The sequence below is a fragment of the Nylanderia fulva genome, unplaced genomic scaffold (genome assembly GCF_048542155.1).
Source record: "Nylanderia fulva isolate GAGA-0341 unplaced genomic scaffold, ASM4854215v1 Scaffold284, whole genome shotgun sequence".
In the NCBI taxonomy this organism is placed as follows: domain Eukaryota; kingdom Metazoa; phylum Arthropoda; class Insecta; order Hymenoptera; family Formicidae; genus Nylanderia; species Nylanderia fulva.
The window spans coordinates 1-56049 of record NW_028190352.1 but is presented as its reverse complement, the minus strand read 5'-3'; the positions used below and the strand labels follow the sequence as shown (position 1 = coordinate 56049).

The 56049-nt window shown below is 41.4% G+C and overlaps 6 protein-coding genes and 2 pseudogenes across 6 annotated transcripts; 3 read left to right on the top strand and 5 right to left on the bottom strand.

Annotated features, from left to right (window-relative positions):
• Nucleotides 1-19605: 19605 nt before the first annotated feature.
• Nucleotides 19606-24786, bottom strand: LOC114938129 (uncharacterized). The gene has a single exon (XM_029311902.2). It carries the CDS (start codon nucleotides 24784-24786, stop codon nucleotides 19606-19608), a length of 5181 nt encoding a protein of 1726 aa, XP_029167735.2.
• Nucleotides 24787-27634: 2848 nt separating this feature from the next.
• On the bottom strand, nucleotides 27635-28644 carry LOC146722709 (uncharacterized). Its single transcript, XM_085483987.1, has 2 exons — nucleotides 28096-28644; nucleotides 27635-27979 (listed from the first exon to the last, which is right to left on the bottom strand). Exons 1-2 carry the CDS (start codon nucleotides 28642-28644, stop codon nucleotides 27635-27637), a joined length of 894 nt encoding a protein of 297 aa, XP_085340113.1.
• Nucleotides 28645-32319: 3675 nt separating this feature from the next.
• On the top strand, nucleotides 32320-34922 carry LOC146722708 (uncharacterized). The gene is made up of 2 exons (XM_085483985.1): nucleotides 32320-32556; nucleotides 33465-34922. The coding sequence occupies exons 1-2, from the start codon at nucleotides 32320-32322 to the stop codon at nucleotides 34920-34922; spliced, it is 1695 nt and encodes a 564-aa protein (XP_085340111.1).
• A 650-nt stretch (nucleotides 34923-35572) lies between these two features.
• Nucleotides 35573-36886, bottom strand: LOC146722707 (uncharacterized). The gene has a single exon (XM_085483984.1). The coding sequence runs from the start codon at nucleotides 36884-36886 to the stop codon at nucleotides 35573-35575; it is 1314 nt and encodes a 437-aa protein (XP_085340110.1).
• A 15-nt stretch (nucleotides 36887-36901) lies between these two features.
• Nucleotides 36902-39938, bottom strand: LOC146722706 (uncharacterized). The gene is made up of 3 exons (XM_085483983.1): nucleotides 39596-39938; nucleotides 37587-38416; nucleotides 36902-37471 (listed from the first exon to the last, which is right to left on the bottom strand). Exons 1-3 carry the CDS (start codon nucleotides 39936-39938, stop codon nucleotides 36902-36904), a joined length of 1743 nt encoding a protein of 580 aa, XP_085340109.1.
• Nucleotides 39939-41776: 1838 nt separating this feature from the next.
• Nucleotides 41777-44822, bottom strand: LOC146722705 (uncharacterized). Its single transcript, XM_085483990.1, has 3 exons — nucleotides 43434-44822; nucleotides 43119-43238; nucleotides 41777-43035 (listed from the first exon to the last, which is right to left on the bottom strand). Exons 1-3 carry the CDS (start codon nucleotides 43937-43939, stop codon nucleotides 42597-42599), a joined length of 1065 nt encoding a protein of 354 aa, XP_085340116.1. The 5' UTR covers nucleotides 43940-44822; the 3' UTR covers nucleotides 41777-42596.
• A 4183-nt stretch (nucleotides 44823-49005) lies between these two features.
• LOC146722704 (large subunit ribosomal RNA) lies at nucleotides 49006-50934 on the top strand (annotated as a pseudogene).
• Nucleotides 50935-53970: 3036 nt separating this feature from the next.
• LOC146722703 (small subunit ribosomal RNA) lies at nucleotides 53971-56049 on the top strand (annotated as a pseudogene; the record flags this gene model as incomplete).

Below are 56049 nucleotides of genomic sequence, written 5' to 3'. Positions count from 1 at the left end.
GGCCTAAGATTTCTGACATGTATCGACAAGTCCAAAACATGCGTCATATAGAAGCATTACCCTTTGAGACAACCGTTGAGCGGCGTGCACTGAGATTGGATACGATATAGTAACCATCCTCTTAATTAAAATATCTAGACGAAATCGACATAAGAATATTTATTTGTACGAACGACATAACGGTCCCCGGGAAGGACCAAAGGGAACAAATTCTCGCCGAAACATCATTGTTCCGCGGTAGCAGGACAAACAAGGGCATCACCAAAACTTACAATAGGATTAAAAAAAACGCTACACTTGAGGCGGTATAAAAACTGATGTCCAAAATTTCGTCAAAAACTGCCAGCGCGTGTCAATTAAAGAAATTGGTTCGCGTAAAAACCAAGCAACCAATGATCCTAAACCGACACCCCCCGATTCGGCCTTCGAAAAGGTCTCCATGGATATAATGGGTCCCCTCCCAACCACGAAACAAAACAATACGTACATCCTAACTATAACAGGACCTGCTAACCAAATACTCTCCCTTCGATCCCACTCCGACAAGCAGAGAGCGATACAAGTAGCAGAAGCATTTACTAACGACCTTATTTGTACATTCGTCGCGACCAAACAGCGATCCTACACCGACCAACCAGGGCTCACACTTTATAAACAGCCTCATGAGGACAGTAGCCCGAAATTTAAAAATCAAGCAATGTAAGACCACAGCGTACAGACCACAAGCGAACGGATCGGTAGAAAGATCACAGCCAGGGTACTCTGGGAATATTTGAAGCAATTTGTTGATAAAAATAGTGAATGGGATCAAATTTAAAACTAGCATCGTTTTCGTATAATACGAGCGTACATGAGGGTACAAAATACACTCCGTACGAACTCATTTTCGGGAAAATCGCGCGGGTCCCCTCGAGCGACCCGGACATCGAAAGCATGACTAACGAAAGCTATACACAATATTTAACCACACTATTCAACAAATTGCGCGATTCCCAAACAGCCGCACGCGAAAACTTAAATAATGCTAAGAATAGAGTAAGAAATACTACGATAAGAAAATCAATACGCGTAAATTTAAGATTAACGATAGCGTTTATTTACTTAAGGAACCTAACAAAGCAAAGGGAAATTAGGAGACCAATATACAGGGTCCCTATAGGATAATAAAGATAACTAGGTAAAATAACGTTAAGTTAGCTATAAGCAATAGTAAGAGACTAAAACCCGTACATATGGACAAGTTAAAGCCTCACCACATCAAGCCCCCACCCTTGAAGACCCCACACATCCGAAGACGAATATATCTCGGACGCCCAACGGAGGACGGGCCAGTAATCAACCAACCACGCTAAGATGAGGGACTCTCGCCAATTATCCTGGGCATGGCCTTCCTGGCCCCACTATCCAGCGGACGAATCGGATACGACTGTGGAGGACGGGGGCCTGAACATCACAACACTCTCCCTCTTAGATATCGAAGATTGTAAAAACCACAGCATCGAACCTAAGAGGAGGAAGTCTATATACAGACTACTTCCAACTCAGTGAATTCGTGCATACTCCTGCCTACCAATTGCAAAATCGAAATAGACCGGACTATTAATTAGTTACGTAGGCAATTTTTTACTTACTGCGGAAGCACTCTCGGCCACTCCGTCAATATAGCAGCGGTGCCATAACGGAAGGACCGGAGTAATCTATCCACGACGATATCGGCAGCTACATGCGAAATTGCACGAACAGGGACCCATATCCTCTAGGAGTTAACCAGCACTTATGGGATTGCAAAGACCAAATGCAACAAACTAAGACAATGACCATTCGCAGAATCAAGTTAGACAGACGCAGAAAATGCAGCTGCACCCAAGGTTCAACGACGCTACGGTTCATGGTACGGACGTGATCCTTGTCAAGCCCTCAGTACGAATCAACGATACGACAACTTAATTGGAGCTGCCCGTTGATACCATATAATGAAAGTGATACTTTCAATCCGGGCACTCGCTGTCCCGTAACGACGGCGACAATGCTTGATGGCCGACGGCGCCCCACCTTCTGGACATCCTGCCAATTGACAACTGTCACTTGGACATCGATTTTCTCCTACGAAGGATAGCATATCGATTGTCGCCCGGCACTCCCCAAGAGGAAGCGCCAACGATTTATACAGTCACGGTCGGCCGTGATACAACCTTCGCATTAGCAAGGACAAACCGAGACCAACGTATGCGGATACAACCTTTGGCGAACGGAACATCCCAAGCTGTGTATCCTCGAAACGAGGCCCGAACGGACATTCAAAAGCCGTTCCAAGGTCAGAATCGACAACCTCGACATCTTCACATATGTGAATTCAAAATTTATATACGTCGAGAAACACCTGAAAACCCAGCTGACCCAACTATACAAGGATATTATGGAGCAAAAATGTGCACTGGAAAGGCAGATCCTCCTCAATGCACTTTCTCTAGCAAGCATAGCACCTGACGAAATGGCGCATCGAATAATGAAGTCTCCAGGTTATACCGCCATAACTGCAGGTGAAGTTATACACCTCATCAAATGTATACCTGTCAAATGCCGCCTACGACCTACAGAGGAGTGGAGTGCTACAACGAACTCCCCGTCACTCATCAAAATAAGTCACTCTTCCTCTTACCAAGATCGAAGATACTTACTAAAGCCGGAACATCGAGGGATTGCAATGAACTATTACCAACTCTATACCAAATACACAACACCTGGTATAGACTAACACCGAAACCCGTGGAATCGGTGGCACCGCCTACTATCAGGCCTCTAACCAAACCCTCATGGAAGTACGTAAGCCCGGATTCACTCGCTTCCAGTGGTATCTATACGAACGAAGATCTTGATCGTCTTCGCGACCATATCATGTTCCCCGTGGAAAAAACCCTCCATGCTCCACACAATCGCCAGGGGAGCAATGGGACAGGAAATTCCTACAGGCAGTTTCTCCTTGCTAAATTTATTAGACGAGAAATCTCTCGACCGAATAGCGGAAAATACCGGAGCCAGGCTATGGAAGGGATTTATAAGCTTCGGATCCGCCAGCGCGGAGTACTTGGCATCTTCGTTACCGTACGGTTGATAAAATTAATAATCGACACCCTGATCCATGGGTACGCACTCCACTCGGTGTACGGATGGAGTCTACATCTACTCGGAGCCATTTGGACCTCGGTGACCAACGTTCTCCTACACCTTGGTAGATCAGCGGACGGAGAACAGGACAACGGACGAGAACTGCTACACCAGAAACCCCCTCCAACGAACGAAGAAGAAACACCCTTAACCCTGCCCACACAACAAACCCCTTCGATTAACGAATCAGACAGTGGCAAAGTGTGTGCAAAAACTCACCCTACGAGTGTTCCCCCAATGAGAGATTACGGCGAACTAAATAAATATTTACATAATCAATGTTAAGTTAAGAACCTAATCGTAGCGCATAGAAAACTAAGTCCAAAATGTTGGAACATTAAATTCCAACATTTTTATTTTAAGGGAAGGGGGGAGGTGTCACGTCCGGCCGTATAAATTTTTTCGTTTACTCCAAGTTCCTTAAACGCTATTTGAAAAGCGCGCCAAGCCGGCCATGACGCTTAACTCCGCCTAGAAACTAAGCGTGGCGCTTCGTAGCGCCTAAGGATCTCCCACCACGGTGAGAGCCCCTACTCCGGAGAGTTCCCCCTCTCCAGGCCGCCGCAGGCCCGAGCCGCCGAAACGAAGGACCTCAGAGCAGTCCCCAATTTTGGCAGTTCTCTGCGCGACACCGAACAGTATAGTCGCACTCCTAAAGTCTAACTCTAAGTCCAAATTCTAAATCCTAACTCTAATTCTAAAATTCTAACTCTAAGTATAATATTCTAACTCTAAATTCTAAGTCTAAATCTAAATTCTAATTCTAAGTTTTAGTCTCGAATTTTGTACTACTATACGAATAAATCAGTGTATTCATGTGCGAAAACTAAACTAGTGTTCAGTATTCTTCAAAACTTCCACTCCCGTGATAAAATACGATAGCGTTTAAATTTGTCATACGGCGTTTGAATTCAGAATAATTCAAACTGTGTTTGGAGCGGACCACCGCTCATCACAGTCAGAATTAACATTCTCAGCATTTGCCAAAATAAGGAATTGATAGTGAGGTCCGCCGCATATCAACCCTCCTTATTTCAGTAATCATTCAGAGGATGCATCAAATTCAATATGCCTAAGACGCGACGCGCAGGAAGGAAGAATCAATTACGAAACTAAACCGACTTTATCGCGAATCAGCGACCGAGGAATATTCTCAATTCCTCGGAGTGGAATATCAGGCCGATCCTGAATACGAAAACATTTTCAACATTAAAAATAATAACAACGACGAACTCCTACAGTGGAAGTGCATACCAATAACGTTCCAACCACGACGCCTGCCCCGCCGCCAAACATCCCAGTGAACGACCCTCGCCGCACGCACTACCTCCAAGCACGAGCCGACACGATCAAGAAAGTGCTACTAAAGGTAAGTGAAATTCACGTTAACCTAAGGAATCGCGCGTGTTAGCAAATTCAGAGACGCTTCTACCACGTGGAAGAGAACATTCTAGAAAAATCTCCGACGCATTTTTCCTCTTTTCCATCGTCACTGCGGAAGCTATAAAAAAAAAGGGTCGGGCTATAAAACTAGGGTCGACCACCACATGCGGTGCCACTCTCGGAATTCTAACACGGAAAAACGCAAATAGTTCAATCTCTTAAAAATCTTGTGTCTCAAGAAATAACTTCGTAAATCCGTACAACAAGGTAGTCATTTAAACAATAATCAATTGAGAACACTTTCGATTTACCAACATTACCGACGATATGATATACCGACATACGTTCTTTTACCGACGTTATCGACAATATACCAACATACGTTCTTTTACCGACATTACCGACGATATACCGACATACGTTCTTTTACCAACGGGTTATCGACACCTTACTGGCACCTTACCAGTGTTTTACTGAACAATTACCGACGGTTTTGCCGACGACTACTAACTTCTCGATAACTGCCGGGTTCACCGAAGATCTACGAGCGAATGACGCATTATCAATTCGATTACGCAACAAACACAAATGTGCCCACTCACCCTTAGAGGTATAACTCCTCCTCCAGAAGTTAATCTCTTCGTACCGTTTGAACCCTTATTCTATTGCCAAGTTGGTGTCGGGTACATCCATTTTGAGACTAAGGCAGCTCTCTGCATTTCATGCTACTCCACCTTACCTAGAGTCTCGAAATTACTTTGGACAAGGATTCGGAAACATACTCTAATCATAGGCGGCGGAAACACCTATCGGAATAAATTGCGGAGTCTGCAACTTCCGACTTACCCCTCACGCGAATCGGTGATTTGTGCGAGCTTTGTCAGTTTACGTACGAAGATTACTTACGCAACCCCAACGACGTTTCGCATAGAGCAATCGACGAAGCTATCTTTATTACAGTAGAGTCACAGGTAGGTCCCTCGCAATAATCCGATCACCTCAGTTCCAGCGCGAATAACCTCAGATCGCGGGTATCCCCGGGGAGAATCGCATAGATTCGCGTACTCGTAATAGCGATCGTGTCTCGTGGAAAAAGCCGAGCTCTGCATTCAAATTTTCGCAGCCGCGACCCCACGAGACGTAACAGTGTCAGGATCAGGATTCAGGACAGGACTGGTGCCGGCTCTTCGAACGAGCCGGCTTATATACCGGTGCTGGTCCCCCCACGCGCTTACTTTCACGTGTTGGGCATCCCGCCGGAGGGGATGGATCACGCGCCCGGCGGATGGTCGGCCAGGAGCGTCGGGCAGGTGTTCGGCCCGGCGCACTTAGTGACGACCCTTAATAGGTCGTTAAACAAGACTAAAATCTACGGAGAAACCCCGACGATTCAGAAGTCCACTTCCTAATCCGGCAACATCCCTTCTGTGTCTTACGCGAGGCACAACAAGTTATAAATTGCCTGAACAATCGCAAAGAAATTGATCGTCTCGAAAGTAATTTTAGCTGCATCATTGACGACTAAATTAAGAGTATGAGCTGTACAAGGCACAAAGAAGGCCCTAGGATTAATATTTAGAATATGTTTCTGTAAACCATTATTTTTCCCCTTCATATTTGCTCCATTATTATAACCTTGTCCGCGTAAATTTTGTATATCAAGATTAAATTCTTTTAACCTGTTAACTATGTATTCGGTCATACCTTTCCCAGTCGAATCATGAATCTCAATAAAGCCTACAAAATGTTCTACCTTAACATTATTATCTTTTATCGATACAAATCGCAAAATAATTGTCATCTGTTCTTTGCGGCTAACATCTGGCGTGCAGTCCAAGATTATAGAATAATATTTAGCTTTTCTAACTAATGACAAAATATGATTGAGTAGATTATTGGAAAGCAAAGAAATGATTTCATTTTGTATTCTCTTACTAGTGTAGTGCACTTTCGTTTCTTTTTTCATAACTCGTCGAAGATGATTAGCAAGCACTGCATCGAATTTAGCAAGTAGTTCCATTAATTTCAAAAAATTTCCATTATTTCTTTCGTACAAAACATCCGATGTTCCCCTAAATGCAAGACATTGTTGGCCCAAGAACTTTACGATTTCTATTATTCTTTCAATAACTGCACGCCAGTGTTGTTTTTCCATTTCAAACAATGTTTTCGTTTGACTGTCAATAGTTGTTTTATTTTGCAAGGCCCGTCTTACATCAATCCATTTTTTAAAATTGTTCATATGAGTTGAAGAAGTTTCATGTACATGCAAAGTTTTTGAAAGATTTTGCCAATTTGAATACCCATTTTGAGATGTTATTTTGCTCGCAGCTGTATCCGTTGCGTAAGAAGTAAATATTTTGCAACAGAAGCAATATACACTATTGCATTTTAATGAATATATAAGCCAATCTCTTAAAATAAATTCTGAATTTGCCAGTTTTCTGTTATAGTACGCATTACTAAATTTTCTTCCATTACTATCGACTGGATAATCTATATCGGTATAGTGATATGGACCGTTTTTGATTATAATTTTTCTCGTTTTTTCATTTATATTAGGCCACATAGCAGGATCACGAAGATGTATTAAAAGTTCAGATGTATTAGAAATTAGATCAACGTCTTTTTCTTTTTGTATTTCGGGTTCTTTAGTAAAAAGATCTGTTGATGCAATAAAATCCGTTGCTATCGATTCATCTTGTTTATTTTTCTGGTTGGATTCTTCAATGTCTAAACTTTTTTCATCTTTCTTGAAGTATTTATTAATATTTCCTCTTTGCTTTTCGATCTCTAATAATTTAGTTGCCGCACGTTTTCTGTTCTCGTAGCCAGATAATTTTTTTTTATCCATTTCAATCTTTATATATGTATACTGTTGAAATTCATACGAAAAATCAAGAATTAATTTTTTTATACATGTTAATACAATAAATATTTTCAAATTAAATTCAATTTTTTCTCTACCTTTCTCTACTTTTTCAAAAATTACTTAGAAACCTTTTTTTATACAAGAGTTTTAACAAGGCTCTGTAATATAAATATAAATTTAACGTATAAGACGGGCAACAAGAGCCAAATCGCGGATGACAATGCGTTATCCTAACGAAACTAAATAATTTTTCGTTAGAATTAAATACCGGTGCACAAAGCACCAAATTTTTACTTGGACACGGCCAAGATTTTAAATATGAAATAATCTCATATTTTGAGATTTAATTTCAATACCCCTTTTAACCCCCCTACGGAAAATAAATAAATGAATGCAAGAGAAAAATATAGATCCGAAAATCGCTGAATCGGGAATCGAACCCGAGACCTTTCGCTTGCCGGGCGACTGCTCTTCCAGCTGAGCTATTCAGATCCTTTCGATTCTATACTTTTCTCTGTTATATATATTAATGTTGGTAAACAAACGCATTTTTTAAGCCAACGTGTATCAAATATAAGAGTTTTAACAAGGCTCTGTAATATAAATATAAATTTAACGTATAAGACGGGCAACAAGAGCCAAATCGCGGATGACAATGCGTTATCCTAACGAAACTAAATAATTTTTCGTTAGAATTAAATACCGGTGCACAAAGCACCAAATTTTTACTTGGACACGGCCAAGATTTTAAATATGAAATAATCTCATATTTTGAGATTTAATTTCAATACCCCTTTTAACCCCCCTACGGAAAATAAATAAATTAATGCAAGAGAAAAATATAGATCCGAAAATCGCTGAATCGGGAATCGAACCCGAGACCTTTCGCTTGCCGGGCGACTGCTCTTCCAGCTGAGCTATTCAGATCCTTTTGATTCTATACTTTTCTCTGTTATATATATTATCGATTCCCGATTCAGCGATTTTCGGATCTATATTTTTCTCTTGCATTCATTTATTTATTTTCCGTAGGGGGGTTAAAAGGGGTATTGAAATTAAATCTCAAAATATGAGATTATTTCATATTTAAAATCTTGGCCGTGTCCAAGTAAAAATTTGGTGCTTTGTGCACCGGTATTTAATTCTAACGAAAAATTATTTAGTTTCGTTAGGATAACGCATTGTCATCCGCGATTTGGCTCTTGTTGCCCGTCTTATACGTTAAACCTTTTTTTATACATTCTGTAGTAAAAAATGTAAAAAGTAATATTTTCATATAAAAATATTACTTTTTACATTTGTAACATTTTGAACTGTAAGAATCACGTTTTCGTAAGAATGATCTATATATATAAATGGCTTTAGAATGTCTTCAGTAAAACAGCAATTTTAAATATTAATAAACGATACATCGTATCTTATACATCGTTATACAAATAACGTTAAAAATATATTATATAAATATTATTTAAACATTTAATTTACCTTTTCGAGAGAAACTAATGTAACGTGTAGATTTAGCTTGTCTGAATGTCGTACTCACAACAGAGCACAGAGCACTTTCTTAGTCCACGGCTTCTTGCGCTTTCAATTGTTTTTGACCGAAAACAATCGACAGCTTGCCGAGACGCCAAACCACGAGCGATATGGGAAGGGAAGTCGCTTTCGCATCCCCCCCCCCCCCGCCGCTCACGCTCTCGCGACTTCGCTGCTTTTTTATTTACTTACAAGGGAAGTGACACAACTGTCCCTCTCCGATTTTGATGCGCTTTAAATATGTTGTAAAGTAACTCAAAATAAGAGACACGTATTTTTTTATACGTGCCCAATCGCACGTTTAGGGGTTGAACAACCCCTACAAGCTGAAGCGGTCTATTTGGTTTTAATTGAATATTGTCAAAACTATAACAGATATCAAAAAATGTTTCGAATAAAAGTTGCATCATTTTTTATGTACTGTTTAACCGCATAGTGGAATATTTTTAATAAACTAATTTTTTAAAAATTTACAAAAAATGTAAATTTTTGAAAAATTCAACTATGCGATTATAAAGTACATAAAAAACAATGCAACTTTTATTTAAAACATTTTTTGATATCTGTTATAATTTTGACAATATTTATTCAAAATTAAATAGACTGCTTCAGCTTGTAGGGGTTGTTTCAACCCTTCAACGTGCGACTCCGCAGAAATAAAAAAATACGCGTCTCTTATTTCGAGCTATTTTATAACATATTTGAAGCTCATCAAAATCGAAGGGGGATAGTTGTGTCACGTCACTTGTAAGTAGGATCTGACACAAAAAATTTCAAAGTTCCAAAAATTAAAAATTTAGAGTTCCGGTTTTTTCTTGAGTGTACGGAATAGTACTCCCTGAGTATTCTTAAAAAGTTAAATAACTTTTTTCTGTCAAGTTAAAATTACAAAAGTTTTATGCTATTTTGTTACAAAATCCTTTACATTTTCTAACCTTTTAGAGGGTGTTTCAACCCCTAAACGTGCGATTGGGCACGTATAAAAAAATACGTGTCTCTTATTTTGAGCTACTTTACAATATATTTAAAGCGCATCAAAATCGGAGGGGGACAGTTGCGTCTGCGTCACTTCCCTTGTTAGCTATAAGTGGCTGGCCGGTATACACTATAGATTTATCTATAACATATACCAGCTTCGCTTACACACACAAAATTTTCCTAAACAAATTTTTAATAAAATTAAAATTTTTAATAAAAATTTATGTAAAGTAGCTCAAAATAAGAGACACGTATTTTTTTATACGTGCCCAATCGCACGTTTAGGGGTTGAAACACCCTCTAAAAGGTTGGGAAATGTAAAGGATTTTGTAACAAAATAAAATTTTTAATAAAAATTTTAATTTCTTAATCATTTTTTTTGCATTAGATTCCAAGGCGCCCCCTGCTTCATGGCGCCCCGATGCGCCGCTTACCGTGCTTATCGCTTAAGACCGGCCCTGACGGATCCTCACCGTTATCAATAGTCATATATCAGAGGGACCATGCGCAAGAGGAATACAGAGATATGATCTATTATTTTCAGGAATAAGAACACATTTTATAATTGTATCATTCATTTCTCAAGATCTAACTGTTTCATCTAATTGTGAAACAAGAACGATGCCAATCAAGGATGAATCCATTGGGTATTGATAATAACTCTTCTGTATATGAAATCGTTGTCCAGTAGGATCACTGCATTATCTTCACAATAAATAATATTTCGCAACAAAATTACAGATCCATCTTCAGTTTTAAAGCAATGATCAGGAACATCACATCTCAATGTAAATTTATTGCTGGTAAGCACCTTATAGTGCTGCCCTGGAACAGTTTCATTAGGATCAACATGATTTTCGCTCAGTTCTATACCCTCAATAACATGTTTCGGCTCTGACAAGTGTCCATTGGTTTCAGCATCCCTTCTTGCTAATTGTTGCAAAGGATGATATCCCGATCGTAATGATTGCTTGATTGTTTTTAAATAGTTTTCATATGGAAAAGCACTAAATGAATCTAAGGATCCATGCTCTTCGCATTCATCAACTAAATGAGTAAGTCCATGAACATTAAACACAACAAAGTCACGGCTAAAAACATTACTACTACATTGTACAAATAAATTTAAAAATATTCTAGCAACATTTCTTATTGCAATATTCTGCACGAGTGAAGGAGAGACTAAAATGTAAATGCTACAGTGGAGGAGCAAGAAAGTGTGATATATTTTCGTAGGAGTATGATCCTTCATTATTTTAACACCATCATATAGTAAAAATCTTCTAAACTCTGTAGCCTTAAGATGAGCAACCGTTTTGAATCGATAAGGCTTTCGGTTAAATTCTCTAGGAATAAACTGCCCAATCCATGCTGAAGTATTTTTAAAAGCTTCTATGTTTTCATCTCTCAATTTGCCTCGGTTTCTTATTTCTAATAATCGCATCAAAAATCTCTTCATCACACCAACGCATACAAGATGAAGATATTCAAGCCTGAATTGGGATACCATTCGAATATTGAGTCGCTCTTCTAATGGTGATAATCCTTGATGATGTTCAGGATTTCTTCTGTCAATAAAAGATTGATCTGTACGTTTCTGTCTATTGTTCAAATAAACCATTCTGTGATGGTACCATTTACCTTCAACTTCACATTTTTCACATGAAAATAATCCATTATGACCAATAGTACACTTCACAAAAGATCTCGCTGCAGCATCACAAATAAAGTTATGTATAGATACATCATAAATATGACCATTAAAATTAAAACCGTTTGTATAAAGGTCCTCTATTTCGTTAATAAATTCCTCAAAAAATTGTTCTAATGTTGAAAGCTTTAATTCTGTACCAAAATAAACACTAATAATAAAAGGTTCACAAATCTTATTGTCAGCCAATGATCCTAAAATGGGCCAAAAATGCAAATTTCCACTATTATCCAGAGGTAATCCGTCTATGCTGATATTCAATCGTATTCGCCATGAGAATTTAAATATTTTTCAGTTAAAAAAGAATTAAGACTTTTTTTGATTCCTTTGTACCACACATGTCCATTATCAATCTCAATCACTGGCGTAGTCTTAGGTGTATTCAGCAAGATTGGATATGACTTAGGAAGATTTGGATGCACTGTGTGTAAAATACTCAACAAACTGTTTACTTTTCTTTTTGAGACATAAGAAGCCCATTCTGTTAGAGCCATACGTAAATAGACATCTACGTCAAATTCTTCATCAGATTCATTGTCAGTTATATCTTCTCGTATACTTTCTGCAGACAAATCCATATTATCTGACCAATCTGTATTATTATCACCTGACTGTCATTTTCTATTTGCTCTTGTTCCGATTGTTCTTGTTCCTGCACTTCAACATCCGTATTTGATTCTACTGAATCTAAAATCTCTTCTTCATGTACATTTAAATGTTGAGATGCGTTACATGAATCACTTGATCTTTTATATTCTTCATATAATTGCAATCTGTTACGTCTCGTTCGCAGTCGCGGCGTGTTATTCGCGAGTGTATGGTTCGCGTTGCACGTACTCGAACTATTGCGCGAGACAACGTCGTATTACGGAAATTTTTCCGGGGATACCCACGATGAAGGGTTTTTCGACAAAGGTTGCACGATGCAGAGGGAGGGGGGAGAATGTATTACTCTTAAGGTAGCAATTACGACATGGAGCCTATCTGTAATTCTACAATTATGATTGTGGTCCCGTCTTCTATCCTCGCCGGAACGCTATCTGGGCTACGCGAGTAGTCTTCGTATATAGACTCGCAAAGTTCGCATAGGTCACCCGCTCGTGAGAGGGTGAGGCGGTTGCTACAAGTTCCGCAAACTATCCCAACTAGTAATCCACCTATGGTTAGGCTATGTTTCCGGATCCGTGTCCAGAACAATTTAGAGGTTCGAGGTAACGCGGCAAAGAGCGGCTTTAGTTTTAAAATGAATGTACCCGATACCGACTTAACAGTAATACGGAGGTTCGAGAGGTATTAAAAGATTAACCCCTGGAAGAGGGATTATACCTCTTTTGGTTATATAGGCGCGTCGCGATTACTTGGACGCGTCGGTACGAGACGGGAATTCAAATAATTGTGAGAGAGGATTTATGGTTAACACTAAATATATTTTAAGAACAATCTTTTCAATATCGGTACAGAGATATATAAAGTTCGTGCGGATTAACAAATGTGCGACTGTACGCGGCGACTGTCGGTAGCGGAATCTTCTAGCATGTGTAACGCTCTTCCTATCGTTCCTTAAAAATTCACCTTCGATAGGCTTCGAAAATGTTCTATCCGTTTATTTCTTTTCTGTTACGTCTCGATGTTTTTCGTCTTTCGTCTCGTCTGTTATATTTTATTTATGTTTATTAGTCAGTGTTCGTATGTATGTATGTCCGTATTTATATACGTGTTTTCGCTATTAATTTCAGGGAAGTATGTGACGATGTAATCGCCACAGTACTCCCCCGCCAGTGCTATACCGATAGCACGATACGTTTGCGTGATGCGCTGTTTGACAAAAGTTTTTTTTTTATGGCAGACCGAGACGCATGTTACCATTTGCTCGCCGTTATAAATTCGAGCGCCAAGTCGAGAATAAATATGACGTGACAAAAAAATAAATAATAAATAAATAATAATAAATAACAATAATGTAATAAATAAATGCTAATAAATACCGACAACCTAACCTATACGTAAAGAATTTCGCTGTACTTAACGTTATTCTGTCGCTCGTCGCTCTCGGTCTGAGACTCGTCCATTTAAATTACAAGAATAAATATAAAATGCAGAATATACAAGTTCTCGATACACGTCGAATTTTTCCTTTTCGCGTTTCGCGGCTTAAGTCGCTGTTGCCGTGTATACATAAATTTTCGACGATAACACAAATCAAAGAAATTTGAAATCGCGAATACTAGCCACAAAAAAAATTAAAGAATCGCGAACCGTATACTTAAAATTTTTTTTTTTAATATTTCCGTTTCGCGGTGATTTCTCACGGGTTTGCTGCACATCCTGGCTCCCCGGTGCTACAGGCCCGCCTGGAAACGACTCGGGAATCGGACCTTTCTTCCCGCTCTCGTCGTTCTCTGGCTCTCTCGGGGCAGCGACCCTCGCGTACCTCTCGCGCGCTTTCGCTGCTCGACCTCGGCGTCCCGGTCTCGTGCCGTCAACTCTGCCGGGCTGTTGTTTTCTGGCTCGCTCTGTAAAATATAAGCCGGTTTAAGACGGTCTATGAGGACCGTTTTTCTCTTTGCCGTGCATACGCACGACAAAGACTTTGTCGCCTCGGCTTATGACTGTCGTACGGCCCCTCGTAGGCGCCTGCAAACATCTTTTCTTCGGGGTCCTTCGTGTCGCAACGAACACCTGTTCGGCCGTCGCTAGGTCCTTGTAAAGGAACGGCCGTCGCTCCCGTGTCGGGTGCGTCCACCGGTCGCAGGCTCCTCGAACTTGCTCCCTCAGCGTCCTTGCGACAGTCGGGCCGCGTCGTCCTCGCTGTCCACAGGTCGTCGACTCAGGAATTGCCCTGGGATCCTCAGCGTCTGGCACGTACACCAGATCGCTGCGTCGCTTTGCAGGTCGTCTCTCCACGCTGCTCGGATCCCGAGCAGCACCCGTCGGCAGGCCTCCGTCCAGCGATCATCTCCTGCCGGCCATTTGATTGCCGCCTTGAGCTGGCGATGCAACCTCTCGACCATGCCATTGGCCTGCGGTGGTACGCCGTCGTCCTCAGGTGCTGTACTCCTGTCATATCGCTCAAGCCGTCGAAAGAGATGGGGACTCGAACTGGCGCCCCTGGTCCGTTGTTACTTGCACGAGCGCCCCGAATCTGCAAATCCATCGTTAAAATGCTCTTGCGACCGTCTCGCTCCTGGTTCTAGTAGTGCGAACGCCTCCGGCCACCGTGTGAAGCGGTCCACGCACGTGAGACAAGTATCGCATGCCCTCTGAGACGGGCATCACGAAATGTCCAGTGTACGTGCTCGAATCTGACTCGATGGTACTGCAAATCTTCCTAATGGCGCCGAGACATGTCGAGTGACCTTCGAACCGTTGACAGGGCCGCATGCCACGCGCCCAGCTGCGGCAGTCAGCGTTCATCGACGGCCAGACGTAGCTCTGCAGCACGAACGAGTAAGCTCCAGGCGCCTTTATTCCTGGGGCTGCCAGGTCGCACCACAAGTTGAATGCGGCCGCCGAAGGGTTTGTCAAAAAACGGTGCTGGGGTCGACTGTAGTCGTATCCGAGGTTAAATTGATTACCCGTTACGGGGAATCTGCACTCTCGAGTGATTACGGTATTCTCTCGCATTGTATAATCGTCGAGTCTCTGTTCCGTCCTGCGATCTCAGGAAGCGTAGTCCAGCGGGGGAAGAATAGACCCACTCGATAGTGAAAACGATCCGCACACGACCGTTTCTCCGCGGCATGTCACGTGCCGCGAGGTCGGGGGGGAATGCCCGATGGAGGTCCAAGTGGGCGGCGGAACTGGCGCGGGAGTGATATTATCCGGTCGTTGACAGAAACGTAGATAAAAGGTTGTGATACGTGTAGATCAAAAAAAAAAAATTGATTCATTATGGCAGGTTTGTCACAGTGTGTCAATATCGGATTGTATGTTTGCCAGTCAGCAACAATTATCGTCAATCAAAGGACATCAAACATCTCTACAAGGTAATAAAAATCAGTGGAGAGAGAGATGAGAGAAGAAGAAAGAGAGAGAGAGGAGGAGAGTGTGTGTGTGTGTGTGTGTGTGTATACGGTAACACACACGCACACACACACACACCCACACACACCAAAACGCCGCGTGTAACACAAAACAGCTGATCGCTTCGAGCGCCCACGTAATCGCCCTGCGTCGGATAATGTGTTGCGCCGCTCCTGATTACAGCCGTACTCGTGCTGTAATTCGCTAACTATTTCTTTTTATATTTCGAAAAACTAAGCTTCGGATAAAATTTTGGCAAAAGGAAAAATCGTCTTAGAATTGAGTCAGGAATACGACATTTTAAGGCCAAACGGTTGTTTTGAATCACCCTGAATTATATATATATATATGTATATACTATATAAAATAACGCTGGAGGTAATATATAACTGAATCAAATTGTGTTATCATAATATAGTCATTTTGATATCAATATGACACTGATTGAGTTTTCCCTACATATTACTACAATATATCATCTAAATTTTCTAAACATTCACTTTAATCTTTTTTATATATAATATTTCATTATGCACGTTAAAATATATGATGTCAATTTTTCGTCATATTGAATTACTTCTTTGACGCAATGACGACATACGACAGTTTTGATGTCATATTGACATCACTTTGACTAGGTAGTTTTCACTGGGCAGTTGTAAAGAAAAGAAAAACATTCCAGATCCCATTTAGCAATTATACCTCAGAATCCGTTTCTCTTCTTGGGTACTAATCGAGAGAATGTGGATCCGTTGGATCAGTATACCGATATGCATATATATACAAAACCCTCGAGAAATGTAAAGTGCATTCTTTAGTTTATCGATCGGATGGTTTGGATGCAGTCTTGAATGAAGACGGTAGTAATCTCAGCACTGGGCAGAGACAATTGTTCTGCTTAGTCAGAGCTGTGCTACACAATGCGAAGGTATTTCTTATCTGTAATATTCGAGAAAGCAATTGTTCGTGTATTAATAACTTGATATTTATTTATCTCTGTGAAATTAGTCTCTTTTTCTTATTTTCTCATTTGCTTTGCTTTTGAATACAAAATTTTTAAGTACCTCAAATTGAAAAATTATCTTCGTAAATCCAATGTTTAATTATGGGTTCTATGTAACCCCTCATGGATTCTAACAATTATTATTAAGAAACTAGAACTAAGAGTGTAAACATTTTCTGCAATTCTTCTGAAGATAAATATTTCAAAATTAATTTAAGTAATTTTTTTTAATTTGCATTTTTTTAAATAATGGGAAATGTCGTTAAGTTATAATCTTTTAGGTATTTAAATTTTTAAAAATTTTTGTAATTATTATGTGATAAATATAAAACACAAGACGATACGCATTAAATGTTCAGTTAATAGGAATTTTAAGAAAAACATGTATTATATGTATAATTGTACAGAATAGTATCATTATTATATATTTATTTAAAGTAATATAAAATGTTTTCATTGCAATAATATTGTACGTATTAAGTGCATACAAAAGCACATAACATATTAATTTGATTTTTGGCAGGTTAATATTAATATAAATCGTAAAAAATCTAAAGTTTTTACACAGCGCTTTTTAATTTTCTTGTCAGTTAAATTCTTGCATCAATGCGTTAATTTCTGATTACTTATATCTAAATAATTAAAATTACTTTATTTTTATAAAAAGTAAAGACGATTTTTTGGCAATTGTTAATAGTTTAAATAGAAATAATCCACGCATTGTTCTGAGAGACATGATCACAAAGATTAATATATTAATATACTTTGACATAGTGACAAATATAATACTAAAATATAATACTAAATATAATACTAAAATATAATACTAAATATAATACTAAATAATATTAAAGAGAGAATTCACTCTGATTTGATAAATTTATAAAAACTGAAAATATATGAAAAAATCAAAATAAATAGCTTGCGCAGTGCAGCTTTTCTAACTGTTTTTTATAAAATTCTCGCAATGTAACTTAACTTTTAGCTTAATGTGTCATATAATTAATTTCACATATTGCACTTGTAATTATGAATATTGTTGCGAACGCGCGGCTTGAACCGTGGTCCGACGCGAAGCTGCGGCGAACGAGCATGCTCGGCCTTTTTAGGGCCGCGTCTCGCGCGCCCGCCTCTCAAATCCTTCACCCGTTTTTTTTTTTTTTTTATTGGAAAGAAATCATAGGAATCTCATGAGAGATGTGATGGATGGACAATAGGATAATTGTTGAGTGGACTGTATCTTAATAGGGTGATCGCGCACCCATGTGTGCGCTGAGATTGATGATTTACGTAGGAAGCCGAATTGAAAAGAAGTCTTGAAGTTGATGAACAAAAACAGATCAATTTATTATTTCACATGTCAGAAAGTCACCTGGACTTGACACAAACAAATCAAAGAAAAAAAGAACAAAAACTCGATATGAGAATCGAAAGCGTTTGCTGTACACGTTTCGAAGCTCGCGATCACAAAAGAAAAAACTGTTTGTTCGACATCGACACCAATGTTTTTGTCGCAAGAGAAAACAATGTCTTATTTGAAAGTCACGATCGCGAATCGTACAACAACAAATTTGTCCTCTTGTGGACGACCGTTATAATTTATCGAACACGCGCACATATGATTTGACGCGACTTAATAATTGTCTTCAATTATGTGACATTCAATCCTCCAGCAGGATCCGAATATTCGTAATGTTCGATCACGTGCATTTATATGCAATTAACTATCACACAGAATCCTCCAGAAGGATTCGAATATTCGCAGGAGTCGATCACGTGTACGCAGCGTGCACAATACGACGGCGAGTTCGTCGCGACGGCGTACTACGACAATTGTGAGAGAGAGCGCGGGAGAGAGAGAGAGAGAGAGAGAGAGAGAGAGAGAGAGAGAACGAGCGAGAGAGAGAATGCACGACATGCATTCACCGATACGCGAATATCGCAGTGAATCCTCCAGCAGGATCCGAATACTCGTAATGTTCGATCACGTGCACGTAGCATGCACGAGACAATGGCGAATTCGTCGCGAGAACGTGTATGTTGCGTCGCGAACGAGATCCGATTACCCGTTAACTCTTCACTCTCGATATGTCACACAATACCGCGCAAATCTGTTCGTATTTGTCGCGATAATACATTCACGCACTTATTACACCGTAACGCGAATTCTTTGGTCTGACTTGCGACCAACGCCGGCTCTCTCTCCACGACGACTGTCCCCGACGGAATGCTACCCTCATCGATCACGCTATCGACCGCCTGATCGCGAGGGGTACACGCGGAACGCGCTAATTGGCCGAAAATTTGCTTCCGCGGCGCTTCCCGCGGTGCGTGCCGCGAGGTGCTGCCGTGTTAGGCCCGCGGCAATTGCTTTCACTTAAATTCTCGACCGATCCGTGAATTTTCGTTCGATCGAGCGCGGCAAATTTTTCTCAATCCTAAACATACCGCCCGCTTCGAAATTTGAATTTCGAAACTACTCGATCTCGCGGTATACCTTACACAAGGATGCATCGTTCACTCCCATGTGAGTGAGGTTTGCTAAATGAAAACTAATTGCGTGTGATTGTTCGTCACGATTGATCCCATGCAATATATATACTGAGATGTAACTTCTGATTACGCTCAGATCGCACTAAAGTGAAATTGTAGACCTGAAACGGCTGACAATATTGACTTAAAGTTGACTTCTAAAGATCACTGTTGTTATCGCGGACGGATTTTAACATTTAACGCAGATCGCGTAAACAACAGTATCCGCTGTTCGTACTAATTCGCACGACCTTAAACTTAGGATTGCAAGCGCCGCCCGCCTTGGCGACTTTACTTGCACGCTTTGACTTAACTAATGAACATAAACTTGACTTACTTGCTACATAAATTATAACGTAATTAGAATTAGAATCGTATAATTAACTTACACTAGAATTATCGCTAATTGCTTGACACTCGAGGTTGATCCTCGATGGAATCGTCAGAATCAACGTCGATTGGAAGCACACATAACTTAGTTATGGGACGCTTATATTCCGAGTTCGCTGTTTTGACGGAAACTACTCGAATTAATCCGTCAGAGCCTGGTTGACAGTGGATTACGCGTCCGAGTTCCCATTTGCAAGGAGGAAGAAGAGGATTTTGAATCAGAACCATGGAACCGATATGGATAAGTGACTTTGCCTTTCGCCACTTAGTTCGCTGTTGAAGCGTGTTAATATAGTCGGCGTGCCAATGCTTCCAAAAACGCTCCGTGATCTGTCGCAACAACTGCCACCGTGACAGTCTGTTTTCATTGATTTGCAGAACAGAAGGTTCTGGATTGATTGTGATTGCCGATCCAATCAAAAAGTGACCCGGAGTGAGCACTTCAAACTCGTCAATCGAATCAGTCAATGGGCACAGGGGCCTTGAATTTAAGCATGCTTCAACTTTACAAAGCACGGTAGTAAGTTCCTCGAAAGTGAGGGTGTGATTTCCTAATATCCTACGAAGGTGGTATTTAACGCTTTTGACCCCTGCCTCCCACAATCCACCGAAGTGTGGAGCATGGGGAGGGATAAAACTCCATGTGATGTTATCTGACACGATAAAGTTGAGAAAGTTAACATCGCTTTGAGCGTCTTGATACGCTTGCGACAACTCCTTGTCTGCTCCTGCGAACGTAGTACCATTGTCCGAGTACATGACCTCTGGTAATCCACGTCGCGCACAAAATCTTTGAAAAGCGTTAAGAAAGGCAGCAGTCGAGTAATCACTAACCAGTTCGAGATGAATAGCGCGTGTGGCTAAACAAATAAAGAGTGCTATGTAGGCCTTTCGCGAGGTAATTCCTCGGCCGGCTGAAGCACGTGTAAAGACTGGTCCGGCGTAGTCGACACCGCTATGTAGAAACGCTCGAGAGGGCGCCGAAACACGACTTGTAGGTAGCTGGCCCATCAGCTGACTAGCTACTTGAGCCTTTTCTCTTGTACACGGAACACATTTATAAATAACCGACTTTACTAGACTTCTTGCTCTCAAAATCCAAAACTCTTGTCTAAGTTTTGAAAGAGTGGATTGAAGACCGGCATGGAGAGATACAACATGCGTATAACGGATGATCATGGTAGTGATCGTATGGTTGGCTAATAAGATTGGATGCTTGGACTGGAAAGATAATGACGAGTGTTCTAATCGCCCCCCAACGCGAATTAGACCGTCAGAATCCAGGAACGGATTTAATGAGAGAATTGGACTGTGAGTAGGCAACGGTTTGTTTGACTTTAAATTATGGAGCTCGTTTTCGAATAGTTCTAACTGAATGAAGTTCAGCCAGAAGTTTCGTGCTTCGTTGAATTCAACTGTAGTAAGAGCGTGATATTGAGACTTGTTGTTCGATCCTATTGTGTGTTTCTTTCTACACTTCCTTATGAAACGGTAAATGTAGGCGGTAATACGTATTAATTTTGGCCACCATGAATATCGAGTAGTGAGATTCCACGGTTCATTAGCGTTCACTTGATGCACTTGACACGGTTTTTCTTCTAACTGTGTTTCGTCTATCGGCGTTATTGTGAATGTGGGCCAATCATCCTGTTTAAGACTCAACCATGAAGGTCCGCGCCACCAAATGTCGAAGGCGCTTAATTCTGTGCCGAGTAAACCGCGAGATGCACAGTCAGCGGGATTTTCATGTGTACTGACATGATGCCAAATGCCATCAGCTACTCGTGTTTGAATCTCTGTTACGCGATGCGAGACGAAAGTTTTCCAATAAGATGGGTGCTTGTTTAACCAAGCAAGCACAATACTCGAATCTGTCCAACAATGGACTGGCATTTTCGTGAAATGAAGAGATTTTCTGATGAACTCAATTAGGCGCGCTAATAAGACCGCAGCTGACAATTCTAATCGAGGAATTGTCAGCGGTTTGATAGGCGCGACTTTGGATCGCCCAGCGAGGAGCGAAACAGTTGTATGACCGGATAATGTTGTGACTCTCAAAAAAACTACTGCGGCGTAAGCTACTTGGGAAGCATCCGCGAAACCGTGTAACTCGATGCTCTTGGTATCTGAATCGCATCCAATCCAGCGACTAAGTTTTATGCTTTTGATGTAAGGAAGTGATTTATAAATCACGCTCCATTGTAAAAGGAGATCTTCTGAGAGATTGTCGTCCCAGCCTACTTTGTGTCGCCATAATTTCTGCATAAAAACTTTCGCTTTGAGAACCACGGGTGTGACCCATCCAAGTGGATCGAATATTCTGGCTATGGTAGAGAGAATCGTTCGTTTTGTAGAAGGGAGAGTCTGTGGTAATTCAATTTGAAACTGGAAACAATCGTGCGTCGGATTCCAAAAAATACCGAGAACCTTCAGATTGTTGTCAGTCTCGAATAATTTAAGCTGTGCGAGCCCGTGATGATCCGATGAAATATCTGAGAGCAACTCCGGTTTGTTACTCGCCCATTTGCGAAGATCGAATCCACCGCGTTTCAACAATTTGCAAACTTGATCTCGAGTCTGTTTAAGGAGAGGCATATCTTCGGCCCCAAACAGCACGTCGTCCACATAGACGTTCTCGCTTAAAACCGCAGATGCTAGTGGAAACGAGCTTCCTTCATCATCGTTTAACTGATTAATGACTCGAAGAGCTAAAAACGGTGCGGAAGCCGTACCGTATGTTACCGTAAGGAGTTGATGTTCTTGAATATTCGAATTTTCATCTATCCATAGGATGCGTTGATAATCTCTATCTCGCGAGTCGACCAATATTTGTCGATACATTTTCGCTATGTCTGCGGAGTAAACGTATTTGTGCTGTCGCCAACGTAATAAAACCGATTGCAGATCTAACTGTAGTTTAGGCCCAGTAAACATGTGAGAATTGAGCGAGGTACCGTTAGAGGTTGTGCATGAGGCGTCAAATACGACTCTCAACCGAGTTGTCGAACTAGTCTCTCGAATGACCGGATGATGAGGGATGTACACGACTTGTGAATTTACTGAATCCACCGGTGCGATTACTTTCATATGATTCAACTGTGCGTATTCGCTCATGAATTCAGCATACTCCTGCTTAATCGCAGGTTGATTATTAATTCTCCGAAGTAACGACGAAAGCCGACGCGCGGCTATTTCGCGAGATTCACCGATTTCGATGGGTGGGCCGTTTCGAAACGGCAGACGCACGATATATCTCCCATCCGATGTTCTCGAATGCGTTTGTTTGAAATGTTCTTCGCATTGTTCGTCATCTGGGGACATTTCAATTGATTGAGGTGTTTCTTCTGCCTCCCAGAATTTAGACAATTGATTTTCGAGAGAACAACAATGAGCGACAACACTGTAACGTTGATTTAACTGAGCTGATTGCACGACGCGACTCGCATCCTCAACAGGCGGAATTACGAGAGTTGAAGTTACCACATGAGAGGGTTGTGTCACGTGATTCGGGATAGAGGTTGTTCCGGATAGGATCCATCCGAAATGCGATTCAATTGCACCTGGTTGACCGAGCGGTCCGTTACGTACGTGAACGAGTACGTGATTATATAAATCGGATCCTATTATGAGATCAATCGGTGTTGATCCGGTAGGATCATCGTCAGCCAATTCCAGATTGGAAATATGTTTCCAATCTTGCGATTGCGAAGCGTTTCTGGGAGCATACCTCGTTAATGCCTTCATAATATAGGCAACCGTTGTGAACCTTGGTTTCGATTTTTTGCGAGGAGTGATGTGAATCAGAGCCGCAGATCGGCATGTACCGGTGTCAGCGCAGCTTATTCCCGACGTTGAAGTAAGCGTTCGTATACGCTTGAGACGTAATATTTGAGCAACGCGCTCCGTCACAAACGTGAGCTCTGATCCACCGTCAATCAAGGCTCTGACAACCAATGAGCGTCCAGAAGGCGCCTGCAAATTCACCTTTGCAGTAGATAAGACAACAGGAGTCGGCGCAGTTGTCATTGTAACTGATGAGAGTGCCGTAACGTTAGGCACGTTGTCGATGACGTCATTCGCGTTTGACGTATTGTTCGCATTTGTAACTTGTTGCAATGAGTCCGAATCGAGATGAATCATAGAATGATGTCGTTTATTACATGTTCGACATGTGAAATTACTTTGACAATTGATCGACATGTGTTTATCACTCAAACAATTAAAACATCGTCGAAATTTCTTAACCAATTCGCGTCGCTGAATCGGACTCTTTGCTACAAATTGCGGACATTTTGAGAGAATGTGCGATTGCTTGCACATTGAACACACTGTATTAGATGACGCAGTCGCTGTTGCGCTAGTCACTTTCGCATGTAACTTGGTCTTGTCGTTATCGCGAGGGTGAAGTTCCTCTAACGCGAGAGCACGCGACGAAATAAATTTTAATACTTCTTTGTATGTTGGCGGATTTTCGATATCGCTCGTTTTTAACTTCCACGCACGGCGCGTGGCGGGATCAAACTTCTGAGAGAGAAAATAAACTAACATGTCGCTGACTATATCGTCCGGCGAACGATTAAGACGTTGCAATGTTGAGATCGCTTGTTCGGCTTTATCGCGTAAGGCGTGAAGCTCGACAGCTGACTCACGAATCATTTTCGGAAGATTATACAAATTCGAAATGTGAGTCTCAATTAATCGGCGCTTATTTTCAAAACGCGCTGTTAATGCTTTCCACGCAACCGAGAAGTTATCCGCGGTGACTTTAATACCTGATATCGCATCGCGAGCTGAGCCTGTTAAACTTGACACTAAAAAATGCATGCGACTGAAGTTCGATAATTCGCGATTGTCTATAATAAGCGATTGAAACCGATCGCGAAAAGTCTCCCACTCCTCAATCTTACCGGTGAACGGCGGCAATTTGATGGGAGGAAGATGTTTGACCGATAATGACGCAGAGTCTGTATGCGCGAACGAAGCGTTGAAAGAGGTTTCACGACTTACGACTGGAACCAGCTCCTCCAAGCACTCGTTCATGTAGTCCATAGCTGCCTGATAGAGGTCCTCGTGGAAGGCGAAGGTCTCCTTTTTGAAGTAGTGAATTGAAACTTGCTTCTCGTCAGGAACAAGCTGCAGCAGTGTCGCGTGATTGCGTACACATTGTGTCCACGTGTCTTGTAAGCTCGTCATTCGCGAGCGAATTTTGGCGGCCGTCAGATTTGACCGACCGATCTTCTTAAAATTGTCGAGAGCTCGAGCAACTGAATAGCAAGCAGTTTGTTGATTTGCGAGAGCTTCTTCATTGACACTGATTTAATCAACTGGTTAGACACTGAATTTAATCAAATTAGTCTTTTACGAACCGAGCTGTCACTCTCTTTGAATGCACTGATAGCGTTTGATGATGTCCGATTTTGAATGTACTTGCAATGTCACTGTGTTTTTTACTTGAGTTTTTCACTTTTCAATTCGTCACCAATCTCAAATCCGGCTCGAAGGACCAAATGTTGCGAACGCGCGGCTTGAACCGTGGTCCGACGCGAAGCTGCGGCGAACGAGCATGCTCGGCCTTTTTAGGGCCGCGTCTCGCGCGCCGCCTCTCAAATCCTTCACCCGTTTTTTTTTTTTTTTTTTATTGGAAAGAAATCATAGGAATCTCATGAGAGATGTGATGGATGGACAATAGGATAATTGTTGAGTGGACTGTATCTTAATAGGGTGATCGCGCACCCATGTGTGCGCTGAGATTGATGATTTACGTAGGAAGCCGAATTGAAAAGAAGTCTTGAAGTTGATGAACAAAAACAGATCAATTTATTATTTCACATGTCAGAAAGTCACCTGGACTTGACACAAACAAATCAAAGAAAAAAAGAACAAAAACTCGATATGAGAATCGAAAGCGTTTGCTGTACACGTTTCGAAGCTCGCGATCACAAAAGAAAAAACTGTTTGTTCGATATCGACACCAATGTTTTTTGTCGCAAGAGAAACAATGTCTTATTTGAAAGTCACGATCGCGAATCGTACAACAACAAATTTGTCCTCTTGTGGACGACCGTTATAATTTATCGAACACGCGCACATATGATTTGACGCGACTTAATAATTGTCTTCAATTATGTGACATTCAATCCTCCAGCAGGATCCGAATATTCGTAATGTTCGATCACGTGCATTTATATGCAATTAACTATCACACAGAATCCTCCAGAAGGATTCGAATATTCGCAGGAGTCGATCACGTGTACGCAGCGTGCACAATACGACGGCGAGTTCGTCGCGACGGCGTACTACGACAATTGTGAGAGAGAGCGCGGGAGAGAGAGAGAGAGAGAGAGAGAGAGAGAGAACGAGCGAGAGAGAGAATGCACGACATGCATTCACCGATACGCGAATATCGCAGTGAATCCTCCAGCAGGATCCGAATACTCGTAATGTTCGATCACGTGCACGTAGCATGCACGAGACAATGGCGAATTCGTCGCGAGAACGTGTATGTTGCGTCGCGAACGAGATCCGATTACCCGTTAACTCTTCACTCTCGATATGTCACACAATACCGCGCAAATCTGTTCGTATTTGTCGCGATAATACATTCACGCACTTATTACACCGTAACGCGAATTCTTTGGTCTGACTTGCGACCAACGCCGGCTCTCTCTCCACGACGACTGTCCCCGACGGAATGCTACCCTCATCGATCACGCTACCCCGCCGACGCGGGGGGCCGGGAAAAGCGCAAAAAGCCGAAAATTTTCTTCCGCGGCGCTTCCCGCGTGCGTGCCGGGGTTCTCCCCGTTGGCCCGGGGCAATTGTTTTACCTAAATTCTCGACGTCCGTAATTTTCTTTTTAAACGAGCGGGCGAATTTTTCTAAAAACCCAAAAATTTTAAATTTCAATAAAGAATTGAAAAAACTACACAGTACTGCTACTCTACATATATAAAAAATATGAAAAAAAAAAAAATAAATGACTTTGCGCAGGGGAATTCCCAACTTTATTTTTAAAAATTTTCACAACGTAATTTTAAATCAGTTTAGGGTTTTAAAAAAAAAAATTGGTATTTATTTTTTTTGCATTTGCTTAAATAAAATAATCACGTTTTTTTTTGAAAAATAATTAAAATATTTCCGATTTGATTTCTAAAATTTTTAAAAAAAATTTTTTTTCATTTAGTGACGCTTAATTTGCAGATATTTTTAAGGATTTCGTTTTAATTTGAGAAACGGATAGATTAAAAAAGCACTTTTTTTTTCTTTTAACGGAAATTTTTTTTTTGATGCAGCGAAAGTGGAATTTTTTTTTAAAAATTTTTTAATTTGTATTCGTTCTTCTTTTTTCCCCCAAAGTCTTCTTTTGTTTACCAAATGGAGATGCTACAAAAAAAAATTAATTATCTATGAATCAGAATAAAATTTCTATATAAAAAGCAAAAATTTACTTTTAAAAATTTTTTAAATGTATTTTTTTTTTTATCTAATAAATAAAATTATTTAAAATTTCTTAGGGGCTGACAAAAAAATTTTATTTTAAAAAAAATATTAAAATATAAAAACATAATTTAAGAAAAAAAGAATAGTAATACAAAAATAAAAAATAAAAAAATAAAAAAAAAAAAAATAAATAAAGTATAATAAAAATTTAACTAAATTTTTTTTGTGTGTTGGGGGTGTGGAAATTATCTTTTCATTTTTTTTTTTAATTAAAATTGTTATTATTAATTAAAAATTACAAAAAAGCATTAAATAAAAGCTTAAAATTTTAAAAACTTTGACATAGTTTTTTAAACCCCTTTCCCGACCGCGATGGGAACACGTGGTGATCGTATTGTGCGGATCGATCAGCTGAGGCAGAAAATGCGGGTTTGACGTGGAATGGCGAGTGTGTAATGCAGTGCGGTGAGGGACTGGTGAATGTTTACGGGCTGACGGCCGGGCGCGTCCGCGCTGTTTATGCTCGGAAGGGGATCCGCGCGCGGCAGCAAGACGAGCTTGACGAGCGGGCGCACAAGCTCAGAAGTGGCGGTGCGGATTGTCACCACGCGGACGATACCGTCGTTCCCGGGATGCAACCTCGTGATCCGGGCGAGAGGGCCATCGGGTCGGGGGGGGTGAGCTCCGAACGCAGGATGCAAAGATCACCGACGTGGGGTGCGGCCTCGGCCTTGAGCCACTTAGTGCGTGGATTGAGTCCGTGGATATATTCCTTCGACCACTTCCCCCAGAAGTGCTCTCTCATTTGCTGGAGGTGTTGCCATCGTGATCTCGTGTCTCCACGTTCGCCTCCCTGCGGTGGCTCAGGGATGGCGAGAAGGGGCGCCCCGATCAGGAAATGTCCAGGAGTTAGTGCTGAAACATCGTCTGGATCGTCCGAGAGTGCCTGCAATGGTCGAGAATTGAGGCATGCCTCGATTTGAGTGAGGAGGGAGGGTACTCAGTTCTTCGAAAGTGAGGGTGGTTTCGCCTATCACCCTCCGCAGATGGTACTTAGCTGACTTGACTGCAGCCTCCCATAATCCACCCGAAATGCGGAGCCGCCGGCGGATTGAAGTGCCAGCGGATGCCTTCCTTGGCGGCTGCGCGTGCGATTCCTTCACCCTCCGAAGACGCTGCAATAAAGAGTTCCCGTAGGGTGCGGTCGGCTCCGACGAAGGTCGTGCCGCAGTCGCTGAAGATGTCGGCACAGAGACCTCGTCGAGAGACAAATCGACGAAGGGCGGCGATAAAAGCTTCCGACGAGTAGTCCGATACGAGCTCTAGATGGATGGCCTTCGACCAGAAGCAGATGAAGAGTGCAATGTAGCCCTTGTAGGCGCGGTGGCCGCGACCTTTGCTGGTCCGAATGAGGATTGGTCCCGCGTAGTCCAGTCCAGTGCGGAGGAATGGTCGCGTTGGCGTGACCCTGCTGCGTGGCAGACTGCCCATGGGTGGTTGTGGTGTCGTCGCTCGCCACCTTGTGCACGTGACACAGCGATGAAGCCGCTGTTTTACCGCTGCACGTCCTCGGGGTATCCAGAAACGCTGTTGAAGCAAGCCTAGGGTCATGGTTCAGTTTAACAACAATAGAAAAAAAGAAATTGCAGAAGATAATAGCAAGAAAAAATTTTTCGTCATTCCATACATTAATAACATTTCTGAGACAATAGCATCGACAATAAAAAAATCAGATTTCAGAGTAGGATACCGTTGTCTAAATAATCTTAACAAATTAATTAAAGTCCACAAGGACAAAAACGTGCATAACAATAATAATAATGTTGTCTACAAAATTAATTGTAAGGATTGTGAAGCTTCGTATGTTGGGCAAACCAAAAGAAAATTACGCACTAGACTAAAAGAGCATATGCATAATATTAAATTTGATTCCTCCAAGCATTCTGTGGTCTCTGAACATATTATGGATAAAAAACATGCTTTTGATTGGGTTAAAATACTTGATATTGAATCTAATTATTATAAAAGACTTATCTCGGAAATGATACACATCAAGGAACAAAGGTATATGGTATAAATAATAACACAGACACCGAATTGCTTAACAACGCGTATTTCGACATTCTAGAAGAAATATCGAATTTTTAGACTTATGTAAATGTTTATTTTGTGAGATCTGACACCTATTTATTCGACTTTTTAAAAGACTAGACAACAGTCAAGTACTAACAATAAGGCCAACAACAATTAGAAGCATCGTCATCTCAAGTTATTCGGAACAATTTGTAAGCATAAAGGTTCAATATTTTAGTAGTTAGTTTAATTTATAATTTTTAATCTTTTTTTCACATACACATTAGTGGAATCCTATTTTACAATTGAATAAATTCTTTAAATTCAGTTAACAAATATCAAATAATTTGGAGAGGATGAACATAATCATTGCCAGATCGAGGGACTTTCGTCAAATAACGATAAGTGGTTCATTTGGAGTAATGTATAAGTGTCACTCCAAGTTTTTATTAATAATTCTAATATATTTTATGAATAACCGGACGAATCATTCTGCTTCTAATTGGGTTCTTACTTTGTTGAACTATTTTAATGGTCTCAATTCATTGTAAATATATTTTGCGTTTTAACTATGACTCAACTATATAACTTATATTGACTATGTATTGCGGATTTTTTATTAGAATTTTATGTATTTATTTATTATCGTTATTTATTATCACTATTTTTTTGCGCACTGAAGAGGAGCAAGTAGAGCTCGAAACGTTTGTATAATTATTATTTCAAATTAAGAATTTTCTTCTCAATAATAAAATAATATCGTATTGCTCGTTACACATGGCCTTAATTTAATAATTTATCATTGTTTTTATTGTCATACGAGCTTGAGCATTGGTATGTGATGTTTTGATTAGGTATTAATTTTGCATTAACAATCAAAGAGCTTTATCACAATAAGCGTAGACCTATAATATTTAATTACACGCTATGGTTAATAAGTCCAATATCAGAACACGATAAAATGTTTTATTTCCTTTATTAAATTTAATTAATTTATTATTAAGAAATAGAATTGTAATATTTTCAAGTATTCTACAAAGTCAATGATATTTTACAAAAATAATAAAATTTTAATAACTTAAATTGTATATATTTGTTGCACGTAACGTTTTCACCAACAGATTTAGAATATAATCATGTTAAATCATTATATTCCTTATTAATTTGATTGCATAGAAAATATTTAATTATCACGCACATGATTTTATATAATAAACAATTATCTCATCAATATGAATATGTGCAGATATAATATAATAAATATAAATATGTGAATATATTATTCTGTTTGCAATTTTTAATTATTAAATTATATTATTTCCAAATTATATGCATAATAGATATGCAACAAAACTATTATTATTAACAATATATATTTGCAATCCAGATATTATATGAAACTATTCACACACAAGAAAAATAATATTTTGAAAAGTAATTGCTGGTGTACGATTACATTTTTGTTTAATTGGCAAACAAATATTTAATAAAATTTATTAATTTAAAAAAAGGAAAAAGAAAAATGAATCTTTTCAATATAAAAAAAATATAAATATATAAATAAATATATAATAACAAAATATATACATTCTAAGCATTTAAATAATAATACAATTTTAAAACAAGACCATTTATATAAATATTTATATACAACGTATTCTAATTATGTTATTCAATATTTTTCAATATTTCTCTCTAATAATTTATTTATAATAAATAAACACAATTTGAATGTAATACGTGATTGCCATTTTCCAAATTATGTAAGCGATTATCTAATCGTGTACATAAATATTTATTTTACTATTATTTTGTAAATATACCTAAAACGATAACTTTGGAATGTTTTAAATATATATCAATTGAGATATTTCATTTGAAATATTTTTAATATATACTATGATGAAATATTTCAATTGTAACATTTATGAATTATATCAAAAACAAATACGTAAAATGTATCATTTGAAATCTAAATGAAACAATTTGAAACATTGCATGTATATTTCATGTTTAGTGGGTTAACGTTAACAGGAATTTTCAAGATCTCTGCAAGGTCAAATGAATATCAGCATCATCTGTCTTTCTTCAAATCCTATGGTGTTTGTTTGAAACATTTTTTCGTCTTGCATATTTAACAAGTTTATTTAAATGTCGTAGGAAGTTTTATTATCAATAAATCATCAATGCCTCTTAAAAATTCTTGTTTAATCTGTAAGTAAATCCTGTATTTATAAATCTTGTTTGTACAGAAATACCTATTTCATAAGTAAATTTTGTACTTATTAAATATCTCGAAAGTATATAGGAAAATTTCAGACAAAAGTTGTTTAGTTTAAAGGGAAAACAAAGATAGGCATTTAACTTCGATTGGTATTCATCATTTTGTGCATAAAAATCTTGAGGTAAGATTATTGAATCAAATATATAGTGAAGAATCGATAAATTAAAAAAAAATAGAATATTTCTATTTATAAAAAAAATTAGATTTACTTCAAATTTTCGATTATGATTTTTAATTTTAAGAAATTTTAGGTCTACTGCAATGATGATTTATTTACAATAATAATAAATAAATACTATTTTGACGTGTCAATGTGATTACGTGAATTACAAGTACTATACAAAAGAAAAATGAACAGATGTAATTTCATTTCTTTTTAACTGCAGTTTCTGAAGTATTGTTTAATTAGTGTAATAATTTTGAATCTTTGCATATGTTTATTAAAATAATTTATAATGTATTTATATAACTTTTTTATTTTACAGATCCGGAAAAATAAAAAAAAATTAATCGGCTGCTCAGGCGCTGTATAAAAGCTGCCATAAGCGCTGAATTAGAACATCGGCTGCTAATAGCGCTGAATTTTGGCTTGCCCTAGACGCCTGCATCCAATTACAAAAATTAATTTTGTTCGGCCTATTACGTATCCAAACTAAAATTATTCGCTATTATAGCGTTTTCGTCTGTAATAGCGCAGATTTTTGGCTTGCCCGTGGCGCCTATACAATTAGAAAAAGTATTTTTGTTTTGGGTCTATTACACATCCAAATTAACAGTATTCGCTTTTGTAGCATTTTAGTCTGCAATATCTCAGACCTTTCGCCTGCTCTAGGCGTCTAATTAGAAAAATCTTATTTGATACTTGCATCACTAGAAGGCTGCCCCAAACGCCGTATATCTATAACTAAAACTGTCCCAAACAACTGAAAATGGATCATCAGTGTCACAAGTTCCATTATGGCAATAAGGAAAAGAATATTTTGGCTTTCAAAGAATGGTTGACGGAAACGATGATAGACAGTTTCCATGCGCTACTCGAGAGCAATTCTGATTATGCACCTCGACCTGTATGGTTGACAATATTTCCCGATCAGATTGTTCCACTGAATATTTCAAAGAAGAAGCATTTGCAAATACTGCACAGTGATTTTGGTGGTGGACATTGGGTTGCTTGCCATTACGATGCAAAATCTATTATTATATATGATTCTCATGAAGGTAGTCGTAATGCAAATATACATAATTTGAATGGAGAAATTCGAATTTTTGTGGACAGATTATTTCCCTTTCATGATTGTCAAAACAATCTAATAGTTTTTCCTAAAGTTCAGTCGCAAGGTGACGGTTATAATTGTGGTCCTATGGCAATTGCGATTGTTACATCTATTCTGTTTGGCGTAAATCCTTGCATCGTGACGTATAATCAATCGTTGCTAAGACCTCATTTGTCCGCAATGTTTGAAAAACAAACAATAACTCATTTTCCGTACCTCTATGATTCAATTGCTCCATTAACGCTACTGCCGTTGGAGACATTGAAAAGACGAGAGAGGGATGCACTGAGAAAAAGACTTGCACGTAGTAAGGAAACTGAGGAACAGCGTTCGAAACGAATCGAAAAAGATGCTTTTTCTCACAAAGAAAAATATTTTATGAATCCTGCAACAAAACGTCAGATAATGCGTGATCAGTACCATAAGGATCCTGAAACAAAACGTCAGATAATGCGTGATCAGTAACATAAGGATCCTGAAACAAAACGTCAGATAATGCATGATCAGTACCATAAGGATCCTGAAACAAAACGTCAGATGGTGCGTGATCAGTACCATAAGGATCCTGAAACAAAACGTCAGATGGTGCGTGATCAGTACCATAAGGATCCTGAAACAAAACGTCAGATGATGCGTGATCAGTACCATAAGGATTCTGAAACAAAACGTCAGATGGTGCGTGATCAGTACCATAAGGATCCTGAAACAAAACTTCAGATGGTGCGTGATCAGTACCAAAAGGATCCTGAAACAAAGCGTCAAAAAATGCGTGATATAACGTTCGCAACGCTCGTACCCAGACGAAAACACAATGCGATGCCTCTCACTCGCACCCGCATGCTCTCCGGTCCGATGAGCTGGTCGCCGCTCATAATTTTTGGATTCGACGGATTCAACTCAATCTATTTGCTGACGACATAGCTCGCCTAAAACAACTACGTTGCGTCTCAAAAACTAGTCCATTAGCTTCGCTTTCTCCTTACATAGACAGAGACAGCTTGTTACGCGTTCGAGGCCGATTAAAGCACGCAAGCCTGTCAGATGACGCTAAACATCCGCTAATTTTAAAATCACATCCATTGGTCCACCTCCTTATCAAACAGATTCATGTTGCGGCCCTACACGCCGGTCCGCAACTCACACTCACGCTCCTGCGACAACAGTATTGGCTAATTCGCGCTCGCGCCACTGTGCGTACCGTCCTCTACCAATGTATTGTGTGCACACGGGAGAATGCACGCGTGCCCGAACAGCTTATGGGCGACCTGCCGGATTTCCGCGTGAACCCGACTTCACGCGCCTTTAATCATACCGGCGTCGATTACGCGGGTCCGTTACTAGTGCGTACGACTAAAGGTCGTGGTCATAAAGCCCAAAAAGCTTACCTCGCAATTTTTGTATGCATGACCACGAAAGCACTGCACCTAGACGCAGTATCGGATTATACTACCGCGTCGTTCCTTGCCGCGTATCATCGTTTTACCGCACGTCGTGGCATTCCGCATGCAATGTACTCCGATCACGGTACCACGTTTCAAGGTGCTGATCAAGAGCTTACGGCCTCCTTCCATGCAGCCACGCGTGATCCAGCATTTCAAAATTACATAGCTCAAGAAAATACTGCATGGCATTTCATACCTCCCGCTGCGCCGCATTTCGGAGGCCTATGGGAGGCTGCCGTACGCTCTGTGAAACATCACATTAAACGCGCTATTGGAACGCACACCTTAACGTTCGAAGAGATAACCACATTACTATGCCGTATCGAACTTTTCTTAAATTCTCGTCCCATCGCTTCCGTGTCCGACGCTTTAGACGATTATACCGCTCTGACTCCGGGTCATTTTTTGATCGGCGCATCCTTAAGCTCGATCCCGGAGCCGAGCTTACTCGAACTCGCCGAAAATCGTTTATCTCGCTGGCAACTAGTGCAGCAATTAAGCGAACGCGTCTGGAAGGCATGGAAAGATACGTATTTGAATACCTTACAACAACGCCCTAAATGGCGTTCTGTACAAATTCTAGCCACACCCGGTAGATTAGTCTTACTTCGCGATCCACTTGCCCCTCCAAGTCGATGGAAGCTTGGGCGTATAGTTAAATGCCATCCAGGCAGCGATCGGCTCGTTCGAGTCGTTACTGTTAAAACGGCTGAATCCGAGTTCAAGCGCCCCATTACAAAACTTTGTTTTCTTCCGGTCGACATCAACAATGATAGCGAACATCATTCCGCCATGGTGGGCGGCATTGGATTGTAACTGTCCGATTGAATATTGTAAATTTACGTTAAATTTCATTGACCGCAAATATTGTATTCATATCGAATGTCAATCACATTCGAGGCGGACGGTATGTTGACGCATATCATAAATTTGTATAATCAATAGACTCTTATATTAATCGCTTGTATATCAACGGAAAGGTTCGATCGTTCGAACCGACACACGACAACATTATCGACCTTGTTCACCATCCCATGTGATAAGAGTCACGCTGTCACGTGTACATTTTATTTATTCCTATTCTTTCGTCGCTCCGATTCGCCGAAACAAACATCCGATCCCGAGAAAGAGGGGATTCCGTGACGAAAACTCGGAACGCTCCCGAAAACCGAGAATCAGATCTCTGCGAACCGTGCTATCGATCAGCTGCAAATACAAGTAAACATATGTTCGTTGCTGTAATCACTTTCCTCTCGGAGCGAGCCTTTACGAGGCTGTACAAGCCACCAGTCGATCAACAATAATTTGAATTAGAGCGACGCCGTCGCGCCTACTGATATCGATAACAGAAACTATAGATAATTACCAGTTCATATCTACAAAATATCTACGATTTTAACCGAATTGAATAAGAAATATAAAAATATTTGATTAAAATACAGTAATTAATTATGAATGTAATAAGTTCATACTTCCACAAAATATTGGCAAATCTTCTGGGCTTTATGACCACGACCTTTAGTCGTACGCACTAGTAACGGACCCGCGTAATCGACGCCGGTATGATTAAAGGCGCGTGAAGTCGGGTTCACGCGGAAATCCGGCAGGTCGCCCATAAGCTGTTCGGGCACGCGTGCATTCTCCCGTGTGCACACAATACATTGGTAGAGGACGGTACGCACAGTGGCGCGAGCGCGAATTAGCCAATACTGTTGTCGCAGGAGCGTGAGTGTGAGTTGCGGACCGGCGTGTAGGGCCGCAACATGAATCTGTTTAATAAGGAGGTGGACCAATGGATGTGATTTTAAAATTAGCGGATGTTTAGCTTCATCTGACAGGCTTGCGTGCTTTAATCGGCCTCGAACGCGTAACAAGCTGTCTCTGTCTATGTAAGGAGAAAGCGAAGCAAATGGACTAGTTTTTGAGACGCAACGTAGTTGTTTTAGGCTAGCTATGTCGTCAGCAAATAGATTGAGTTTAATCCGTCGAATCCAAAAATTATGAGCGGCGACCAGCTCATCGGACCGGAGAGCATGCGGGTGCGAGTGAGAGGCATCGCATTGTGTTTTCGTCTGGGTACGAGCGTTGCGAACGAAACGAAGGATATACGCGGTGACGCGCAGTAATTTCGGCCACGAGGAAAATCGGGATTCAAGCTCCCAATGGTTTACCGAGCATGTCGCGCAAGCTTTTGAATCGCGTAATTCACTATGCGTTGCCGGGATGTCGGATATGACTGGCCATTGATTGAACGAATGTGATAACCATGGTGGGCCGTGCCACCAAAGTTGGTGATTAATAAGAGAGGCAGGGTCGGTACCGCGAGATGCGCAATCTGCGGGGTTGTCGTGCGTGGGCACGTGATTCCATTTTCCATTGGGAAGAAGCTGTTGCATTTTTGAGACTCTATTCGCGACAAACGTCTTCCACCGCGAGGGACTTTGACGTATCCAAGCGAGGACGATCATGGAAACGCTCCAACACCAATAATCGATATCGGGAAGGTGAAGAGCAGAACGAGCGAAATCTATGAGTTGTGCTAGTAGGAGCGCAGCGCAAAGCTCCAAACGCGGGACGCTAATGGTTTTGAGCGGCGCGACTTTAGACTTAGCGAGGATCAGAGTATTGGTAATGCAACCGTCGCCCGAAATGACACGGAGGTAAAGCGCTGCCGCATACGCTCGCGTGGAGGCGTCTGCGAATCCGTGTAATTCAATTCTGTTGTTCGGATGATACTGCGTCCAGCGCGGAATAGTTAACTGCTCAAGGAAAGGCAACATCAATTGAAATGTTTCTCATTCGCGCAACATCTCGGCGGGAAGCTCGTCATCCCAATCAGACTTCGTCAACCAGAGATGCTGCAGGAAAATTTTCGCGGTTACGATAACGGGAGCTACCCACCCGAGTGGGTCGAAGAGTTGCGCGATGACTGATAATATTCCGCGCTTAGTTTTCGCGACTGTTATTAAATTCGAAACTTGAAAGGTGAAGATATCGTGTTCCGGTTTCCAGGTAACTCCGAGAATTTTAATGGAATCGTGATCGTGCAAATCTTTGTTGGTTGCGAGTCCATGGTCGGAAGGATCGAGATCTTCAAGGAGCGTAGGGCAATTGCTCGCCCACTTACGCAAACGAAAACAGCCTTGAGATAGCAACGAAATTAACTGATCTCGTGTTTGTTTGGCAGTTTCAAGGTCGTCGGCGCCGAAAGTACAGTCGTCGACGTACGTTTGCTGTAATAGAACCGGTACCGCGAGCGGAAACTGTGAGCCTTCGTCCTCGGCTATTTGCCGTAAGACTCGCAAGGCCAAGAATGGGGCAGCGGCGGTGCCGTAAGTGACGGTAAGAAGTCGGTATTCGTCGACCTGAGCCGTCGGAGACGATCGCCATAAGAGGCATTGATACTTCGTATCGAGAGGGTGTACTAAAGTCCGCTGATAGTGCAAATCGAGGTTGTCGCCATTGGAGGACGACCGCTACTAGATCGGTTTGCAATTTTGCTCCTACATGAAGAGCGCTATTTAATGATTTGCCGGTGGCGGTGTTGCACGACGCGTTAAACACAACACGAAGTCGGGTTGTATTGCTATGTTCACGGATCACGGCACGGTGTGGAATGTAGTACGCGGGAGCTTGGGCGGGAAATTCGGTAGGATTTATCTTAGTCATATGACCTAGGTTTGCGTACTCGGTAAGGAATGCGGTGTATTCCGTTGCTAACGATGGGTCGGTTCGAAAACGACGTTCGAGCCGTTCGAGACTCTTCAACGCGGCGAATCGAGAGTCTCCAAGGTCGCGAGGCGGGCCATTTCTAAAGGGAAGACGCACGACGTAGCGTCCTTCTATGGTGCGGTAGTGAGTCGTCACAAAATGCTCCTCACATTGGGTGTCTTCCGGACTCGGATGAACGCGGGCTGGGATATCTTCGAGTTCCCAGAACTGTTTTAAGGTATGCTCAAGATTAGGTGAAATGTTAGTATGATATGCGGGTACGGAATTGCGGGGGCAGGTTTCGACGGTAGGACCCGAGAGAATCCAGCCGAACGCGGTATTCTGCGCGAACGGTTCGTGTGGTGTTCCCTTGTGTGAACCGTCGCGATAAATATTTCCATACATATCGGCTCCAATTATTATATCGATTGGCGTAGGACTCAGGAAATCAGGATCGGCTAATTCGAGGGCGTCGAGGTGCGTCCACTTAGTGTAAGACGCAACGGGAGGTGGCACGTATTCCGCGAGCGAACACAATATTAAAGCCGTCGTCGAATACGCGGGATTGTTACTTTTTACGGGACTAATTTTGATATTTGCTGCGTAGCGTGCGGACGTTTTTGTTTGATCAACGCCAGTAACGCTTAAATTTTGCTTTACTCGAGGAAGACGGAGTAATTGCGCAAGAATCTCCGTAATGAGTGTCACAGCCGATCCTGGAACGATAAGCGCGCGAGCGGGAATGAAGCGACCGTGCGCGGAATGTACGCGGACGCGCGCTGTAGCGAGCAGAACGGCGGGAATAGCTGGCATTGAACGTGTTAGGGTAAGAGCGACAACGTTTTTGTCTTGGTCTTTTTTCGTCTCTTCTTTTGAATGTGACGATTCAGCATACGGTAACTTTGCGTGGTTTCCAAGGTGAAGGAGAGTGTGATGCTTTTGCTTACATTCTCGACAACGATGCTTGTTGGTGCAATCCTTTAACGCATGGTTTGCCGCGAAACAATTATAACAACGGCGGTTCGATTTAATAAATTCGAAACGGCGCTCCGGCGTATAAGCGGCAAATTGTGTACATTGAAATAAACGATGATGGCCCTTACAGACCGGGCATTCGAACTTCACGGCCGTTGTATGTGATGCTACGGATTTGGCCGATTTAATTTTTGACGAGGTAGTCTCGGCTGACTCGATGTTTTTCGTCGGGGCGATAACTTCGAACGCGCGAATGCGAGACTCTAAAAATTTGTCGAGTTGAGAATAGGACGGTAAATTTTGCGATTCGCTCATTTTTAATTCCCACGCTTTTCTCGAAGCTTTGTCGAGTTTTTGCGAAACGAGGAACACGAGAACATCGTCCCACGTATCGACGGGACGTTTTAGATTTTTCAGCGCTTGTACGGTGGTATTGGTGGTGTCACGCAGAGTCTGCAACTCTTTCGCGGTTTCATGCGTTGCCGACGGTAACGAGAATAAAATTTAAAGATGGGAGTTGACGATTCGACGTTGATTTTTAAAGCGCGACGATAAGATTTGCCACGCGACTTCGAAATTCGCATCGGTGACTGCTAAGTGACTCAGCGAAGTGCTGGCCGTTCCGGTAACGATTGAACATAAGTAATGCAGGCGTTCTACATTTGTTAAAATCGGATCGTCAATTACCATTGCTTTAAATCTATCGCGGAACGTTTCCCATCGCTCGAAAGAGCCGTCAAATTTCGGTAATTCGATTCGCGGTAAACGCGAGACCGGGCGCGGACCATGATGATAATCGGTACTTGCGTTCGAAGCGTCCATGATGTTGATGTGCGAGGCGGCAATGGGAGGTATGGCAAATTCGGCCAGGTAGTCAAGGGCAGCATCCATCTGGACCTCGGCTTGTTGATACAGCTCCTCGGTGAAGTATCGATGCGTGGTCTTCGTAGCGGCCTCGGCGAGGACTAACAGCTTGGCGTTGTTGACGCGAATCTCCCGGAACTGTTCCTTGACGCGTTCCATCCGGTATGCAGCCACGGTGGACGTCATCTTGGCGTGGCCGAGTTTTTTGAAATTAGATACGGCATTTGCAACCGATCTAACAAGGTCGAGCTGTTGCTCCAAAAGCTTTGCGGTGGTAGCCATTATTGGAATGGCGGCTGCTGCGTTAAACAACGTAGGTCGTGATCAAAGTCAGCCAAAATGTAATTGGATGATGTACTTCACGACTTGTCGTCTTCTCTCGTTAGCGATCCGGCTCGAAGGACCAAAAAATGTTGTCGATATCAGTAGGCGCGACGGCGTCGCTCTAATTCAAATTATTGTTGATCGACTGGTGGCTTGTACAGCCTCGTGAAGGCTCGCTCCGAGAGGAAAGTGATTACAGCAACGAACATATGTTTACTTGTATTTGCAGCTGATCGATAGCACGGTTCGCAGAGATCTGATTCTCGGTTTTCGGGAGCGTTCCGAGTTTTCGTCACGGAATCCTCTCTTTCTCGGGATCGGATGTTTGTTTCGGCGAATCGGAGCGACGAAAGAATAGGAGTAAATAAAATGTACACGTGACAGCGTGACTCTTATCACATGGGATGGTGAACAAGGTCGATAATGTTGTCGTGTGTCGGTTCGAACGATCAAACCTTTCCGTTGATATACGAGCGATTAATATAAGAGTCTATTGATTATACAAATTTATGACATGCGTCAACAGTTTCTGTATTCGAAAGTCCGGAGGAGATTAAAAAAAGAAACATTTTTCAATATTTCTATGTATGTAGATGTGGTTGACTATGCATTGCCATATCTGTAAGATTTATGATTAAAATATATACTTCACTGTAAATGTTTTCATAGGCTACGTTTTGATATTTACTGCCAGTATTATAAATCTGTAGTACATAATATAAAATATAGATTTTCAACTAGCAGAATGAATATCAAAAAGCAGCCTTAGCCTTAGCTGTTAATTTTAAATATACATGCTTTTATTTTAGATGGAAGCATACTTCTTGGAGATGCTGCATATCCATGCCTTCTCCAATTAATTACTCCATATCGGGATAATGGACATTTGACACAGGCCCAAAGAAATTTTAATCGTATACACAGTCAATGCAGAATTTCAGTTGAGCATGGATTTGGAATACTGAAACAACGTTTCAGACAGTTATATTTCCTCAAGTTGAGGAATATGCAATTTATCGTCAAATTCATCTTCGCTTGCTGCGTTCTTCACAATTTGGCTGACTTGGATGATTTGAAACACATGGAAGAACCTGAAGTCGACAACCATGCTGATATAAATGCGCAGGTATTGTTACATAATGTCCCAGCAGCAGATAGAAATGAAGATCCGGATGATGATCGACATGGTCGCGATCTCAGAGACGAATTATGTAGACAACTGTTTCAACGATGATTTGAATAAGAGTATCCAAATAAATTTGTTTAAATATTATGTTCTAATATTAATATTTAAATATTATGTTTATTATTTTTTTAAATATCAATATCGTGTCGTTGTCAACGTCGACATATCACATACTGCATTGTATCAATCTGTGTCGTTCAATTAAAAATATGTATGATATGTATTTAATGTACAAAACTATCAAAGTGCTTTCAAATATTTATGTTTTTTTAGTTATAAAAATTAGGAAACAATGTACAATTATAGTTTCAAGATTATAACGATTATAACCATAACGATTACACAAATATATTTCATTTATTAATAATTATGAATATTACGATTATATATCTTCTATTCAGCTCATTTTAATTAAAAATTATTAAAGTTTGATATTAAATTTTATAAAATAAATTCTTATGTAATATGTAAGACAACAAATAAAACAATTTTGTTAAAAATTTATCCATACATCAGTCTTTTATTGTCATATACGCCTATTTTTCATACAAATAGAGAAATATAACTGCATAATGCAAATATATATTTTATTATGATTTTTTATCGATAATTAACAAAAAAATGTAAATTGAACAAGAAATGACAGTTTTGATTTTCAATCACGTTTTGTACGCTTGACTGCAAGTAAATAATGCTGCTTTATTATGTAAAAAAAAACTCGATAAGTAAATGCAGCTTTTCCCAATTAAAAAAACTCAATAAATAAATGCAGCTTTTTTCAACTAAAAGAACTCAATAAGTAAATGTAGCTTTCCTCTCTTGCAGAGCTTGATACAGCTTTGTCACGCTGTTTATCAAAATAACAGAAAATAAATAAATAAAAAACTAAAATAAACTTTAATAAAATAAAAGTTATTTCAACTTGAAATAAAAATTTTAAATAAAATTAACAAAATTATATAAATTTTAAATACATATAACTTCATTTACGTGAAATGTTCATAAAGTTTGTAACTTTGGTTATAAAGTAAAAAATGAAGTGATTGAAAATGTGTACATTTATTAGCTTTTTTTTACCTTTGAATCCTGTAGAGTTACACATTTTTCCCAATGATGAAAGATCTAATTATTAGATCTAATTAAGATATAATTATTGTAAAAACCAACACACTTGTCTTTTAACAAAATTAAAATTAAACTTAATAAACTGTTCATAAATTTTATAAATTTGTAATAATATCTTATTAACATTTTTTAAAAGACAATGTGTCTATTTTTATAATTACTATATCTGACAGATCTTGTCAGGAAAAATGTGTAACTTCGCAGAATTTATATGTAGAAAAGATTAATAAATGTGTTTTACTACATTTTCTCCTTTAAGTAGGCAAAGGAACAAACTTTATGAATGTCTTATGTATACATATAATTTAGTAAACCTTCAGTCTTATTATATCTTTATAATCTTCTTCGTCTGATAATTCTTGTGTTGAGTATTTTTTACTTTCTATTCTCTCTAGTATCTTAAGTTGCCTTTGTAAGATACTATTTCGTTCTTTTTGCAATTGTAATTGTTCTATTTGTAATTCATTACATTTTTTAAGCTCCGTCAGGTATTTTGTACGTGTTTCTTGTTTGGCATCACTTTCTCTTTGTAGCACAGCACAGATGGATTCCTTAAGTGATTGTAGAGTATGCGCCAATTTGCCATCTCGTACTTTTGCTTTTGTATTTATTAAAGATGAGCAACTGCTATCCGTCATGGACGATTTGCTGCTACCTATTACTGATTGAGATTGACTGTTAACTGCAGATGGTGTCGAAGGTGGCGAGTCTAGTGCAATAGAAGATTGTTCTTCATTTACATTCCTATAATAGAAAACATTTTAAATTATATCTAAAAATATATCTAGAAATGAATTAAAAAACATTTTAAGGAGATGATTACTCACTGAGACAAATGTTGACTGACCACTTTTTGCAAAATGTCTTCTTGAGAAACCATTCCATTGCGGCCAGCTACAAAAGATGGCACTCCACTGTGACTTTTTCCAAATAAGTTTATCATTTCACTGTAAAGATACATATGTATTCTATTACTTACTTATTAAATACTAAATATAATACTAACTACTTAATAAAAACAGAATATTGTAAGAATGACAAAATAAAAATATGAAACAAATCGACTGAACTATTAATTATAATGTTTAATTCAAAAATATCATATATATAATTATATACAGAAAACACAAGATAGAACTTACTCTTTAAATGGAAGAGGTTTAGTGCCTTTTCCAGAACTATTTTTTCCCATGGTCTGTTTGATATGTTTATCCCATTTCTTCTTCAACAATTTAAATTTATTTTTCATGTGATTTTTAGTAGCATTCACATAACCTCTTTCTTGGAAGGATTCTGCTATCGCTTGAAACATAGCCTCTTTACTTTGATATTTTCTTTTCTGGAATTTTTTTTCATGCTGTTCATACTCTGTGAAAAACAACATTATGGTTTTATAGTCCCAAATAAAATAGCCATCATTATTGACACCAGAAGTATTCTCTTTTTCATTATCTGAGTCTATAATTGAAGAGTCCAATGAAGACACAATTGTAGGCGTGTGCTGCATAAAGCTTGTTACAGGAATCGTAACAGAAGAACTCTCATGGACTTTAATCTGAGGCTGAATTTCAGAAGGACCTGCTTTATTTAGTAAAGCATTCACAATTGAAGAGTCTAGTGAAGACAAAGTTGTAGGTGTGTACTGCATAGAGCTTGTTACAGGAACTGTAACAGAAGGACTCTCGTGGATTATAGTCTGAGGTTGAATTGTAGAAAAACTTATTTTATTCAGTACAGAATCCAAAGGCGCAGTTGTGGTTAGGAACTGTGTCGAGTTTGTTGTAGCAGTTACAACAGAAGTACACGCAAAAGTCTGGGGAGGCTTAATTAATTTTAATGATACCAGTTTAGGTTTCACAGCTGAAAAATAAAACTATTAATATAGTACAATATTTATGCAATTTAAATTATCTTAGAATAAAATCATTTAATCTATCTCTTAGAATTTATTTTATTAGTTAATTAAGTAAAAATATAAAAAGTATTATGAGTATTTAAGTAATCAGCATCATATATAAAATTCTTACCTGAATACTTAAAAGAAGTTTCCATTGTGAAATATCAAGACAGTAACGGCGTAGCCGAATAATAAAAGCGAGGTTATTGGACTACCCGACTCTTGAGCAGTGGATACTGTTTACAGTACAAGCTTCACACGCATGCGCGATAAAATAGCCCCAAATGCACCACCTTCGAAGGTGAGGCAAATAGAGCGTGCTCCTAATTGCTCCTTAGAGTATGCTCTAACGTGACGCGAACATCTAGTCGCCATCTTGTTTCCGGTGACACGAACGTATTGGAGCGCATTGGAGTGAGAAGGAGCATGTTAGGGCATGCGACGCGAACACACCTTCGAAGTCATGCCGGCGGGGGCTATGCCCCTGGTAGGTTCAACCTTGCCGGATGAGTTTGGAAGGAGAGGACAGACTAAGAATGCACCAAACGTCTTAAGCCAAGGTGTAAGGCAACGTGCCGATGGCTGCTTGGCCACGAAGACGTGAAACAGCGCGGTCGCAAACGTTCCCTCTGGGGTACCTGCCGACCCCCCAGAGTAGCTAGGCTTGGTAATATCATGGAGGCTCTGAATCACTTGATACTTGTTCCTACCATACTCGTGGGATGAAAAATGGAGAAAAATGAAAAAACTAAAAATACACTCAAACCAAAGTTAACGATGAAACACAAACCCGGAGATAAAGAACAGGACCCGTTCAAGAGAAAAGAGTCTATTCCCAGATCACCACCACCATCGGCGAAAATAATAACTGGAGGAATAAATAGGCCTTGCTTTAGCGCTTTGCTTGAACAAGGTGAGGAGGCATACGACTCTCCGGCTGAAAAAAAAACGACAAAACGCCCCAGTTCAAAAAATACCAGAGAAACTGATGATAATGATGTATTTATTTTTCCTGAACTGTTCAAAAAAGCAGTGCGAATAGTGTGGAAAGAGAGAAACTGGAACAAAAAGGCTCACCGAAAGTTGAAAAGGACGACAAGGAAGTTACGCTAGAAGAAGTGAGATCTGAAAGAGTAGCTCTAGAAGAGTTTCTCTTTAATGAAAACAATAAAATCAATAAGAATACAATTAAGTTCATATTGTCTAAGTGGGTGCTACTAGAAGGGAAATTACAAGAGAGTATCGTTGAGAGAGAAAAATTAAAGTGTACTTACCTGGCATCGAAAAATTCTATCAGTTCGATGTCCTATGTTCAAGTGGCGTTCACTCCATGGTCCGGAACAGCAGCATCTGAAACAGATAAAAAAGAAATTATCCAACGTACTACACTAAAAAGCGGATTCAAGACTAATTCTTCGGTAATGATTGTTAAGCCTTTAAATGAAAAGGACAATTTAACGTGTGAGGATGTCAAAGAAAAACTTACAAAGAAAATGAATCCGTTAATTAAAGAAATAAGGATTAAAAGAATGAGAAAGGTGGGAGACAGAGGCATTCTAGTGGAAACGGAAGGTGGAAACGAATTAAAAAAGATCCAGCAGATAATAGAAGACAATGAATGCGGGCTGAAAACAGAGCTGCCTAAGAAAACTGGACCCAGTATGATAGTATATGACGTAGAAAAGTCGGTCACAAAGGAGCAGTTTATGGAACAATTTTGGTCTAAGAATGTTGGAAAACTTGGAATCGCCAAGCAGGAAAATGAAAGCAGGGTTAAATACAGATACAACACATTTGTTAAAACCAGAAATACTAATAACTGGGTAATAGAGGTGACAGGAGAGATAAGAAGAAAACTCTTGGAGCAAGAACGACTATATATTGACTGGAGATCATACAAGGTTAATGATTACTTAGCCTTGACTAGGTGCTTCCGTTGTCTAGGCTTAAGCCACAGTGTTAAACACTGCAAGGAAAAGACCCCCACTTGTGGACACTGTGGGGGTTGGGGCGGGCCATATAAGCACCAATTGCTCAGAGAGAGAGAGAAATCTGCAGTCTGCGCTAATTGTACAAGAGCTAAAAGGAAAGACACACATCATACTGTAAGTGACAAGAGATGCCCGGAGTATCTAAGAGTAACTGAAATCGTAAAGAATAAAATAGATTATACATAATGATAAAATTCTTTCAAATAAATGTTGGCCGTTCGCAGACGGCATCATACGAATTAAGATTAAAAGTAGAGGAACAAGGCATTGATGTGTGTCTGATACAAGAACCATACGTATTCCAAGGACAAGTCAAAGGCTGCGCTTCACTTGGTGCAAGAGTTGTTCAAAGTAATAAGGTGACAGATACAAAAGCTGCTATAGTTGTATATAATCAGGAAATAACTGTCACAAAAATCGAACAGTTTACGGACGAACATATAGCTTGCGCACATATAGTACATAATGAAGTAAACTTATATTTGGTATCAGTTTATTGTCAATTTTCCATGGAGCTAAACTATTTTATTAATAAGTTGGAGACTATAATAGAAACGTTCAAAAGCCACGACATGATCATATCAATGGACTCCAATGCTCACTCCAAAACTTGGTACTGCAAAGAGAACGACGCGAAAGGCGAATTACTCGAGGATTTCCTAATAAATAAAAATGTATACATTTTGAATCAACCTTGGAAACGAACCAACGTTCTCTACTATAATAGGAGAGGCCAATATGGACTTGACTGTGGTGAATAGTGGAGTCCTGAAGGATATTAATGATTGGAAGGTCTTCCCGAAAATGACTTCCTCAGACCATAATTGTATATACTTTGAACATAACAACAATAAAAATTCAGAAACAAATCAGGTAATCACAGGACAACTCTATAACTTAAAGAAGGTCAATTGGGATCAGTTTGGCGATGTTATTAAATCAGAACTCAATGGGACCTTTTGTAAAGAAATCACAAATACAAGTCCGGAGAACGCCGTTAATCTATTTAATAGAAAGATTGATCTTATATGCAGTAGCAATCTAAGTAGGAGAAGACCTCTGTCTAGGAAAACAGTACCGTGGTAGAGCGAACAACTGACCAACTTAAAGAAAAGATTGGCGGCATCTCGTAGAAGCTGTAAACGGTACAGGAAACTTAAATATGAAAAGGCGTATGAATACAGTTTTGATATATACTGCAGACTAAGAAGGGACTACAAGAGAGAGATTGGAAAGGCAAAAAAGGACTCGTGGAATGATTTCGTGAACCGGAACACTACGAAAAACCCTTGGGGACTGGCATACAAGCTAATGATGGGAAAAATTAAAAATAGTAATATCCTAAGTACGATTAAATTAGGTAGCGATTTTACAACTGATTGGACTTCATCGGCGAAGTGACTTTTGGAAACATTAATGCCGGATAGAAAGGAAAGTACAGAAGCAGAGGATTCACAAAACATAAAGAACAGGTATAGCGAATACTTAAACTACAATATGGAACAGGAAATAAGAATGGACGAAATAGATGAAGCAATTAAAAGAACAAAGAAGAAAAAAGTTCCTGGTCCGGATAAAATAACAGCGGAAATATTAAAAATAGTTTGGAAGGCAGCACCAAACGCACTTTACTCACTCTTCAACACATGCTTTGATAAAAACAGCTTTCTAAAGCAATGGAAACAGGCGGATTTAAAACTGCTGCTCAAAAGCCCTGAAAAGGATCCGAGCGATCCTAAATCGTACAGGCCAATCTCACTGTTGTCAGTTGTTGGGAAAGTGTACGAAAGAATCATGGTACAACGTTACAAAGTAATTTACGAAAGTCTAGAAATGTGCTCCGACAATCAATATGGCTTCATAAAGGGACGATCAACGGAGGACGCAATATGCAGAGCGGTCAGCAGCGTGAAATCGGCCGAATCAAAGTACGTAATGGGCATATTTGTCGATATAAGTAGAGCATTCGACAATCTTTCTTGGATTGGGATTTTGGACAGGATTAGGAGTGTGCACTGCACAAGGAAGTTGTTTGAGGTGTTCATGGATTACTTCTCGAATCGAGAGGTACAATTGGCAAGCCGGGAGAGTGAATTGGGGGTATCCAAGCTCCTGAGTAAGGGGTGTCCTCAGGGTTCCATTTTTGGGCCCACAGCATGGAACATAGTTATGGACCAATTATTAGTGGAACAAAAAACTGAAGCTGAAACGAGATCTGAATACATAGCATATGCGGATGATATTCTAATCCTAGTGCCAGGAAAATCCAGGAAACAATTAGAGGAAGAGGCGCAGAAGGAAATAAACAGGATAATGAAATGGAGTACGGATAGCGGGTTACAAATATAGGAAAATAAAACAAGGGCTGTGTTATTAAAAGGGAATTTGGATGCTGAAAGGAAGCCCAGAGTCTTCTTAGGGCAAAAAAAGATAAAATTTTGTACAGAAATAAAGTATCTCGGAGTATACATGGATGAAAAGCTATCGTTTTTGCCGCATATAAGATATACTAAGGAGAAAGTCAGGAAAATATTCGCTAAAATTAAAAGAGTCAATAGAAGTAGATGGAGAATAGGAAGAGGATGTTTAAAACTGTTATATAAATCTCTTTTACTGCCAATTATGCTATATGCTGTGGGGGCGTGGTATCTAAGAGCCACTCACTCTCACGCTAGAAGGCAATTGGACGCTGCCCAGCGCTTTGTTATATTAGCAACTAATAATATCTGCAGAACAACATCAACTGAAGCACTACAAACTCTGACTGGTACTTTATCTATTGACTTGCAAGCTGTTAAAGACGCTGCATTTTATAATATTAAGAAAAATAAAAATTTTATTTATGATAACATGGAAATAAAAACGACTTTTGAAGAAAGAACAAAGGAGTACATAAAAACATTAAAGTCCCAAGTTGTTAAAAAGTTAGAAGAAACGTAACAACACAGATGGAAAAATTCGCTCAAGGGCCGTATTACATATACCTATATTCCCAATGTGACATTCGTGGGAAAAAATCCCTGGTTCGTTCCAAATCAGAAGATGTTCTCCATACTATCTAGTCACGGTTCTACAAACGATAGACTATTCAGATTGGGGTGAAGTTCAACACCATCCTGTCCCTATTGCGATAATGAGGAGACAGTATATCATATTATCTTCTCTTGTATAAAATATGAACATTTAAGAAACGAACGAATTAGGGAATTGAGAAATGAATGTCTTTCTGATATGGAAAGACTTATTAAAACGAAAGAAAGTTACAAAGAATTTGTTGTTTTTATTGAAAAAACATATGAAATATGGAAATGGTTTCGCTGAGTAGAATGGCTCGCGTCCACGTGGCGGGGATGGAAACGTTAGTACGAATTACTGACGGCTAAGAAGCCAATAATGAACTTAATAAATTTCTATAAAGAAATAAACTTATACATAACCTACTTGAACATATACGATCACATTATGTGAACGAGTTAGATGAATACAATTAAACATTAGATAAAACAAGCGGATATGATATAACATTGGGAGCCGCGAAATGAAGGGTGCAACAAATAATAAACAATAAATGTCCCTATCTACTGTCTAGCTAAACCACTGCCAAGGGAACGGGCTTGGAAAAATTAGCGGGGAAAGAAGACCCTGCTGAGCTTGACTCTAGTCTGGCACTGTAAGGAGACATGAGAGGTGTAGCATAAGTGGGAGATGGCAACATCGCCGGTGAAATACCACTACTTTCATCGTTTCCTTACTTACTCGGTTAGGCGGAGCGCGTGCCCCGAGGGCTTCGCGCCCCGGCGGTCACTGTGTTCTAGAGCCAAGCGTGTCAGAGTGGCGTGAGGCCTCGGCCGATCGCCTTTAATACTCCCGCGTGATCCGATTCGAGGACACTGCCAGGCGGGGAGTTTGACTGGGGCGGTACATCTGTCAAAGAATAACGCAGGTGTCCTAAGGCCAGCTCAGCGAGGACAGAAACCTCGCGTAGAGCAAAAGGGCAAAAGCTGGCTTGATCTCGATGTTCAGTACGCATAGAGACTGCGAAAGCACGGCCTATCGATCCTTTTGGCTTGAAGAGTTTTCAGCAAGAGGTGTCAGAAAAGTTACCACAGGGATAACTGGCTTGTGGCGGCCAAGCGTTCATAGCGACGTCGCTTTTTTGATCCTTCGATGTTGGCTCTTCCTATCATTGCGAAGCAGAATTCGCCAAGCGTCGGATTGTTCACCCGCCAACAGGGAACGTGAGGGGTTTAGACCGTCGTGAAACAGGTTAGTTTTACCCTACTGATGACTAGTCATTGCGATAGTAATCCTGCTCAGTACGAGAGGAACCGCAGGTTCGGACATTTGGTTCACGCACTCGGTCGAGCGGCCGGTGGTGCGAAGCTACCATCCGTGGGATTATGCCTGAACGCCTCTAAAGCCGTATCCTCTCCAGTCGACGGTGGCAATGATATCTCTAGGAGTCTCCTGAGTCATAAGGCGCAATGTGTCAAAACAATGTGACACTACTAGGCGGCCGGTACTCGGGCCGGTCGTCGCACGAGCCCGGTTTGCCGTACGGCGCCATCGCCCGTCGCCGGGATCTCACCGCTACGACGGCACGGCGTCTAACGGTCGATCATGGGTTTCGCAAGTTCGATGTCGAGACTCGGAATCGTCTGTAGACGACTTAGGTACCTGGCGGGATGTTGTACTCGGTAGAGCAGTTACCACGCTGCGATCTGTTGAGACTCAGCCCTCGGCTTGGGGATTCGTCTTGTCGGTTAGACGAAGACTCCACACGTTCGACGGCGAAAGCAACACGCCGCGAACGGACTTGGAAAAATTTCTCGCTCGCCGGCGAAAGCAACACGCCGCGAACGGACTTGGAAAAATTTCTTGCTCGCCGGCGAAAGCAACACGCCGCGAACGGACTTGGAAAAATTTCTCGCTCGCCGGCGAAAGCAACACGCCGCAAACGGACTTGGAAGAATTTCTCGCTCGCCGGCGAAAGCAACACGCCGCGAACGGACTTGGAAGAATTTCTCGCTCGCCCGGCGAAAGCAACACGCCGCGAGCGAACTTGGAAGAATTTGTCGCTCGTCCGGCGAAAGCAACACGCCGCGAGCGAACTTGAAAAAAGCGGCTTGTGCGGCCGGAGGTGTCGCCCGCCAACAAAAGCAACACGCCGCGATCGGACTTGGGGTACGGGCGGCGCGTGCCGCCGGAGGTGTCGCCTGCCAACGAATGCAACACGCCGCGATCGGACTTGGGGTACAAGCGGCGCGTGCCGCCGGAGGTGTCGCCCGCCAACGAAAGCAACACGCCGCGATCGGAGTTGGGGCACGGGCGGCGCGTGCCGCCGGAGGTGTCGCCCGCTTACAAAAGCAACACGCCGCGATTGGACTTTGGTACGGGCAACGGTTGCGGCCGGAGGTGTCGCCCGCTAACCAAGGCAACACGCCGCTATCGGGCCTGGAAAAATTTCTCGCTTGCCGGCGAGAGCAACGCGCCGCGAGCGAACTTGCGCCTGTTCCCGAGTTCTCGCTTGTACCGCTAACGAGCGAGCTAAATGAGATTAATTAAATGAGGACGCATCGGAAAGTTTATTCGTGCAAACACTCCGGCTTCGCTTATCGGCATCCTGCCTGCATTCGTCCACGTATCGGTCGTAGAATCTCGAAGATTGTGCATCCGACGAGTGGTAGCCGGAAATTAGCAGATATCGTAATAATCGTGTTGCGCGGTCGTGCGGAGCGTCGAAAAGTACGAAACCTTTGTCCGAAACGTATTTCCGTATCGTAGTATTATCTCCTCGTAGCGGCGCTACTCGCCGTCAAGTGCCCCGGAGGTACCGCCGGCGGGCGACGGACTTGGTGAAATCATTCGGTCGTCCGGAGGTGTCGCCCGTCCCGGAGGTGCCGTCCGTCCCCAAGTTGACGCCGGCCGTTATGTGGTGCCGCACGTATAATCACGCCCGTAACGTGCCGTCTCGGTTGCCGCGCGCGTGATTTCGCATCGGGCGAGTGTTCCGTACCGTAATCGCGGTCACCGCAGCTTGCGTGTTGCGTATCATCCGTAATAATTCGAAATATATGTCTCCGACACGTGGGTTTGAGACACGTTTCGAGTTAGTAATCGGACAGCGCCCTCATGTCGAGCGAGCGCCGAATAGTAAGTAACTTTCGTCCGAAACGTTTTTACGTAGCTCTCCTCGTTGCGGCGCCGTAAATCGTCGTTAAGTGTTCCGGAGGTACCGCCGGCGGTCGTCTGACTTCGAGAGATCATTCGGTCGTCCGGAGGTGCCGCCCGTCCCGGAGGTGTCGCCGGTCGGCCGTAGTTCCCGGAGGTGTTGCCCGGCCCAGAGGTGTCGCCCGGCCCGGAGGTGCCGCCCGACCCGGAGGTGCCGCCCGGCCCGGAGGTACCGTCGGTGCTTATACCTTATTGTCCCGGCATTTCGTTTGTTTCCTTCTTAATTAATGCTAATTATCGTTGTTTGACATTCGCCATACGGCTATCGTGATAATATTTTATCGTACAATAGGACTTTTCGATCGTTCGCTCTCCGCGACAATGTCTCGATTGAACGCGCCTTTCGACGCTCGCGCTCGCATACGGCCGTGCGTAGGACCGTGCGTCGCCGACCGCCTGGCCGGCCGGTTGGGTACTATAAGAGATACGTCGCGCTCGGCGCGTCGAACGAGTCGAGCGAGTCCGGACGAGTCGTAAACGTACTTTCTCGAGTCTCTCGCCACTCCGGCGTGTTTCGACCGCTCTCCGTACCGTCGCCGACCGCTTGGCCGGTCGGTTGGGTACTATAAGAGGTAGGAGAGATTAATATTGTACGTGTCGCGCTCTCGACGTTGACAAACGAAGAATCGCCCGAACGGATCGAGAACGGATTTTGTCGAGTCGCGACTCTGACACGGAGAGAACATTTATATAAAATGTTTGATTTGGAAACCACGAATATATAAAATAATATACGATCGTCGCAGAACGCGCCGCCGCCAAGTCTTCTCATGCTTGGAGGTTGCGTGTCTCGCGAGAACGTACGTTCGACTCTCGCGTCGTCTCGTATTCCTCTTCGCCGGGGATTACGGTGCGGCTCTTCTCGTTCGTCGCCGAACGCGCGCAAAATTAACGCACACTTATTTATTACGAGCACAGCATTGCCACGAGTCGGTGTCGCAAGACCGAATGGCTCTTATGTGGCGCGCACGCCTCTAGTGTGTTGGCCGCGCGGTTCCCTCTCGTTTCGTACGCAGCAGCGGAATCGTCGCGCTTACCGAGCATCTACTCCACGGATACGAGTTTGCGGGAAGAGTTGCTTCTTCCCGCTCGCTTTGTACGCCGTAGCAAAATCTTATTGCTGGTCGTGTGCGGTTAAACGCGTACGAACCAGACAGAACAGTCCTCGACGTCTAAGCATCGCCATCGTCGATCTAGCGTCAGGGTGAATCGCGCGGTCTCTCGAGACCGCGCATCATAACATTTGGGAGAATAAGAACACGAGTATTTTGATCTTGTGGATTTTTGAACGGAGAGGAGGAGGAAGAAGAGAGGCGGCGGCGTCGGGGGTTTACTCTCGCCTCCGTCGTTCTCTCGTACGCTTTACATAATAGCGTTAAACACAGCAGAGTGTCGCCGACCGGCTGAGCAAGACCGGCGGCAAATAAAATGGCACATACGAGCGTGTCGCGCGCGCGTCGGTGTTTCGGCATCGAACGCGCGCGCGCGCGAAAAAGAGCTAGCGACGAGTCTTCGGGCTCGCTCGCGAGTTACTCCCTTGCGAGTAACCGAACACGAAGCTCCCTGGTTGATCCTGCCAGTAGTCATATGCTTGTCTCAAAGATTAAGCCATGCATGTCTCAGTGCATGCCGAATTAAGGTGAAACCGCGAATGGCTCATTAAATCAGTTATGGTTCATTAGATTGTACCCACATTTACTTGGATAACTGTGGTAATTCTAGAGCTAATACATGCAAAACAGAGTCCCGACCAGTGATGGAAGGGACGCTTTTATTAGATCAAAACCAATCGGTGGCGGGCGGCTCGCCGTTCGTCCACCGTTTATTTTGGTGACTCTGAATAACTTTGTGCTGATCGCACGGTCCTAGCACCGGCGACGCATCTTTCAAATGTCTGCCTTATCAACTGTCGATGGTAGGTTCTGCGCCTACCATGGTTGTAACGGGTAACGGGGAATCAGGGTTCGATTCCGGAGAGGGAGCCTGAGAAACGGCTACCACATCCAAGGAAGGCAGCAGGCGCGCAAATTACCCACTCCCGGCACGGGGAGGTAGTGACGAAAAATAACGATACGGGACTCATCCGAGGCCCCGTAATCGGAATGAGTACACTTTAAATCCTTTAACGAGGATCCATTGGAGGGCAAGTCTGGTGCCAGCAGCCGCGGTAATTCCAGCTCCAATAGCGTATATTAAAGTTGTTGCGGTTAAAAAGCTCGTAGTTGAATCTGTGTCGCACACCGTCGGTTCACCGCTCGCGGTGTTTAACTGGCGTGATGTGGGACGTCCTACCGGTGGGCTTAGCCTCGCGAGGGGCGGCCCAACTAATATCCCGTCGCGGTGCTCTTTACTCAGTGTCGAGTCGGGCCGGTACGTTTACTTTGAACAAATTAGAGTGCTTAAAGCAGGCTACCTTCGCCTGAATATTGCGTGCATGGAATAATGGAATAGGACCTCGGTTCTATTTTGTTGGTTTTCGGAACCCCGAGGTAATGATTAATAGGGACAAATGGGGGCATTCGTATTGCAACGTTAGAGGTGAAATTCTTGGATCGTCGCAAGACGGACAGAAGCGAAAGCATTTGCCAAAAATGTTTTCATTAATCAAGAACGAAAGTTAGAGGTTCGAAGGCGATCAGATACCGCCCTAGTTCTAACCATAAACGATGCCAGCTAGCGATCCGCCGAAGTTCCTCCGATGACTCGGCGGGCAGCTTCCGGGAAACCAAAGCTTTTGGGTTCCGGGGGAAATATGGTTGCAAAGCTGAAACTTAAAGGAATTGACGGAAGGGCACCACCAGGAGTGGAGCCTGCGGCTTAATTTGACTCAACACGGGAAACCTCACCAGGCCCAGACACCGGAAGGATTGACAGATTGATAGCTCTTTCTTGATTCGGTGGGTGGTGGTGCATGGCCGTTCTTAGTTGGTGGAGCGATTTGTCTGGTTAATTCCGATAACGAACGAGACTCTAGCCTGCTAAATAGGCGTACCCTATGGTATCGCGGAACTTTTGAAAGAAAATCTGCCCGATTTTTTAGAAGAAGTGCCACTATTTGAAAGAAATAAAATGTTCTTTCAACAAGACGGTGCTTGACCACACAACGCCAGGATTGTAACAAACTACTTGAACGAGCAGTGTTCGAGATTCGAACGGTAATAACCCGCGGACAAGAAAGCGTTAAAATATTCATGCATCTCGATCATGCCTCATGCAGCATGCATATAATTTATTAATTAATATCGTGGTCTAACATGCGTATTTTAAATTATATTTAAATTAGCGCTCGGCCGCGAGAGTATACGGATACTCCGCGCCTTCGAAAACAAGCGCTTAAAACAGTCTAAATTGTAAACACCGCTGTCGCGCGAGAGGAGAGAAAAACAAGTAAATAATTACAGTAAACGTTCCTTCACCCTTAATATCACAATAGAACGACAGCAAATGTACTCGAATATTCTAGAATTACAAGGCGTATATAAGCCTCCTCTCTCGCGACCGCGGCGCTTTTTCCGATTGCTCATCGCGAATAAAGTGTGTTCATACGATAAAGATTGGTTGTCTTTGTCTAATTCATTACCGTTGCTTGCGGACACTTAGTAATTTACGACTCGGCTAATTCTCTCGGTAAATTCGGTG

Coding starts and splice junctions, on each gene's coding strand:
- LOC146722705 (XM_085483990.1), bottom strand. CDS start 43,939: ATGCAGTACACACCTACAACTTTGTCTTCACTAGACTCTTCAATTGTG. Junction 43,239..43,433: donor AAACCTCTTCCATTTAAAGA/GTAAGTTCTATC, acceptor GTATCTTTACAG/TGAAATGATAAACTTATTTG. Junction 43,036..43,118: donor GTCAGTCAACATTTGTCTCA/GTGAGTAATCAT, acceptor TTTCTATTATAG/GAATGTAAATGAAGAACAAT.
- LOC146722708 (XM_085483985.1), top strand. CDS start 32,320: ATGGATCATCAGTGTCACAAGTTCCATTATGGCAATAAGGAAAAGAAT. Junction 32,557..33,464: donor ATTTTGGTGGTGGACATTGG/GTTGCTTGCCAT, acceptor GCTCGTACCCAG/ACGAAAACACAATGCGATGC.
- LOC146722709 (XM_085483987.1), bottom strand. CDS start 28,644: ATGACCCTAGGCTTGCTTCAACAGCGTTTCTGGATACCCCGAGGACGT. Junction 27,980..28,095: donor TTATGGGAGGCTGCAGTCAA/GTCAGCTAAGTA, acceptor CGACCATTGCAG/GCACTCTCGGACGATCCAGA.
- LOC146722707 (XM_085483984.1), bottom strand. CDS start 36,886: ATGTTGCCTTTCCTTGAGCAGTTAACTATTCCGCGCTGGACGCAGTAT.
- LOC146722706 (XM_085483983.1), bottom strand. CDS start 39,938: ATGGCTACCACCGCAAAGCTTTTGGAGCAACAGCTCGACCTTGTTAGA. Junction 38,417..39,595: donor CATGGACGCTTCGAACGCAA/GTACCGATTATC, acceptor CACGCTACGCAG/CAAATATCAAAATTAGTCCC. Junction 37,472..37,586: donor CAAAATTGCAAACCGATCTA/GTAGCGGTCGTC, acceptor CCGACGGCTCAG/GTCGACGAATACCGACTTCT.
- LOC114938129 (XM_029311902.2), bottom strand. CDS start 24,786: ATGACGAGCTTACAAGACACGTGGACACAATGTGTACGCAATCACGCG.